Here is a 72,089-nt window from a genome sequence, read left to right on the forward strand (position 1 = left end):
TTTTGGTCTTGTTAGTGTAGTTTAATTTTTTTTATCATTTCCTCGTCCAAATAGGCAAATGCCACTTTTATTAACCTCAACAAATTGTAGGTTTCTCTGACTATTTTATTAATATGCTTATCCGGTGTCAAGTCTTTGCTGATCATCACTCCAAGGTCTTTTTCCGAATTTACTTGTTTGACCTCTTCTGTTTTTACTTTTTCTAAATTGCATTATACTACATTTCTTGATATTGAATTTCACTTCCCACTTTTGTGTCCATTTCCAGATCTTGTCCAAGTCTTGTTGTAATGAGTTGTAATCCTCCTCAGTTATTACCTTCTTTAGTATTTTTACATTGCCAAGAAATTCATATAACACTACTTCATCCATGTCATTTATGTATATGGCAAACATGATCAGGGCCAGTACTGATCCCTGTGGGACACCACTTTTCATTTCTTCCCAATTTGAGAATTTATCTCTCATTTTCCTCCCAGTCAGGAAATCTTTCATCCATTCCAATAATTTTCCTCTGATGCCACCCATTGATTCTATCTTCCTTAATTAGTTTCTTGTGTGGTACCTTATCAAATGCCTTTTGTAGGTCCAGAAAAGCACAGTCTGCCCAACCATCTCTCTCTTGTATTGTGTCTATTAACCCCTTCCATACGGTGACGCCTATGTAGGCGTCATGAGGAGCAAGTGGGTACGCAAGGCTGCCATATTGGCGTCTTGATTATATTTATTGTAGTTGTACCTGCGTGACCCCCATATTCTGTAAACTGGCTTCATCATATTTTCTATGGTTATCAAAATTCACGGGTGAAAGAGAATGAGCATTACAGGGGTAACTTTATTTTTATAATGCGAGTATTATGACGCAACATCGCATGTCTAGCAGCTAATGCTGCCCAAGAGATTTTGGCCCGGAGTGAAGAGGTTAATCTTGAGTAGAAGCAGATCAAGTTTGTTGTACATGATCTTCCTTGTCTGAATCCAAATTGATTTGGATTCAGTATAGTTTTTTCTTCCAAATGTTTAACCCATCTCTTTTTGACGATCTTTTCGTAAATTTTTGCTACTGTGCTTACCAGGGAGACCGGTCTGTAATTTGATGGGTCTTCCTTGTTTCCTCCCTTATAAATCGGTACAATGTTTGCCTTCTTCCAGTCCTGTGGCACTTTTCCTTCTTTAAGTGAGAATTTAATTATATTGTATATTTTATCTGTTAATTCTGCCATGCATTCTTTTAGTATCCAGTTTGCATTTCCGTCTGGACCATGTGATTTTCTGACGTCAAGGGTTTCGATTTGGTCACTGATTTCCTTTTGTGTGTGTGTGTCTCTGAGCACCACTCATTTTTCTCCCATACAAGAAATCTTCCATCTGTTTTAATAATTCTTCATGTACACCTGTTGTTTCGAGTTTTCTTAATAGATTCTTGTGTGGTACTTTATCAAACGCCTTTTGTAAATCCAGGATAGCACAGTCTGCCCATCTGTCCCTTTCTTGCATTATATCTATTAACCTTGAATAGAAACAGATCAAATTTGTGGCACATGATCTTCCCTGTCTAAAACCAAATTGTTTCAGATTTAGTATATTCTCCTCCAGATGTTTAGTCCATCTACTTTTGATGACTTTTTTACAAATTTTAGCTATTGTACTTGATGGTCTTTGGGTGTGTTTCCAGCGAAGGCCACATCATGCTGCCTCACTTCAGGTGGCTATATTGAGTTGCTGTTTACTGTTGTCAAGTGCTGGGTGGAGAGGGTGGCTGTGGAAAGACCATATGTGTGGCAGCTCTGTGTCACACCTCTGGGAAAACCCAGAAGTGGCTGTCTGAGAACTTATGACTTCACCACCCCACATCTGGTCCCCCAACTTGCCTGATTGCAACCCCCATGGACTATTATGTGTGGGGTGCAGTTGAAAAAGACACCAATTGTACCACCTGCACCAGGATCAAATTGGTGTTCAGGCATTTCTTGGACACTGTGAAGGCTGCATGCTGCAGGTTCAGGTCCTGCCTGGAGGCTGTGGTGGAGGCTCAGGGCAGTTTCTTTGAGTGAACTGTATTTAGCAAAAGATCCTCTAAGAGATGCACTTTGAATTTTGAGAATACATCAATTTTTGGCCAAGATACAATGTTTTTCTTTCCTTTCCAAAAGTGTCAAATTTATATATCAATGGGGGGGGGGGCTAATTGGATTTTTGCAGGGCTAAGCCCCCCATAGCCACCCCATGGCTACGGCCCTAGATGGAATAGGTGGGAGTGGTTTTATGCCTTTGTTTTTTGGCTACCTCCACTGTAAGGGGAAAAACCCTTTGGTATATGTATGTATTATTGTGATCATTGTTATTTTATTTTTTCATTATTGTGTTTTGCTAACTCCCTGGGAGCTGTAGGCCTCTTGGAAGAGAGATCTGAGTGTAACAGATTGATTGATCATTCTCTAACTTTAACTCTCGCCCTCCTCTTTGTGTAGGACTGCAGGTGTGACTGAATGAATGAGTGCTTGTTGTAATGATTTGTTGCTACTTTTTGCAGATATGGAACAACCAATCATTATTACAGTGACAGGTCCTCCAGAAAGTCCAGTGACACCAACATATTCCTTGAAAGCCCTTCCATCATCAGCCTCCACAAGAATCTTGAAGAGAAGATCTCATGAAGAAAGTAAGGATTCTTCCTAAGTTTATAATGATAACTGAATGATTTCTGCAGTAATGTAATGGATTGTTATAATCAGTCAATCTATTGCCCCAGTTCTCTTTTGTAAGGATCAGTGATGGGTACCAACTAGTGATGGTCTTGCAAAATTTATGTCAAAGAGAATTACCTCCCTGCCACGCATCTTCAAGACCTATAAACATCCTTACCTACATTTAAAGGTGCTGCCCCAAGGGGCTGATACTCCAGGTCAAGTCTAAGATCAACAATATCAACTTCAACTCTGTTTCTTCCACCATTTCATATAATCAGAGCTGACAACCAATGACTCCCCTCCTATTGCTATAAACTGGTAACATTGAAATTGCCTCACATTAATACATCACAAATAACAGCACAAAGTTTCTTTATAGAGAGGTCAATAGGAGGGGCTCAGGACCCTTACCAGCTGCTTTGAGGTTGCAGGTTTCTGTTTGGTAAAACACTAGGCAGCAATTGTTATTATTCTCTCTTGAAGGAGATGTGTCCCCCAAGAAACTGGCCATAGTTTTCCATGCAGTTGGGGCCAATGATGGCTAACTGCTTGTGGTAGTCTTGCAAGGTGTACAGTAGAGTTGCCCATTTTCAAAACCCATCAACCCCCTAACCTTCATCAGGAGTTACATCCCTAAGAGGCTGGACATGGGTCTGTGAACTGTGCCCAGGATCTGTAAATTACAACCCTTTCACATATGGAGAGCTGATTGCTCCCCTCCTCTGACTACTTTCAACTGGTGAAATAGAAAGTCCCACAACAATACAATGTAGACAAGTCCAATTTTTTTTTTTTTTTTTTTTTTTTTCCTGAGAGAATGGGAGGGCCTGGGCACTGATGCCTGCCATTGAGTGAAACTTGAGTTGACCTTACCTTACCTCACATTAGTGACCATGGGACTTCATCTTTTCCAATCCTGCAGAAAGCTACCCATATATGTCCATTGCTGTCTACCCCAAGCCCTTTTCCTCTCAATCATTCCTAGTAGGCTGACTTTTTACAGTTTTGCACAGATTATATGGCCAAGGAAAGAAAGTTGTCTATTTCTGATGGTTCCTGTAAGTGATCTTTTTGTCCCAGCTTGAGTCAACATTTACCATATTTTATGACACAAGATGCACAGCCATAGACTGGTTCCCTTTGTTTATAATGAAACAGTTATATAATTATGCATGTGCATCCATGTAGTCAAAAAATCTTTTGTTTGCATTGATTGTTTACATCATGAAGGCATTTACACAGCTCACATAGCATTGAAAACTTATTTTTGCAAAATGTATGCTACTGTTGCTTCAACTATGCCTCAAACATGTACAATTGGCTGCACAAATAGGAAAACTAGGGAAAAGAGAGAATTACCATTTTATAAGATGCTAAAAGTATCAGTGTTGCTCGAGAAGCACAGAAGACAAGATTGGATAAGAGCAATCAGACATGGAGTGAAGACCAGATATCAAATGCTTTCATCTGCAGGGAACATGTTATTTCATGTTTGTTTGTCATTAAACCCTAGAATATGATGATGCCTACATAGGTGTCATGAGCAGCGAGTGGGCACATGAGGATGCTGGCGTCAGCGTCCTTATTATATTTATTTTGTAGTTGTAGCTGAGTGACCCCTGTATTCTGTGAACAGGCTTGATCATATTTTCTGTGGTTATATTTGTTCAGGGTGAAAGGGAACAAGTATAACAGCAGTATCTTTATATCTTATAATGTGTATATTGTGATGCATCATTATATACATCAGGCAACCAAATGTATGAGCATGTATTTGACTCATTGAAGAGGTTAACATGAACTTACAATGAATCAATCATGGCACACAGCTGATAGTGTATCTGTGAAATCAGTTAACTAAATAATAGTGGTTATGTATTCAGAAGTAAAATTGTTGTCCCACTGAATCGATCATGGCACACAGCTGATAGTGTATCTGTGAAATCAGTTAACTGAATAATAGTGGTTATGTATTCAGAAATAAAATTGTTGTCCCCACTAGTCATATATTATTAGATGATTATTTCTATACATAGCATACTATTCAAACTTATTACCCACTTTCAGAGAAAACTAAAATCAGAGATGACATAATCTTTATATTTCGACCACTAACGTCCTCGTCAGAGGACCACAGTTCATACAACAATAAAATACAAAAATAAACTTTGATCTATGTATCAGCTCTATAAAAAAAACAGGAACCTAAACCTTTTCAAATTAGAGGAAGTAATCTAAAGTGATGTGATTATTCTGTCAGCCAAAGATTTTTGGATACCTACTTTGGATTTGATGAAACAGAACCTGCTGTCAGCAGATATTTCATGGTAAAAAACTGTCTTGGATGTGACCACACATGAAATAGCTGTAAGCATCTAGTGATTTGCATGCTTTTGTTGCTTCTTTTGTGAACTTGCTTGGTGTATCAATCAGATACTCTTACACACAGTGAAGGATATAAGAAAGATCAAGAGAATACAAATACAGAGGGCAGCAACCAAACTGGTCCCCAGCCTGACAGATAAACTATATGAGGAAAGACTAAAAGCACTGGGTCTGCCAACTTTGAAAAATTGAAGAGAAAGAGGTGATATGATTACAGTATTCAGGTCACTAATGGGGATAGATTGCATTGACAAAAGAGATCTCCTGATCAAAGATAGGAAGGGTTTAAGAGGTCATGGGAGCAAATTAAGAAAGACCACATGTCGAAAGGATATGAAGAAATACATTTCACCATATAGATGCATAAATACTTGGAATAGCTTAGGAAGTGATATAGCCCAAGTTCAAACAATACACAAGTTCAAATCTGAACATGATAATTAGAAATCAAGGATATAGATTAAGTTGGAACAGTACATGAATTTGAGTCTGTATGATAAAGAAAATAGAGAATAGGAGAAATGACCCAATGAGCATTGTCCTTTCCTGTATACTACAATTAGGTAGATATATCTTTCCAAGATAGCTCTGGTAACCATGTAATATTCTGCCAACCATCACTCAACAAGAATGGGTCTTGCAGCTATTCACCTATTCGAAGTTGCAATTTTGCAGTATAACTGTCTTCTGCTTCAAGCGTCTTCAGGTAATCTGAATACATTGTTTGGCCTTTTTCAACTGATTTTTAGCATGAGTAAGTGAAGTTGAGCAATTTATAAGGTACCTTGTGGACACCATGTCTACCAGTTGTTTTGCAGTGCCTGCACCATTGTTTACAACATGCATTTACAAGTACTCGGAATCAATCGTTTGGCCTTTTATAGCCAATTTTTAGCATCAGCAAGTGAAATCAAGCCATGTCTGGCAGCTGCTTTGCAGTGTGTACACAGTTGTTTATGACACACAGATCATTCCTCCACCTTGTGTTTTTGACTACATGGATGTGTTAAATTTCATAATGATGTCACATGGCACCCTATCTGTATAAGATTCACCCTATTTCAGCAGGGCATATTTAAGGAACAAAGTTTTCATTGTATTTAAGCTTGTAATCTTTAAAGCAAGTATGTTGAGACATAGTTATGATGGTTAAGCTGGGACCATTATGATAATTTTCTTTTGCAGTAACAGTAATAATACAGTGCTTTTCACTAATACAAGTATATACAACATTTTCTCTATTAATGAAAAAGATTTCAATAATAATGATGTTGTTTGAGTACGATTATTTTGATGTTGACTATCTCCCTTGTGTTTACTTTATATAAACAATCAGGCTTCTTCGTATAAAACAAATATATTTTTCTGTGGATATAATGTTATGTTTTGTAAGTTTGCATTTTACCTTTATTATTATTCAGTAATGTGTCTTCTGTACAAGTAGTTTCAAGTGGGACATTGATAGGAATGTGTACATATATACATATACCAAAGACTTTTTCCCCTTACACGGGGGGTACCCATAAAGAAAAAGGCATAGAAACCACTCCCACCCATTCCATTCCCTACATATTCCACTCCCCTCCACCCTCCTCCCTCCCTCTTATCTTGGCACCTCCTGGATGACGGGTCATTCTTGCATCCTGTCCACTGCCCTGGGTCAGAAGCAGTGTTGCAAGACACAGCACATCCACAGCAAGGCCGCTTCATAAATTTAGTGACCCCCCCCCCCCTCTCCATCCCCTCATTCAGAAAAGGAGAAGACGGGGAGAAATCCCTTCGGGTAGTCAAATTTTTTCTCATACATACTTCCTCACCCCCCATCCCCCACCTACTCACCCTCATGCATCACAGCATCATCCATACACAACCCTTCTCCATTCACCCCTATCTTCTGTCCTCTCCCGTCCTTCCTCAACAGACATTCCTCTCTTTTGTAATGCCCCTTTCACCCCATCCATCCATCTCATCCTAGGACGCCCCCTCATATTCACTCCTTCCACCTCTGCATTCCACACCTCTTGTACTAATCTTTCTTCACTCATTCTTTCCATGTGTTCAAACCATCCTAATACTCTTTCATCAACCATATCTCCCAGCTCCCTTTCCACCCCTGTTCTCCTCCTCACCTCCTCATTTCTCACTCTATCTAGCCTAGTAACCCCTATCATACTTCTCAGACATTTCATCTCAAACACATTCAAACTCCTTCTCTCTTCCTCTATTATATTCCATGTTTCTACCCCATACAGTGCTGTTGGCACAATCACTCCTTCATATAACCTCCTCTTAGCATCCATTGCCAGATGTCTATTTCTCATTAAACTTTTTAATCTACCAAGGCATTTGCTCGCTTCTCTCAATCTACATTCTACCTCCACCCCACTCCTCCCTTTCCTGTCACATTCGCACCCAAGTATCTAAAACTATCCACTTCCTCTAGTCTCTCACCCTTAATGCTCACTTCCCGCCTGCTGTCACTCTCTCCCCTTGTAATCTCATCACCTTACTTTTGCCCACATTTATCTTCAGCTTCCTTCTTTCACACACTTTCTCAAACTCTGTCACTAACTTCCTCAATCCTTCCTCTGATCCTGCTACAAGCACAGGGTTGTCAACAAACAACAACTGGCTTATTTCCCACTTTTCTCCATTTTCTTTAACCATCTCCAACCCCTGACCCACTACCCTTGCATTCACCTCTCGCACCACCCCTTCCAATGATAGATTGAACAGCCAGGGCAACATAACACATCCCTGACGAAGTCCCACCTTTACCTCAAACCATTCACTCTCTCCATTTCTTATCTTAACACAAGCTCTACTACTCTTGTAAAAACTCTTGACTGCTCTGAACAGCTTTCCTCCTATCCCATATATCTGCAGTACCTCCCACAGTCTTCCTGTCTACCCTGTCATAAGCCTTTTCCAGATCTATGAAAGCCCAAAAAACGTCCTTACCTTTTCTTATAGTTTTCTCACATATCTGTCTTACCACAAAAATCTGATCTACACAACCCCTACCTGTCCTAAACCCACACTGTCCCTCTCCTAATCCTCTCAATCAAGACCCATAAGCCTTCCCAATTGCACTCAACAAGCTGATCCCTCTGAAACTACTACACTCACACTTGTCCCCCTTTCCCTTGTAAAGTAGAACTATACAGGCATTCCTCCAGTCCTCCGGCACACTACCCTCTCCTAAACAAACATCAAATAACCTCACCAGCCAGTCCACCATAACTGTACCTCCTTTCTTCAGACATTCTGCATGGCTTACCTGTACCGGGTGGCTACAAGAAATGAAAGTCAAATGGTGGGAAATACACTGTAATCACTGATACCACTGACAACTAATGCGTGTGTACACAAAGAGAGCTGGCTCTCAACTGACGCCAAGCTGCCAATTTGGCGCGAACAGACATGCATCGCATTTGCGATATCCAATATAATTACAATATACACAATGATTACACATAATTACAATAAATAATAAAACAACAAACAACAAAACATATGACAATTTTATAAAGAGAGGGAAACATATAATTCCCCAAATAAGCAACACACCAGTACAATGTACAATAATAATGGTATGATATAAAATCATACCGCGCTAACACATCGCTCGGCCAGCACCACTCAGTGACCCCACCGAGCAAACATGAAAAAGACTGACCGAGGCAAGGAGAATCCAAAATACACAAGGACAAACCACACACACACCACATGTGCAACAGGGGCAGACAAAAGTGTGGGAAAAATGGATACAATAGCACACCCAACACATTAAATAAACATATACATAATTAATTACATAAAGACAATACATACAAACACATAAAGGAACATAAGACTGGCGCCAGTTAACAAAAATACAAATACAGCAATTGCCGGACGTCCAGGACATGATACTTAATATCTAAACATGACAAAATACAATTCAAAACAGTACACTTAAGAGTTAAACAATAGTTACACATTATAACCAAGAAAGGGACACACAAAAAAATGGTAAACATCACAAAGAATACATAACAATACACAATGAAAGTTTAGGTAATTACAGGACCCCTTGACCTAAGGTCATAATTATGAGGGGTAGATAAACAAGGCATAGTTCTTACAGTGGGCCCTGGAGGAGGCCAGGTAAAGGCAGGGATAGGAACTTGAGTCTTCTTGAGCCTATCAGAGTGTGAAATCTCGCCAAGGCCTGTAGAAGGGTAAAAAATCCTGAACTTGTTAGGGTGTAAGCGTTCAGCCACCAAAAGAGGGCCCTCAAATTTACAATTCAATTTCGACTGGCGATCAGGCATGCTTTTGAAGACATGATCACCAACACCTATGGTCACAGGTTTTGCACGAGCATGTTGTTGTTTCAACATGTCGGCCTTTGAAACATCCAGTTTATCTCTTACAGAATAATAAATGGCATGCATCACATGACTGGATTTTATTATAGTCATCTAAATTGTAGAGGGGACGAGCAGGGCTGTCACGCACATCATATGGGAGCCGTTTCTCAACTCCAAAGATAACATAATGAGGCGTTTTGCCCGTAGAAACATTAATGGTGCTATTGATACAAGCACTGACATGGGGAAGCCAATCCTCCCAAGACTCATGAAAATTACTAGCAAGGTGACGTAGGATCTCTAAAATTTTCCTGTTCGTCCTCTCAACAAGACCATTTGACGCCGGATGATAAGCAGTCATGAACGTCTGTTTGATGCCGTAACATTCGCAAATACCTGCCAAAACCTCGTTCCTAAATTCCGTCCCATTATCACTAAGGAGCACCGAAGGAGTGGTGTATGGACACAACACATGGGAAACTAAAGCATGTGCTACAACTGATGCAGATTTGTTACGTAAGGGAGCTAAGACTACAAAATGACTAAAGTGGTCCACACACACAAGGACATACACAGAGCCTTGAGTGCTACAAGGCAGTTGCAAAAGGTCTATAGCCACAGTCTGAAAAGGGCGAGAAGGAGTAGGGTACTCTAAAATGGGAGCAGTGCTCGTAGAACCTTTGTTCTGGGCACAAGAACTACACCGGGCTACATGAGAGGTAATGTCTAGTCGCATTTTAGGCCAATAATACTTCTTACGCGCCATAGCCAGAGTTTTGTCACGACCTGGGTGACCAGCCTGAGGGGCATCATGAGCAAGGGACAAAACAACGGGAACTAGAGACTCAGGGATCACTAGCTGTGCCACATCTTGCTCAAACACTTCCACATTACGAATGAGAACCTTGTCCTGCAGGGAAAATTGGGACAGAGGTACTGGTAAAGCTGGTGAGTGGGAATCATCACCAGACTCCAAAGCATAAATGACTGAATCACAATGGCAAAAGCCGACAAGACTGTGAGAATAAACACCTTGTGAGATCGAAACCTTTATTGGTACTACGTTTCGCTTGTTACAGCTTTTTCAAGTACAGACATGACACACACTCTGAGCACACTCAGAGTGTGTGTCATGTCTGTACTTGAAAAAGCTGTAACAAGCGAAACGTAGTACCAATAAAGGTTTCGATCTCACAAGGTGTTTATTCTCACATAAATGACTGCAGACCAAACAGGGTCTTCACACTGAGCTTTGGCCAGATCTTGCAGGGAAAAGTTACAAATCACTGTAACAGCAGCAACAGGAATATTATGTGAAAGTGCATCAGCAACGTGGTTCGCACGCCCTGGGATATGTTTAAGGGTTGGATTGAATTCCTCGATCGTGAGGAACCATCTGGCTAGACGGCCTGAAAGATTTTTGCCCTTGAAAAGCTGAGTGACAGCAGTGTGGTCCGTGTAGGCTGTAATAGGATATCCAGAAATGATATCACGGAAATGCTTTAAAGCCCACACCACTGCCAGGGCCTCTAAATGAGTAACAGAGTAACGGGACTCAGGCTTATTAAGAATGTGACTAGCATATGCAATAACATGAGGTCTACATCCATCTACTTGTTGCATGAGTACAGCTCCAATGCCTGTCCCAGAAGCATCTGTACAAATTGTAAAGGGAAGACTGTAATCAGGGAAGGCCAACACAGGCGCTGCAGTAAGAGCAAGCTTCAAAGAATCAAAACTTTTCTGATGAACATCACGCCACTGGAAGGAAGAGTCCTTGAGAAGGCGAGTGAGAGGAGAAGCAATTGAAGCAAAGTCTTTAATGAATGCACGATAGTATCCTGCAAGTCCAAGGAAGGAGCATACATGTTCAACTATCTTCGGTATAGGGAAGTCTCTCACCGCCTTGATTTTATCACCTGTGGTGTGGATACCATGTTTGTCTACAACATGACCTAGGAATTGGATACTAGACTTGAAAAAGGAACACTTGGGTAAGTTGAGTTTCAACCCAGCTTCAGCAAAACGTTGCAAGACCATGGACAACTTAGTAAAATGGCTTTTCACATCTTTGGAAACTAAAATCAAATCATCCAGATAAACAAAAAATCCATCTCCAACTAAGCCATAAAAAAATGGAGTTAACTAAGCGCTGGCAAGTCAAAGGAGCATTCCGCAAACCCATGGGGCAACGAAGCCATTCATAGTGCCCACTGGGAGTCGAGAAGGCCATGACTTTACAAGACTTCTCCTCCAGGGGTATCTGCCAAAAACCTGCTTTTAAATCTAAGGTGGTGAACACCGTATTACCAGTGCCAATGGACTGAAGAAGCTTGCTTAAGAGAGGCAGAGGATAATGGTCTGGAATAGTGACCTCGTTAAATCTCCTGTAATCAACAACAGGACGAAAAGATCCATCTTTCTTAGTTACCAGGAGAAGAGGCGAGTTCCACTCTGAGTGGGACTCTGTACAACACCTTCATGCAATAAATCGTCAACCAAGGACTGGGCTATAAGCCGACGAGAGTGAGGTAGCCTGTAAGAGGGGACATAAACAGGACGAACACCTGGCTGAAGATCAATTCTATGAACCACACGGTCCGTAACCCCTAACGGATCATCTGGTAAAGCCAAAGCCTGACGGTGAGTAGCTAACAGTTCAAGGAGACGAGGCGTCTCTTCAGGAAAATCAATCTCGCCTACAAATGTGGCAAACTCAGAAGCTAAGTGAGCAGGGTCACGTGTTGGAGGAGACTGTAGTACAGAAGCTGCTATAATAGGCGAGTCCTGGAAAGTAGCAACGTGTACCACCTCAAAGGAGCCTAAGTGACTGCCAGGAGAGAGAGGAATAGGAGCACCCGTGACATTGGTTACCATCGCCATGGTAACATGATCCTCGCGAATAGTGGAGAGAGTTCCTTCTAAAGCAAGGCGACGAATACGAACAGTCAGGCAAAGAGAAAATGTCAGACCCTATCGGAGCACTTGAGATGTGCACCGGAACACAAACAGAACTTGAAGGTGCAATAAGATGCTCTCCTATAACAACAGCAGCACAATGAAAAACAGGGTTAGAGCGCTTAGAAGTTGGTACAGGCACATGTGCGGACTGATCAAGCACAGTAGAATCACAAACAGAAACTGGCCTATCCGATGCAGAGATATCAAAATTGCAGAAAGTCACTACACGATGACTAGGAGAAATATCTATACCATGAGCTGGAATAGTCAGACCCTATCTCGGAGCACTTGAGATGCGCACCGGAACACGAACAGAACTTGAAGGTGCAATAAGATGCTCTCCAATAACAACAGCAGCACAATGAGAAACAGGGTTAGAGCGCTTAGAAGTTGGTACAGGCACATGTGCAGACTGATCAAGCACAGTAGAATCACAAACAGAAACTGGCCTATCCGATGCAGAGATATCAAAATTGCAGAAAGTCACTACACGACGACTAGGAGAAATATCTATACCATGAGCTGTAAGAGCATCAATACCCAAGAGACAGACACACTTAAGGGCAATACCAGAAACAACAATGAAAGTGACTTGGAATACTATAGCATGCAAGGGAAACTGCAAGGGAAGACAAACAGATCCAAGAACAAGCAAGGGAGAACCTTGCACAGAATGCAAATTATTACAAAAGGGAGATTATACAATTCCCATAGAGCAAAATAAGCCTTTCTACTTAAGAGACTACATTCTGCACCAGTATCTACAGTGACAGAAAGAGGCATATTCCTAGTAAGAAATTGAAAGGTAAGTAATTGAGAAGACTCAACAGTCACAAAGGGAATTATTTGAGACCGAACATTACTGGTCAACTCTTTGTGGTGTGAAACAAGCGCTGGGGAAAATGGGATTGACGAGGCTGTTGAGAAGTCTCATCCTTAAGTTTCAAAACATTAAAACATTGATCAGTCGAGTGTTTACAATCACCATGGATATGGCAATAACTGAGTCTACCTTGAGGTTCTACTCTAGAAGGGTCATGCGACATATTAGAAGAAACAGTAGGTACACTCCTGCGAACAGGGGACTGTCTGGACTTGTGTACCTGGCGCCTACGGCGGTAACAAAATTCGCTTGAATGACCAGACCTGTTACAAAAGGTACATAACAGGGGAGGGGGGGTAACTGTAGATTGAGGAGAGCTATGACTAGGATATGTAGACTGAGAGGGCTGAGGAGAACAAGGGACATGGGCATGTTGAAGAGCATTGCTAATACACAAGGAACTAGAAGGCACTTCCCCTAGTTTACACGAAAACCTTGTCGCAAAAGACAATAGAGTCTCATCAGTCATATACTTGAGAGAAGATGCAGCTCTTCTCTCAGAAGGCACAAAAAAAAAGAATATACAGTACATCAAAAATTCCAAAATAAGACGAAATCTATCTAAAGTGATATTGCCATTATCTTCCCAATCTGAATGTGAGTGACTCTAAAGCATCAACAACAATTATACTGGCCTGAGCTTGCACCCGTCTATAATCAAGAGTGCCCAGTCAGGATACGAGAGTATCAGCCAGTTTGAAACACCAATGGAACGAACCACCACCAGGGGTATCTGAAAAAAGTTTAATGAAGTTAGACCTAAAGATGTCATAATTATAATCCAGAGATTTGGGATCTAAACACGACGCAGAAAGTAACTCCGATGCCAGAGAATTTGGCACAAGCTGGGACCTCGCAAAGGAGATCTTTTCAGGCCCCGTCGAAACATTAGAGTGCACAATTAAGTCCTCACATTGGCGGATAAAATCAATTGCCTTATAATGGGGATCTTGACCAGAGAATTTCATAACCAACTGTTCTTGATACAATAATGTCAATGTGTGGGCCATTGTCTCAGATGAATTTTTTTAACTGATAAACGAAGGCATCTTTGACTTAGACATGATAGGATTTGACAACTGTAACCCACTGCGTAATAACATACAGCAGGAATAGAAAACACTGACACTGAGCAAGAAATAATGTAAATATAACACACTTGCACAAAGCATGAAATAATGTAAAAAAAAAAATAATATAGAGAAATCACATGGACATGGGGCACGAACATAAAATAATGATATAATTCACACAAACAGAAGCATTGAAACACAGAAACAATGTAATACATATATCAATAATGAAAAAATTATATTAAGACCGTAATTAGCAAAAATTACGTAAATAAATATGATGCACTGATGCGTAAGTGTATGCAAGACGTCATTGGCGAAAGAAAATCTAACCACTGAGGGGTAACATTTCAAAAAGTAAACAACGAGTGACGTCATAAAAATGGCCGCCCAAGGCACGACCGGTAGATATGAAATATGTATATACAACAGTATGTCCACAATATCTCAAAAAGGACAATACAGGTATGCCTAAGGCAAGGAAATATACAATACTGGTAAGTAACGAAAATAACTAATGTCTTCGGACGCGATGTATGAGCTGGCGTGGTAAACATATATCAGCAGGGACGCTGACCAATGCTTTTATGCAATCCAAGCACGAATCCTTCCTCATCCAATCACCAATATAAACTGCAATGCACACAGCAACCATAAAAGAGCGTCCCGCAAAAGCAGACTGCGATATCAGTCCAAAAGAAGGCCGAACACGAAGATTCTCGGGGGAAACGTCTCCCAATAAAATCACATGGCGCTCTATGCAACCACAATGCTTCTGAACACCGCCTTTTAAATAAAAAGTCACAGGTCCAAAGTGAGAAAGCACTACTACTACTCCCAAATAAGCAAATCCTGTAGCCTGTGGAATGAAAATGGGAGAAAAGAACGGACATAGACATGCAGTTATTATGACCGGCTATAGTCCAGCGCTGCAGTTTAAAGTCTTCTGAACGTTCACAATGAAAAAAAAAAAAAAATCACTGAAAAGATTGTTTTTACGCTGCCACCAAAATGTACCGGGTGGCTACAAGAAATGAAAGTCAAACGGTGGGAAATACACTATAATCACTGATACCACTGACAACTAATGCGTGTGTATACAAAGAGAGCTGGCTCTCAACTGACGCCAAGCTGCCAATATGGCGCGAACAGACATGCATCGCATTTGCGATATCCAATATAATTACAATATACACAATGATTACAATAAATAATAAAACAACAAACAACAAAACATATGACAATTTTATAAAGAGGGGGAAACATATAATTCCCCAAATAAGCAACACACCAGTACAATGTACAATACTAATGGTATGATATACAATCATACCACGCTAACACATACCTGCTCTCATCATCTTCCAGCTGCTTTTACTTCATCTTTCCCTATTTCTTCTCCAATTTCCTCTCTCATCACTCTCATTTTCTTAGTGCTTCCCACTGCAACTACCTTTCCCTCCCTATCCTTCACATTCTGCAACTCCCTAAAATACTCTACCCACCTTCATCTCACTGCCTTCTCTTCCGTACCCACCTTCATCTCACTGCCTTCTCTTCCGTTATCATCTCCCCATCTGCACCTTACCTTTTCTTCTCTACTTGATTTGCCTCTTCCTCTTTTTAATTTCTTTCCAAAACATCTTTTTATTACTTTCAAAATTTTCTGTCATACTCTTACTCCGTTTCACATCTGCTCTCCTCTTTGCTTCCTTTATCTTATGCTTAACTTCCCTTCTCTTCACTTTGTACCTCTCATACGATTCCCTCGTCCTAATTTGTAGCCAATCTATGAATGCCTGTTTCTTCTCTTCTACACCCTTCTTTGCTTCCTCATCCCACCACTCACTACCCTTCCATCTAATTCCTCCTGCCCTCCTTGTTCCACACACCATCTTTGCACACCTTATGACTCCCTCCTTAAACCATCCCCATTCCTCCTCCACTCCTAGTTCTACTCTACCCTTCACTCCCTCCCACTCCTCTCTCAGCTTCTTCTTATACTCCTTCTTTTCTTTCTCATTTGAGCAGTTCACTTTTAAGTACCTACCTTCTGCCCTTTTCCTCTTTCTCCACCTATTCTCCACTCTCAACTTACCTTCCACCAGAAAATGATCCAATATTCCCCCACTCTCTCCCCTTAGAACATGTACATCCTTAACTCTTCCTACCATACTCCTGGTCACCACTATAGTCCATTAACGCTCTATCTGCCACCCTTCCATTCACCACCCTCTCCCATGTGTTCTTATGCTTGACTTTCTCCCTAAACACTGTATTTGCTATCATCAACTCTCAAGACACATCTCCACCATCAACTCTCCACTACAATTTTTACCTGGAACTCTATACTTTCCAATCACTCCATCTATTGGTTCGTTTCCTACCCTAGCATTAAGGTCTCCCAATACAACTACATTGACATTTCTCCCTAATCCCTCTATGCACTCGTTTATATCTACCCAAAAAGCCTCCCTTTCTTCTACGCTCTTCTCACTACCAGGCCCATACGCACTTACAAAAACCCACATCTCCCTTCCCAGCTTCACCTTCACATCAACCTTGATGAAACCTCCTTCCACGCCACTACACGCTTACTTATCTCTTCACTTACTAGTATAACCACCCCTTCTCTCCCTCGTCCCCTTTTCACTCCTGAGTACCTCCCAGCTACACTCCCAAACTCACAGTTGCCCTTCCCTTTCATTTTAGTTGCACTCAAATGCAGCTTATCCATCTTTCTTCTCACAAACATACTGCCTATCTCTTCTCTTTTACTCTCATCCATACCACATCCACATACCGTATATACTCGTCTATAGGTCGATCTCGTGTAAAGGTCGACCCCCCCCATTTTTGGACAAAAAATCTGGAATTTTCAATATACCTCATGTACAGGTCGAGTGGCTTGTTTTTGTTTTGGTGCTGTAAGCATTCCACTGTCTTAATGCTTTGAAGTGGCATGGCTTGCCTGGTATAGCAATTGATTATTATGGTTTTTTCACTTCATTAATTCTGATGTATTTTGGTTTATGTTTTTTTTTTTCAAGTTCATTGATTTTAATATTTTATAAGTGAGGAGAATGGAGGAGAAATAGGGAAGGATGAGGTGAAGGCAGTTGTAAAGATGATGAAAGTAGGTAAGGCACCTGGTCTGGATGGATGCCATGTAGAATGTCTGAAAAAGGGAGGTTCAGTGATGGTGGATTGGTTGGTGAGGTTATTTAATGTTTGCTGGAGAGAGGGTAGAGTACCGGAGGACTGGAGAAGTGCCTGTATAGTTCCTCTTTACAAGGGAAAGGGGGACAAGTGTGAATGTAGTAGTTTCAGAGGGATTAGCCTGTTAAGTGTAGTAGGGAAGGCTTATGGGGGGATCTTAATTGAGAGGATTAGGAGAGGAACAGAAGGAGTAATTGGTGAGGAACAGTGTGGATTTAGGACAGGTAGAGGTTGTGTAGATCAGATCTTTGTGGTAAGACAGATATGTGAGAAAGCTATAGGAAAGGGGAAGGATGTTTTTTGGGCTTTTATGGATCTGGAAAAGGCTTATGATAGGGTAGACAGAAAGGCACTGTGGGAGGTTATGCAGATTTATGGGATAGGAGGAAAGCTTTTGGGAGCTGTCAAGAGTTTTTATGAGAATAGTAGAGCATGTGTCAGGATTAGAAATGGAGAGAGTGAGTGGTTTGAAGTAAAGGTGGGACTTCGTCAAGGATGCGTTATGTCGCCCTGGCTGTTCAACTTATACATGGATGGGGTGGTGCGAGAGGTGAATGCTAGGGTAGTGGGTCAGGGATTGGAGATGGTTAAAGAAAATGGAGAAAAGTGGGAGGTGAGCCAGCTGTTGTTTGCGGACGACACTGCGCTTGTGGCAGGGTCAGAGGAGGGATTGAGGAAGCTGGTGGCAGAGTTTGGGAGAGTATGTGATAGAAGAAAGCTAAAGATAAATGTGGATAAAAGTAAGGTGATGAGATGTACAAGGGGTGAAAGTGGCAGTAGACTGGAAGTGAACATTAAGGGAGAGCGACTGGAGGAAGTGGATAGTTTTAGATACTTGGGTGCAAGTGTAGCAGGAAAAGGTGGAGTGAAGGTGGAGGTAGAATGTAGATTGAGAGAAGCGAGTAAATGCCTTGGTGGTTTAAAGAGTGTAATGAGGAATAGACATTTGGGAATGGATGCGAAGAGGAGACTATATGAAGGAGTGATTGTGCCAACAGCACTGTATGGGGCAGAAACGTGGAATATAAGAGAAGAAGAGAGACGGAGTTTGAATGTGTTTGAGATGAGGTGTCTGAGAAGTATGGTGGGGGTTACTAGGCTAGATAGAGTGAGAAATGAGGAGGTGAGGAGGAGAACAGGGGTGAAAAAGGATTTGGGAGATAGGGTTGATGAAAGAATATTAGGATGGTTTGGACACATGGAAAGAATGAGTGAAGAAAGACTAGTAAAAGAGGTATGGAAGGCAGATGTGGAGGGAGTGAACATGAGGGGACGTCCTAGGATGAGGTGGATGTATGGGGTGAAGGGGGCTTTGGGGAAGAGGGGAATGTCTGTTGAGGAAGGAAGGGAGAGGACGGAAGACAGAGGTTAGTGGAGAATGGTTGTATATGGATGATGTTGTGACTGCATGAGGAGGAAGAGGCGGGGGGCTGGGGGCCGGGGTAGTATGTGTGAGTAAATTTTGACGCAGCCCGAAGGGATTTCTCCCCGTCCTCGCCTTATATGCAGAGGGGGACGGAGAGGGGGGGTCGCCGATTAAATGAAGCGGCCTTGCTGTGGATGTGCTATGTCTTGCGACACTGCTTCTGACCCAGGGCGGTGGGCAGGGTGCAGGGATGACCCGTCATCCAGGAGGTGCTCAGATGAAAGGGTGGAGTGGAGTGGAGTGGAGTGTATTTAGGGATGAAATGGGTGGGAGTGTTTTTATGCCTTTCCCTTTTTGGCTACCTCCCTTGTAAGGGGGAAAAAGCCTTGGTATATGTATGTATGTATAAGTTTCACTGAAGTTGCCATTTCAGCGGAGTGAAAAACTTGAACAGATTACCAAGTAATGTATGGTATATGGAATAAACTAGCTAGACATGTTTCGTTAGAAACAATTTTAACCAACAGTGTCTCAGAGTAGTCTTGTAATCTCAACTGTGCGGATGATCAGGCTAATGATAATGTGGAGGAGGAAGATGATGTTGAGGTTCCTATGGCTGACGAAGTTGATCCGTATGACAATACTCTACACAGAAGTGAGTGGGAGGAGCTGTTTGGTGGTGAAGATGACGACAGCAAGGAAAACGATTTTGGTGGATTTTAGTTAAAATATTTAGGATTATTCCATGTGTCACTGGAACAGTAACAAGTTGGCAATACTGAACAGTTTGTTTTTGTGATGGTGAGATCCATGCATTGTTATGGTAATGGTAACAATAATATATACCATATAGAAAGCTAAATTTGGGTAAATTTTTAGTTTCGACCATGGGCGCATAGCAATAAAAAAGTAGTTATTAATTTTGTAAATTATAATGTATCAACGTAATATGCAATTTTGTGAGCGGAAATAAAAAACAAAAAAGGTGCTAAAACAGATTTCGTAAGTAACGAAGTCGTGTCGGACGAATGGTACGCCATGTATATGATAGATGCCGACGTCGAAGAAATGAAAGGATAAGTTCGTCTAACCTAAACTAACCTAACCTAACCTGTGTTTAATAAATCATTACCTGCAAATTAAATGTCATCCGGCTCGTCCTCGTCGTCGTCGTGAGAGACGTTGGCGGGCTTTTCAACCACTCTCTCAGCTTGCGGGGTATACAAAGTTCTTGCAGCTTGAAGGAATGCATGTATCTCCGCTCCATAAGATTCCTTCAAGAAAATGTACCTGGCGAGGTACTGTCAGAAGTACCGAGGCCGTCAATTGACAGGCGACAAGATGGCGTCCCGATCCTATGCTACCGACTTCGTTCATTAGCATATTTGCTTGTAGCAAGGTATTTTTTATTTTCACTTCCGCCCACAAAATTGCATATTATGTTGATACATTTTAATTTACAAAATTAATAATTAATTTTTTTAATTTTCTATTGCGATATAGCGCCCATGGTCGAAACTAATAAGATACCTAAATTTGAGAATATCACAGCATTTTATTAGTTTTTAAACAGCTATGGGTAACATAATAGTATACATGATATAATAAGCTCGCCTGTGCTAAGAAATTTAACAAACTGGTAAAACCACAGTATAGGGTTACCGTATTTAGAAGGAATTTCACATGTTTGGGTACGTACTGTGTATTTTATGTCCCCATTGTTTACTGGTAGTAACTAGTAGGTAAATATTTTGATTTCTGAACCTAAAGAAAAGGTAAGAGTTCTTCCTAGCCTTTCTTGTCATGTCTGGATTTCAACCTAACAAGATTATTACTTGGGTATAGGTCGACCCCAAGGTTTTGACCTAAAAAAAATCTTTAAGATTTTGACCTATAGACGAGTATATACGGTACATTAAAAGACCCAAACCTTAGGGTACTGGTTGGAAAACTCCCAGACCCTCTTATGCCTTTACTTTTTTTAGGAATGACCCCTTTGGGGCTACAGGTAGTAGGACTCCGAATCCCATCCCCTGTCCCATTTTTTGTTGCCTCTTACGACTCAAGTGGAAAGACTTGGTGATAGTATTCTCTTCCTCCACCACAGGGTAGGTGAAAAAAGGAAATGAATATTCAGAGAAATGGTACAGGACAGTAACAAAGGGTTGGGGGACAGCATAACGGAGGGACAGTCGTAGTATAAATGTGTCATAATTTCTCTATGAACAGAGTTTTCCTCTCTCACAGACAAAATGATGTGTGGCTCTGGTCCATAGGAGTACCCCATATAGACCCTAAAGTATCAACAGCATGCTACTCTGCCACAATAACATGCAGCCAATATTTATATATATATATTATATATATTGTCAGGGGGGGTTCAAATACTCGTTTGTCCTCGGTATATTGAGAATCAGGACAAGAGAGAAAAGAAACAAGGCAACACCAACACGTGTTTTTATTGGATAAACACAAAGCACAACTAATCTATCTGAACACATGAATAGAAATATCACCAGTGATATAGCTCTACTATCACTGTCTGCTAATTATGCAATATTTATATGCAAATAATATGCACAAACCGCCTTCCTCGGCTCTGCAGACACAATGCCGAAGCGTCCAATCTCCTCCTACAGCTTTCCTTCGCAAGGCGACAGACGGGCGGCTCGTCGCTGTGATCTCCTCCAGGCGAGCCCCTGTATCCTCCTCCTTGGTGGACGGGCGCTGCACCTCTTCTTAGTCCTCCTCGGGACAGAGGTCCATCTCCTGGGTGAACAAAGTATCTTCAACTGCCCTCCCCTGTGCTGCTCGGGGGAGGGGGAGTCTGTCTCTGGCGACAGATGCCGAATAAGTGTTCTCGTCCATCTCCATGCCCATCCTCTGCACATCCGGGAGGGTGAGGGAGAGTGGGTGGGGGGCGATCTGCGCATGCGCACAGCAGTAGTGGTGACCGCGAATAGGTCGGCCTAGTTGGCAGCCCTGGGAGGCTAAGCATGACCTCACGCTACCCTGGCATGGGTAAAATTCCTCCGGCCTGGGTCAGGTGCACCACACTGGACCGATGGCTAGCTTCGTCATGTGACCCACGTGACATATATATTTTTATATATATATATATATATATATATATATATATATGTATATATACAAGCCGCGGGCTTTGCCCTCCCCGACTTCGCCGGGGGCTTGGCTGCGCAAACAGTGGCCTACGGCCACAGCGCTCTGCGCTCTAATCCCACGATAGGGATCCCGTGCTGGGGATCCCGTGTTGGGGTTCCCCCCCGAGGCCGAACCCAAGGGACATTTTTTCCTGGTCAGTTCAAGAGAACATGGTGACCACTGAGAACTTGTGACCATTGAGGACTTGCGACCACTGAGGACTTACAACCACTGAGGACTTGCGACCACTGAGGACTTGCGACCTTTGAGGACTTGCGACCTTTGAGGAGTTGCGACCTTTGAGGACTTGCGACCTTTGAGGACTTGTTACCTTGGAGGACTTGTTACCTTGGAGGACTTGTTACCTTGGAGGACTTGTTACCTTGGAGGACTTGTTACCTTGGAGGACTTATTACATTGGAGGATTTATTACCTTGGAGGACTTATTACCTTGGAGGATTTACAACCTCGTAAGACTTGCAACTTTAGAGGACTTGCACCCTTGTAGGACTTACGACCTCAGAGGACTTGCAGCCTCGAAGGGCTTACAACTTTGGAGGACTTGCACCCTTGGAGGACTGGCACCCTCGGAGGACTGGCACCCTCGGAGGACTTCCACCCTCGGAGGACTGGCACCCTCGGAGGACTTCCACCCTCGGAGGACTTCCACCCTCGGAGGACTGGCACCCTCGATGGTCATTCTTGACTCAACGATGATTGTCCACGGCTCAACGATGATCGTTCTTGACCTTGACTTAACGATGATCGTCCACGGCTCAATGATGATCATCCATGGCTCAATGATGAATGTCCATGGCATGTAATATTTTTAAAATGTCACTTTTGAAATGGTTTAATTTTGTATATATATATATATATATATATATATATATATATATATATATATATATATATATATATATACACATGCAAAGAAATCACAAAACACATAAACTATTTTTGCAGAAACTATCGGGAAATTGAAAAAAATTATACCGAACGTTTTCGTCTAAGACAAAAAATATATACACATACATACAGAGCTGGGCACATTTCTCAGTGTATTCCTTGGTGCATCCCTCAGTATCCTTACTGACACATATATAGTCAGGACACTGAGGGATGTGCCCAGCTCTGTATATAAAGTAAACCCTTGATATAACGGACAATATGGGGACGAGTCTGTCGTTATAGTCGATCCATTATATTCGATGGAAATACCACACAGATTTATGATATCCCAAAGTTTGTTCAGTATTAGAAATTACAGTAAACCCTCGATATAACGGATGATATGGGGACAGAGGTCTGTCATTATATCCGAAGCTCGGTTATAACCAAGGATCCCTTGATATAATGGATGAAAATCCGTTATAGCGAGGGTTTGTCCGGTCTGATTTTTTGTCCGTCATATCCAATATCTGGTATATCAAGATCCATTATATTGAGGGTGTACTGTATTATACAGGAAGGGGAGCTATGCTCGTAGTGACATGTCTTTGTATCTTGCAACATCTAGTTTGTTCTTAAATTCTTGTATGATGTTTGCACACGCTATTGTTTTGTCCAATTTGTTCCAGTAATCCAATGTCTCTCCCACAGTTTTTAGATTTCTTCTATATCCTTTTTGAATTTCTTTTCATGTTCCCTTGTTTTTGTTTTTCTTTTATCCCACTTCTCTGTCAAGGACTTCCATGCCTTTCATAATTCTGTAAATGGCCAATAGATCGCCTCTTTTTCTTCTTTGTTCCAGGCTTGGTAGTTTCAGTTTAGCCAATCTTTGTTCACATGTCAATTTTGAAAGTGTTGGGGCCATCTTTGTCATTGCTCATTGGATTCTTTCTATTTTCCTTATATTCTTTTTTGTACTGGGTGTCCATAATGTCAGTGTACATCAATCGTGGTCTTATCAGTATGACTAATATATATATATTTTTTTCTTACCATTACTTCATCCAGTTAATTAAAAGCCACCTTTACTGATCTTAGCACTCCTTGGGCTTCATCACACTTATTGCAGTATATGTTCCTGCTAAGGCATATAACTTGAAAGGAAAGATGTTCTATGCCAAACTTGAATCTATAGTTGATCAGTGCCCACCACAAAACACTTTTATTGTTTTTGACAATTTCAATGGAATTACTGGCACTGACAGAGCTGGCTATGAAGTAGTTAGTGGCCCCTATGGTTCTGGAACCAGGAACATCAACAGGCCTCTCCTTCTGTACTTTTCAAAGTCCAGAAGGCTGAGAATTAGCTGTTCTTGGTTCTAAAGCCAAGAACTACACCCATGGACATGATATAATAATGCTGGACAAGTAGCCAAGGAGATCGATCACATGTTTGTTAGCATTTGTTAGAAGATCCTACAGAACTGCAGGGTTTATCAAAGTGCTATTGTTTGGGACCAATCATAGACTTGTGGTCACAACACTCAGAAAGTGCATCAAATCCACGTGAATCCTAAAGTACCTGGGTTTTATCTGGAGAAACTCAGGAATGATGTGTGTGCCCAGGAGTATGTGATAGCAATTTCTTATTGGTTTGAAGTAATGGCTCTTTTGAGGACCCAGAGTGTGTTGGAGAGCACCCAAGGACAAGGATGGTGTGGCTTCTTGGGAGACACTTGAGAGTATACAGTTGGGCTGTGCTTCCAGAATGGCTGGTGACTTGGACTCAGAAACAGTAGAATAGAGCTCTCATGAGAATGGATAAGGAGAAATATATTAGGGGAATTGCTGAGGATGTTAAGGGCCATTTTAATGCAAATTACCACAGGCCTGCTTACTGAGCCCTGAAAAAAACTCCATTCAAAATCTGTGACCCAGAGGAGCAAAATTTGAACAGCTGATGGTATGTGTCAGGTGTGGAGGGGTGTAGCTCCTTTGCTTAGTACTATAAGCAGTTGCTCATGGGTAACCCTCTAAGTGGACAGCTTCCACTTGATGGTGTTCAGGTGACAATTCCTGATCCACTGATAGACAAATCTCCATCCTCTCTGACAGATGTCAAAGAGGCTGTAAGTTGAAGGGTGGAAAGGCAGCTGGCATCTATCAGTGTGGAGTTCATGAAAGCTGTATGGGTCATGATCTGTGGGTTCCATGTGAAACTGTCTGCTCTCTGGAAGTCTGATACCATTCTGTGACTAAAAAAAGGGTCTGGTTATCTCTATCTGGAAGGGGAAAGTGGACTGGCAGGACTGCAAAATCTACCATGACAGTGTGCCAGGTAAGGTGCTTGCTGACATGGGTTCATTCACATCATAATGTAAAAAGTGAGAAATAGAAGAAAAATGGAGGAAAGTGGTGACAGGTCGGAAGATTCCCAAGATGGCCAACTGTTACATTCAAATGTAAACAGACATGCAGTGTGGCCTACCAGTGTAAAACCAAAACCGAATATAAATCCAGATTTTAGATCACCAAGGGATTTCACCAACAATTTTGTTTATATGTTTGTCAGGGGAAATATCTTTTGTGATTATCACTCCCAGGTCTTTTTCAGATCCCTCTCTCTTTACTTCTTTTTTACTGTTATTGGTTTTGTGTAAGTACATATCAATGATATGTACTTATACAAATAATTGATGTTTACATTGTTGATTTTGATCATATAGGAATTTGGGGTGAAAAGCTGTTTTTTTTTTTTAATAAGACCAGTGACCTAGATCATAGATTGAATGCTTCTATATTCAAACTTAATGTAAAACTGCATAAAAATAAACATTCAAGAAGATTTAGACTGGCTAGTACAGTAGTCTGAAAACTGGTTAATAAATTTAACCCTGGTAAATGTAAAGTAGTACAAAAGAAAAATATTTCTAAATACATTTACACATTATGCCAACCTACACCAATTTCCAATTTTGTTTTCCAGTATCTGCAATGTCTATAGAAAGATTACAGAACTTGTATAGAGAACTGTCAACAACAGTACAAGGTAATTCATGCAAATCTGGTTCTTCTGAGATAAGTAATGATAATGTTGATATGTATGTTGTAAATATATTTAAAAGTATGATGTGAAAGTTTTGATATAAAGATAATAGTGACATTATTATGCATGCCTAAAATGTGCGGGAATATAGTACAATTTTTTTTTTTTCCAAGTTTGTCAGGGTTAGGACATGGAGTGAAAGGGATGCAAAATGTGAATGACAATGTATAGAATTTCTACCCTCTATGTCTAGCTACTTGCATATAAGGAAATGGTAAAAGGTTAAGAAAATGATAATAGATGAATGAATAAATGAATGAAAATAATAAGTCAATAACAGGAGTTCTGAATTAAGTAAAGGTAAAAGTATGTTTCAGGCATGGCATCCATCCAACCCAGGTAGCTGTACCTGCTCTCATCATCTTAACAGCTGCCTTCTTTTCATCTTTCTTTATTTCTCCTCTATTTTCCTCACTCATCATGGCAATTTTCTTAGTGCTTCCCACGGCAACTACCTTTCCCTCCCTATCCTCCTTCACATTTAGCAACTCCCTAAAATAATTATGTTGTTTTAGTAATGGGTTAACTCGAGTACAAATGATCTTACAAATTTGGTTGTGGCTGGTGACAGTGGGTAACTATTCAGCATGTGGGCAAGACATTGCTGAAGTCTATCACAGCTAATCCTAACATTAAAATAATATTTTTATAAGTTATGCTCTGGCTAATTCCAGACAACTTTATTGAGCCAGAGCAGTGATTTTGTGCTGTCTCATATTCTCTATTTTTTTTTTTTTTTTTTTTTTTTTTTTTTTTTTTTTTTTATCTTACCTAGCCTCAAATTCATATATAGTTTCATCTTAATCTATACCCATGATTTCTAATTATCATATTTAAATTTGCACTTATGTATTGGTTGAGCTTGGGCTATATCACTTCCTAAGCTATTCCAGGTATTTATGCATCAATATGGAAAATTGTATTTCTTCACATCCTTTAGCCATGTGGTCCTTCTTAATTTGCTCCCATGACATCTTAAACCATCTTTAATCAGGAGATCTTTTCTGTCAATGCAATCTATCCCCATTAGTGACCTGAATAATGTTATCATACTTCTTTCTCTTTGATCTTTCATATAGTTTATCTGCCAGGCTGGGGACCAATTTGGTTGCTCCCCTTTGTATTCTCTCAATGTTGCTTATATCCTTCATTCTGTGTGGGGACCATATTACTGACATATCAAGAGTTGCTGAGTTTTTCATCATCCCTTCATCCATATAGTGAAATGCCACTTTAATCTTCTGCAGTAATCCTTATGTCTCTCCCACAATCCTGCTATGTCTGTCAGGTGACATGTTATCTTTTATTGACTCCCAAGTCTTTCTCCTTTTTTACTTTTGTAATGGGTTCACTTCCCAAGGAATAGTTTAAGAATGGTCTTTTGCCACTTTTACCCATTTCCAGTACTTTGCATTTTTTGGTATTGAACAAGTGAAACATCATACTAATATGATGTTTATTTCGATAGACTTGTCAGCAACTGCCAGTTTCATACAACTTGATTATAGCATTCAGTTCATAGAGTAGGGTGAACTACATATACAGAAGAAATATATTGATTTGAGATGGAAGGGCTTGACAAGATCATGAGAACAAACTGGAAAACTAAGTGTCTAAACTGGAGTTTTTCAACCATGGTCCCTGGAGCCTTAGAAGTTCACAAAGATCTTTCAGGGAGTACATGAGATCATAATCATGTGTGTACATTGAATATACTCATGTGGCAGTATTATCATAGAGTCCTAACAGTACATCTTATGTATGTCTGGAAATTAGGTTTCCATTATATATTAAATTCATATGACCTAAAGGTGTCATAGAGGTAACAAGATTGAGTAACCCTGATATGAAGGATATGAAGAAATAGTTTTCCATGTAGTAAGATGGCAACGAAAGGCACCTTCACAATGGTAAAATAATGTATAAAGTCATAATTCGATAAATTTACACAAAATACAAAAATTATGTTTACACCTTGAAAGTTATAATAAAACTGAGCCACGCTTCGCTACCAAATCCGATTTGGTGGCAAAAATCATAGAGATGCATGGGCTCATTGTTTCTCCCATACATTGCACCAAAATTTACATTACAATAAATCAACAACATGCTCAAATTTAATAATAAATTGAAGGTTAACAGTACACCCACTGGGTACTAATGTTATAAATAGGAAATTATATACAGACCACATTGCTCAGCCACCACCACCCGGTGACCCCACCGAGCAAATGGGAGGAAATGAATGACCGAGGCAAAACAAAAATGAAAAGGATGATCTACTCCACCCACACCATATTATACATATAAAAGTGTGGGAAAAATTTTGTACATGAACGCACCCTATACAAGAAAATATAGTTTAGGCAATAGAAACAGCTCGGTGAGGGACTGAAATGAATCACCCAATCAAGTGGAGGAAGTACAGGTAAACGTCGACTTACGATGGCATTAGGTTTCGATAGAGCCATCGTAAGACGATCTCATCGTAAGTCGATCCCCACTCTGTTCCGTGGTCACTGTACCTAGCCTACCTGTATATTAACCACCAGAGATACTGAATATAGCCTATTAAACATGTACAGTAGTTTATTTAATTATTTTTATCCTTTTTACCATATTCAAACACTATAATATGTATTTTCAGTACGGACTTAAATCTCGCGGGCAGCAGCCAATGCCAGCCGTACGACGTGACGTAATAATACTCGCATCATAAAATATAGTCACCGCTTATATCGATCGTTCTCTCTTTCACCCGCGAATTTTGAAAACCACAGAGAATGGGATTTAGGGCACATTTGAGAGAATGTAAAAACACAGGGGCGACTACAATAAATATAATCAAGACGCCGATATGGCAGCGTCGCGAATCCACTTGCTCCTCATGACGCCTACGTGTGCGGCACCGTATGGAAGGGGTTAAATTATCATATCGTCGTCGTCATCGTAAAGTCGAACAATCGTAAGTCGCGGCCATCGTAAGTCGACGTTTACCTGTATAAACTAAAAGTCGACTATATAAACAACAGAAGCATAATAAATAAAATGGATTTGCTGTGAGGTAAAGTATGCATAGAGAAATTTGATATTATAGCTATTACTGAATCCTGGATCAATATGTCTGATAGACATTTCTTTCCAGAAATTGAGATAGAAGGATATAAGTTTTTTCACAAGGACAAGGTTGGCAGGAGTTGGGGAGGAGTAGCACTTTTCATTAAAAATACAATGCAGTGATACCTTGAGATATGATCGCCCTAACATATGAAAAATTTAAGATACAATATAATTTTTTTTTTTTAATTTATGCCCTAACATACAACAAAAATTTTGAGATCCAATGTGGTAATGCACAATAATTTGAAATGCTAGTGGTAGGTGGCAGACTGTTTGCTCAGCTCACGACAATTCCTGACGCTTCAGTTTGTATGTTGTCTTCTCGTTTACATCTTCACTGTTTATTCATTGTGTTTGTGCCTGTTTTGTGTACCGTATTTTCCGGCTTAAAATGCGCATCCGGTTATAATGCGCACCCATGCACTTCGTTATCTCAGTACACAGATAGCGCGCACCGACGTATAACGCGCATGCCCGATCGCATTTGTCTATAACGCAGTTTTACCTCGGTATTTATATCATGTAAACGAGGTTACATGGAGAAGTATTTTTCATTGGCTAGAGCCACCGCTGGGAAATCTGTTGATTTGTCACTAAATTAAGTGTCAGTTTAGGCATCAATCAGGATACAACTAAGAAAAAGTCGGAACTCCATGTACCGGTACCGTATATGACTCATGTTGTGCGTTGGTCCCTTATTACTTAGTAGCGTAAATAGTTTGTAGGAAATATGACCTAAAAAAAAGTTTATTGAAAGTAAAATATACAGAAAAAATTCGGGATTTTTACAGAAATTTACATTTTATATCTTGAGGAAATAATTCGTCTTTACCATTTTTTATTTAATACTGAAACAAACTACAGGTTTCGTTTTAGCTTTGAACCTGCAATGACAGTGGTGAAATAGGACAGTCTCTCATCGAGGTGACGTTTAGTTAATATAACTCCCGAAAGAGGGTGTTGTAGTCAGGTGCTTGACACGAGTTTATGAACGGCCGCAACGGAATTTGTACCATACCTAAAGTGAAGCAACAAAGCCAACATAAAAATTCAAACTAGGATGCTGTGAACATGGGCAAATATCATGAATATTGATCATGTTTCATGGTGTTTAGGCCTATTTAAACATGAAAAATAAGATTCGATAGATACCTACCTATACCAAATATTTATACGCCCATGCTGGCGTATTCTTTCATGTCACCATGGCTGTTCTTCTTGTTCTCACGGAACATCACGGAGAAGTGTGCCTCCCGACTTTGTGACGGCCAACATCGTCACGTTGTTGTGAAAAAAAATTAGACACACAGCCGCAGAATTTTTATTGTAGGCCGTAGATAATGCGCACCACCGGATAACGCGCACCCCCCATTTTTAGGCCCTTCCAACGGAAAAAAGTTGCACACTATACGCCGGAAAATATGGTATTATTATTTTGATTTTTGTGCATAAATATGGGTTCCAAAGGTAAGGACAAGGATAGTGAATAGAAAAAAAAAAAAACCCTCAATGGAGGTAAAGTAATTGCAAAACATGAGCATGGTGTGCAGGTGAGTGACTTAGCCAAAGAATATGGACACAATGCATCAACAATATCCACGATCATTACCGTATATACTCGTCTATAGGTCAATCTCGTGTAAAGGTAGACCCCCCATTTTTGGACAAAAAATCTGGAATTTACCATATACCTCATGTACAGGTCGAGTGGCTTGTTTTTGTTTTGGTGCTGTGAGCATTCTACTGTCTGAATGCTTTGAAGTGGCGTGGCTTGCCTGGTATAGCAATTGATTATTATGTTTTTTTCACTTCATTAATTCTGATGTATTTTGGTTTATGTTTTTTTCAAGTTCACTGATTTTGATATCTAATAAGTTTAACTGAAGTTGCCATTTCAGCAGAGTAAAAAACTGGAACAGATTACCAAGTTTTTTTTTCATGAAAGTAGCAGTTGCCAACAAGACTGACAAGTTAAACACCATATGAGGATGGGGCCTTTATTTGTATGACGTTTCTCTTATTGCAGCCTTTTCAAGTACAAGTTGAGATACATATGCTTGAGATTAAATAAGGGGAAAGGAGGGAACGGGGAGAGAAAAGAAGTAGAGGGGAAGGGAGAGGAGGAGGAGGGGGATTGAACACTGGGAAAGGTTGAGAATGCTGGCCCAAACGTCTGTGGGCAAAATGTTCACAAAGGGTGGTTTAAATATTTTTAATTTTTTTGCTGGCCATGGGTATTAGGGGAATTATGTGGGGCGAGATGTTGAACATGCCCCTATTTTGTTCAATAATGTTTGTTCCTTGAATGATTGCTGCTTCTAAACACTTCCTGTGGATTTTGTCTGGTTCTTGTATCAGCAGCTCTGCATTCTTCCAGTCCATAAGATGGTTTTTCTTGTTTCTATGTGTCACACATGCATTGTTGGTGACATCATGCCTGACGTCGTAACGATGTTCACGTATTCGCATATTCAGGTTGCATGACGTTTCTCCGATGTAAACTTTATCACATCCTGAACACGGAATATGATAAACACCAGCTTTGGTGCCTGGTGTCTGGTTGTTGTGTATTTTCGTCTTCGTGATGTCTTTTATCATCCTGCTTGTCTGGCACACTACTTCCAAATTGTTGGTTCTTAAAATATGTGTCAGGTTGGTGGCAACGTCGCTGGTTGGCAACACGAGATGTCTTGTTGTGCTGTCCTGCTGCACAACAAGACGTCTCGTGTTGCCAACCAGCGACGTTGCCACCAACCTGACACATATTTTAAGAACCACCAATTTGGAAGTAGTGTGCCAGACAAGCAGGACGATAAAAGACATCACGAAGACAAAAATACACAACAACCAAACACCGGGCACCAAAGCCGGTGTTTATCGTATTCCGTATGGGGTTACCGTATCTAGAAGGAATTTCACATGTTTTGGTACGTACCGTGTATTTTATGTCCCCATTGTTTACTGGTAGTAACTAGTAGGTAAATATTTTAATTTCTGAACCTAAAGAAAAGGTAAGAGTTCTTCCTAGCCTTTCTTGTCATGTTTGGATTTCAACCTAACAAGATTATTATTTGTGTATAGGTCGACCCCTAGGTTTTGGCCTAAAAAGAATTCCTTGAAATTTCGACCTATAGACGAGTATATACGGTAAGCAGAAAGATGCAATAAAGAAGTTACAGCCTTCCAAAGGTGTTACCATTATTTTGAAGCTTAGAACAGACCTACATAATGAGATGGAGCACCTACTTTTAATATGGATTAAGGAGGAGTTGGTTGGTGACTCGCCTCCATTCACTGCTATTGCCTGTCTCCGTGGTATGATATGGTAACATTTATCATTGTTATTTATTATTTTATCATTGTGTGTGTTATTATTCATGTATTTATAAATTGTGCTTGTTTTGTGTAATTTAAGTTTGTTTGGGGGTAATTTTGTATCGCTGGAATGGATTAATTCTATTTCCATTAATTTAAATGGGAATAGTTGTTTTGAGATACAAATTTTTTGACATATGACGGCGGTCAGAGAATGAATTAATTTCATATTTTAAGGTATCACTGGAAACTGTATTACCAAAAATTTGATTGGAAGAGGATAGTATGGAATCTATTTGGGTAGAGATTATAGGCAAGAATAACAAACTTATTATTGGCATCCTATATAGACTTCCTAACCTCAGCATTGAACAGACTGATCCCCTGATTCATTGATTCATAAAATTCACAGGGCATCCCAGTACGAAAACATTGTGATCATGGGATTTTAATTATCAAAACATTGACTGGGAAATTTTAGTAGGAGATCAGGAAGTGCAAAATTTCTTAGATGTGGTGCAAGTTAATTTCTTAAATTGATTACTGATTCTACAAGGGGAGAGAATGCTCTGGACTTCTAACTAATAATGAGCACCAAATGAGTAATGTAAAAGTGGGAGATCGTCTAGGTTCTAGTGATCATCAAGAAATAAGATTTGATATTAATTAGGAATAATTAAATATTATGAATAACATTCTTGTACTGGACTTCAGGATAGCCAATTTTGATGAGATGAGAGAGTATATAAGATGTTTGATCACTTACAAGCATGAGGTCATCAGACCAGTCAGTGATTTAGGTGAAATGTACAGTAACCTAACAGCTTTAATTCTAAATGCACAAAATAATCCTCCCAAGTTTCATAGAGGCTACTAGCAATGTGCCTGAGAATGTCCAAAATCTTTCTGTTCGTCTGCTCTACTAGACCATTAGACGAAGAATGATAAATGGTCATGAAGGTTTGAGTGATGCCATAACTTTTGCAAATGTTTGCTAAAACCTCATTCCTAAATTCAGTCCCATTGTCACTAAGGAGCACTGAAGGAGTAGTGTACAGACAAGAAAACATGAGAAACTAAAGCATGGGCAACTACTACTCACAAACATTGCAAACTACAGCTATTCACACAACACTATACAGATACTCTCTTCTCTTCTTCCACAACCACCAAATACCAGCCTCCGGAAACATATTCATAATCATATCACTCACCGCTCCATTAACACACTGAAAGACAACACACTGCTGCATGCCAGACCCCCTGATATCCACCCTTCTGAATCCTCTCTCCCACGAAAGGACAGAGTCCACCTGGCCAGACTGCGGTGAGGCCACCACCCAGCACTTCTAAACTACCAGAAGAGGCTGGATGACCACATTGTGAACAGCTGCCCAGGATGTAACACTTCACCCCATACCATACAACACATAATGGAAGACTGCATTATACACAATCATGCATGCAAACAACACAACATACACTCTATAAAGGATTTGTGGGAAAACCCAGTTTCGGCTGTGGCATTCCTTGGGGAGACGGGACTGCTTGAACAGTCTAGGGAACAACAACAACAACTGGAGCAGACTTGCTACATAAGGGAGCCAATATTACAAAGCAACTAAAGTGATCCACACATACACTGAACCTTGAGTACTACTGGGCAATTGTAAAAGGTCAGTATCCATAGTCTGAAAAGGATGAGAAGGAGCAAGGTATTTTAGGATAAGAGCAGGGTGTGTAGAACCTTTGTTCTGGGCACAAGAACTACACTGGGCTACATGAGTGGTAATGTTCAGTCACATTCTAGGCCAATAATATTTCTTGCAAGCCATAGCTAGGTTTTGTCACAGCCAGGGTGACCAGCTTGAGGGGTATCATGAGCAAGACACAGAACAAGAGGGACTAGCAACTCAGGGATCACTAACTGTTACATCCTTCTCAAACACTTCCACATTACAAATGAGAATATTGTCCTGTAGAGAGAATTGGGACAGGGATACAGGTAAATCTGGTTAGGGGGTATCATCACCAGATTCCAAAGCATAAATGACAGCTGACCAAAGAGGGTCCTCTTGTTGAGTTTTGGCCAGATCTTGCAGGGAGAAGTTGTCAGTCACTGCAACTGCAACTACAGGTACATTACATGAAAGAGCATCAGCAACATTGTTTGCACTTGAAATGTTGTGTGACAGCTGTGTGGTCTGTGTAGACTGTAATAGGATATCCAAAGATGATATGAAAATGCTTTAAAGCCCATATCACTGCTAATGCTTCTAAATGTGTGACAGAGTAATGAGACTCAGGTTTAAGAATACAACTAGCATATGCAAAAACATGTGGCCTACATCCATCTACTTGCTGCATAAATAGAGCTTCAATACCTGTACCAGAAGCATCTGTACAAGTAAAGGGAAGACTATAATCTGGGAATGCCAACACAGGCACTTCAGTAAGGGCATGCTTCAATGAATGAAAACTTTCCTGATGAACATCACGCCAATGGAAGGAAGTATCCTTCTTGAGGAGACGTGTAAGGGGAGATGCAATTGAAGCAAAATTCTTAATAAATGCACGATAGTATCCTGCCAGTCCAAGGAAGGAACGTACATGGTCTATTGACTGTGTGTAGGGAAGTTCCTAACTGTTTTGACTTTATCATCTGTGGTGTGAATACCATGTTTGTCTACAACATGAACTAGGAATTGGATGCTAGACTTAAAAAGGAGCATTTGGCCAAATTGAGTTTCAATCCAGCTTCAGCAAAACATTGCAAGACCAGGGACAACTTATGGAAGTGGCTTTCCACACCCTTGGAAACTAAGATTAAGTTGTCCAGGTAAACAAAAAGTCCATTTCCTACTAGGCCATGAAAAATTGAGTTAATCAAGCATTGGCATGTCAAAGGAACATTCTGTAATCCCATGGGGCAATGAAGCCCTTCATACATGACACCCATCTAACCCAGCACCTTACCTGCTCTCATCATTTTTTCTTAGTTCTCCTGTATTTTCCTCGCCCATCACACTCATTTTCTTATTGCCTCCCACTGCTACCACCAGTTCCTTCCTATCCTCTTGTACATTCAAGAGCTCTCTAAAATACCCTGCCCATCTTCCTTTTACCACCTCTTCCATTAAAATCTGTCCATTTGTGCCTGGTACCTCTTTTTATCTACTTGATTCACTTCCTTTTCCTCTCTTAATTTCCTTCCAAAATATTTTTTATTTCTTTCAAAAATTTCTGTCATGCTCCCTGTTTTACATCACTCCTTTTTGCTTCTTTTATCTTATGTTTTGCTTCTCATCTTTTTTCTTTGTACCTGTCATATGTTTATCTTATCTTGCTTTGCAACCAATCCCTGAATGCTTGCTTCTTCTCTTTTACAAATTTCTTCATTTCATCATCTCACCACTCACTACCCTTCCTTCTATTCCCTCCCATCCTTCTTGTTCCACATGCCATATTTGCACACCTTGTCACTTCCTCAAAAACACACCCATTCCTCCTCTACTTCTACCTGTACTCTATCCTTCACCACCTTCCACACTATTCTTCGCTTCTTGTACTCCTGGTCCTTTTCCTTCGCATTTAAACAATTTATTCTAAGCACCTCCCAATCTTTTGCTTTTTTCCTCTTTCTCCACCTATCCTCCACTCTCGACTTACCTTCCACCAAAAAATTATCTGATATTCCCCCACTCCTCTAAGAACATGGAAAACCAAAATTCTTCCTACTCTTCTCCTGGATACCACTATATAGTCCATTAGTGCCCTATCAACCTCTATTCCATCTACCACCCTCTCCCATGTGTGCTTATGCTTCTCTTTTTTCCTAAACACTGTGTTTGCTATCATCAACTCTTTCTAAACACCCCTCCACCATTAAATCTCCACTATAATTTTTACCTGGCACTCCAAACTTCCCAACCACTCCATTGATATTTTTCCCAAAACTCTTTAAGTACTCATTTAGACCTATCCAAAAAGACTTTCTTTCCTCTACACTTTTCTCACTACCAGGCCTATATGTGTTCACAAAATGCCCCTTCTCCCTTCCTAGTTTTACCTTCAACCACATTAACCTTGAGGAAATTCCTTCCACGCCACCACATGCTTACCTATCTCATCACATACCACTAGAGCCATCCCTTCCCTTCCTCATCCTCTCCTCACTCCTGGGTTCCCCTCACTACACTCCCAAACTCAGAATCATCCCTTCCTTTCAATTTTGTTTTACTTAATGCCAACACATCCATCTTCCTTTTCACAAACGTATTTCTATCAAATAATTCTGACAGTTGTCCCCAGACTCGAACCCAAGACTAGCATGTGGCAAGTCATTGCTCTTCCAACTATGCTACCGAGACTATAGGATTCTTCAACCTCGGGGTTAATCTAACCCAGCAGGATTTGAGTTGACTGTTAACTGCTGTCCTAATCTCAGTTTTATGAAGAACCAAGCCCACTTGTAGCAAGTGGTTAAGCTGGTACATATCCTCTATAGACTTTCATCATTGTAATGCCTGAATAGAATCACCCATGATGAAGATGTCAATCAAATAATCCCAACAGTTGTCTCCGGACATGCACTGCGGGGTTAATCTAACCCCGCAGGTTAGATTAACCCTGAGGTTGAAGAATCTTATAGTCTTAGTAGCATAGTTGGAAGAGCAACGACCTGCCACGTGCAAGTCTCAGGTTCGAGTCCAGGGACAACTGTTGGAATTATTTGATTGACATCGTCATTGACGATCCTATTCAGGTATTACAATGACGAAAGTCTCAAGGATACGTACCAGCTTAACCACCAGCTACAAGTGGGCTTGGTTCTTCGTAAAATTGAGATTAGGACGGCAGTTAGCAGGCAACTCATATCCTGTTGGGTTAGATTAACCCCAAGGCTGAAGAATCTTATAGTCTCGGTAGCGTAGTTGGAAGAGCAATGACCTGCCATGTGCAAGTCTCGGGTTCGAGTCTAGGGACAACTGTGGGAATTATTTTCATCATCATTGGCGATTCTATTCAGGTATTACAACAACGAAAGTCTATCAAGGATACATACCAGCTTAACCACTAGCTACAAGTGGGCTTGGTTCTTCATAAAATTGAGATTAGGACGGCAGTTAGCAGTCAACTCAAATCCTGCTGGGTTAGATTAACCCCGAGGTTCAAGAATCTTATAGTCTCGGTAGTGTAGTTGGAAGAGCAATGACCTGCCACATGCAAGTCTTGGGTTTGACTTCAGGGACAACTGTCAGAATTATTTTATTGACATCATCGTCATTGGCGATTCTACTCAGATATTGTCTATCTCTTCCCTTTTACTCTCATGTGTACCACACCCATGCTCAATAAAAAAAAAATTATATATATATATATATATATATATATATATATATATATATACTATTCCTATTAAATGCTAAAGCACAAGTGGCGTCAATGATTTTAAGAGAACATTTCTCTAACTCTATTTCCTTTTCTCTTCATATTTCAAACTCTGAAGGAAATAGTAAAAGGCTTCAGAATGTTGATTCATTTTACCGACAGCTGTTTCAACCATTACAAATGGTCATCTTCAGGGTAATACAATACATCAATACAAACATGGGTATATAAGGCTGAGTGAAAACGGAAGGGAGAGGTCACTCGTAAGGTGGGAATCTGTCTACCCTACCGAGACGGACAGGGTAACTGGGACAGCTTCCCGATGTGGAATTACGTCCCGGAAGTCTGGACACAATCTCCATGTGGGTTTTTGTCCCGTGGTGACGGTCTGTATTTTCTATTGGAGGGGAGGACATAATCAGATGAAATCTGTACATTTAAGATAGGCTTTTGTAAAGCGATGCTCACTGCCTCAGCTACAACTAAACTTCCATAATTGTTATCATGGTGGATGATTGTTGTATCCCTTATGAGATCTACTAGGGGCGGCTTTTTATCGTGGGCATCGACAAAATGTTGGTGGATGGCTCCGTTGTTACGGTGAGCCTGCAGTTGTCTTCTTAAAGTCGTGAGGGTATGGCCAACGTAGCTAACATCGAGGGGCTTGCATGCCCCTTCAGAACATTATATATATACTGTATTTTACGGCTTGCAAGACGCTGCATCTTGGTAGACGCACCCTAATATTTGAAAGAAATTTCCAAGAAAAAAAAAGAAGTCATTCTCATACAAGAACACATTCACCATATACCCAACCACTGAACACAAAAACATAAGAAGCAAGGACGACACGTATTGGACGTATTGTTTACATTACGAAATCACTTGTCCGATTTTGTTTGTATGGCGATCATACTGGTTGGTGATTAGTAAATATACTATACATTTTTCATTGTCCAAGGGTGGTTTTATTTTCATTAAAATAAGATAAAAATTTAAAAAATATGGATGTAGATATATAAAACTCCACTGCCGAATCATTTTTTCGGTAGGCGGTGGCCCAAAGTCTCTTTCTGCTGCTCTTTTACAGTGTTCTTTGGCATATCATACAACTTGTATGCGATAGTATAACTAAACCATTTTGATGAACTAGCCATGGGTGATAATTTCCAGGACAAAAAATCTTATGACACGTGTGATAGCCTGGTGGTAACTGATAAAGGCACCTGGTATTTGCGTGCATTCGTGTGTATGTGTGTGTGTGTGTTGCTATGAGACGAGGGAATGGCCCATTTTCTCCACACGCTGAGTAGGCTCCAGGAAGGATTATGGTATTGGAAATACTTGTAACAGCTAAGTACTGAGTTTACACAATAGAAAAGGTTGAATTAAATAGTACTTGAGCTAACATCATAGTGTAATGACTCAACATACAAATCCAGGTCGCTATCGGTCAAGTGTCCAAGCTTACATGAGCCTGGGTGTTGCCTTGCAATACAACATTCATCTTGGAAGATACATTAGCATTTTTCAGGGTATTTTTAGGAAAAAAATGCATCTTGTAAGCTGTAAAATACGGTATATTTATATATATATATATATATATATATCACCTAGACTACATGTAGTAGCATATTTGTAAATAATAGTCACAAAGAACCCATGGTTGGAATAAAAGGAAACTTAGAAGAAAGTATAACTTTTATATTTTGGCTAATAGCTATAGCAAAGAAAAGGGCTATAGCTATTATCCGAAATATAGAAGTTATAATTTCTCCTAAGTTTCCTTTTATTCCACTGTGGGTTCTTCATGATTAATATATATATATATATATATATATATATATATATATGCTGGTACATTGTGACAAGTTGATGAAGGTGGAAAAAGAGGAGGCATAGAGCGAAACCAGTCAGGAATAAACTCAGAAACTCGGAATTATACCCATGACTTCTTTTTCCACCTTCATCATATATATATATATATATATATATATGTATATATATATATATATATATATATATGCCTACACATATATATATACATACACATACATATACCAAGGCTTTTTCCCCCTTACAAGGGAGGTAGCCAAAAAGGAAAAGGCATAAAATTATTCCCACCCATTCCATCCCTGAATACACTCCACACTCCTCCACCCTCCCTCTTATCTTAGCACCTTCTGGATGACGGGTCATCCCTGCACCTTGTCCACTGCCCTGGGTCAGAAGCAGTGTCGCAAGACACAGCACATCCACAGCAAGGCCGCTTCATTAAATCAGCGACCCCCCCCTCTCCGTCCCCCCATGCATAAAAGGAGAAGATGGGGAGAAATCCCTTTGGGCTGCATCAAATTTTGCTCACACATACTACCTCACCCCCCATCCCCCCACCCATTCCACCTCATGCATCACAACATCATCCATATACAACCATTCTCCATCCACCCCTATCTTCTGTCCTCTCCCATCCTTCCTCAACAGACATTCCCCTCTTCCCCAAAGCCCCCTTCACCCCATCCATCCACCTCATCCTAGGATGTCCCCTCATGTTCACTCCATCCACATCTGCCTTCCATACCTCTTTTACTAGTCTTTCTTCACTCATTCTTTCCATGTGTCCAAACCATCCTATTTGACAGTTCTATTTGGAGAACTCCTCCCAGTCCCTCATATGTCTTGACTTTTGATAGCAGTACCCCTTAGGGTTACAGAGAGCAGGATGCCCAGTCCCATTACTCTGTCCCATTTCAGCTGCCTTTTACAATCTGAATGGGAAAAATTGGCAGTATGCTTTCTTCCCTCTACCACAGGGGACAGGGGGAAAATTTAAAATATATACAGTACCGTATTTTTTGGACCATAAGGCACGGGCAAAATCCTTAAAATCGGCCAAAATTGGGTGGTGCGCCTTATGTGTGGCTTCATTGCAAAAAAAAATGCCTCAGACAGTGACGTACTATTTTGACACGTTTCGTAGCTAGCCTGCCAACGGCGACAGTGCATAGGTCTAGCAAAAGTTACAACCAAGTTATAACCAAGATGCATGTATCTTGACAAGAAAATTTAGAAAACTTCGACAGTTTTCGAGTCCATGCCACCACATTCATTCACGCTATCATGGCTATGACATGATAGCGTCCACAACACAGACAGCCATTTTGCATTGGTCTAGTCTCGCTCCACTCAGACTGTAGTCATTTGGGTATTTTTTTATTTTCGACCATGGGTACAATATAGCAATAGAAAATTAATTATTAATTTTGTAAATTAAAATGTATCAACGTGATATGCAATTTTGTGGGTGGAAATGAAAATAAAAAAAATACCTTGCTACAAGCAAATATGCTAATGAACGAAGTCAGTAGCATAGGAACTTTGTATACCCCGCAAGCTGAGAGAGTGGTTGAAAAGCCCGCCAACGTCTCTCACGACGACGACAACGAGGACGAGCCGGATGACATTTAATTTGCAGGTAACGATTTATTAAACACAGGTTAGGTTAGACAAATTTATCACCCTTTCATTTCTTCGACGTCGGCATCTATCATAACAAACATGGCATACCATTCGTCTGACAAGACTTCGTTACTTATGAAATCTGTTTTAGCACCTTTTTTGTTTTTTATTTCCACTCACAAAATTGCATATTACATTGATACATTATAATTTACAAAATTGATAATTAATTTTCTATTGCTATATTGCGCCCATGGTCGAAACTAAAAATTTACCTTCATTTGTAATCTTGTGTTTTTAAGTGAATAGAGAATTCCGGGAATAAAACTGCTAATGTTGGTTTTATTCCCCACAATTCCCATAACGTGTTTATGTTGTTTTTTAGGGGTATTGGCGGGGCAGACCGTCCATGGAGGTGGTCTGATTTCACTGACCAAAAAAAAAAAAAAAAAAAAAAAAAAAGGACATCATTTATATTTGTAATTTTGCTAAATCCTAACCGATTTTTCTCATTCAACAACGAAAATGTTCAGTTCTGAATGCACTCACATATGCATGATTATCCAATAACGAGACCAGGTGCGCCTTATGGTCAGGTGCACCTTATGTAAGGATGGGGAATAGCAAATTACGGGTGCGCCTTATGGTCTGAAAAATATGGTACTCAAAGAAGTGGTACAGGACAGTATTAAGTGGGGGGAGCAGCATAGCGTACGGCCAGTCGCAGTACAATAAAGTCCCTAAAGTATTGTCTGCATGCTACTGAGCAGATTATACCACACAATAACATGCAGCCTACCCTAGATGGGGTATATTCTTCACATAGGTTCAACTATCATACAAAATACGTGGAACACCTCATCTTATGCTGCCCCACCCTAAACATACACAGACAACTCAATATTTCTTCTTTGAATAACTTATGAACCAATTCAGTGGTTGTTGCCACTTACTTGGGAGCTGTGGATTAATTGCTTAGTTCTCCTGTAATAGTAATGATATGTTAATAATGATGATAATGCATAAATATAGCAAAGCTTTTTCCCCTTTATAAGGGAGGTAGCCAAGGTCAAAAAGTACAATTCCACTCCCACCCATTTCATCCCCACCCACACCATTCTCATTCACCACGGCTCCCTCTCTCCCTCCCTTTTACAAAGGATTACAAAGGCAGAGCATGCCGACAGGAGACCTTTTGGTCCATATCTAGGTCAGATGTGAAAAAAAATCATGATAATAAAATAATGAATAAAAACTATAATAATGTAAATAAAAAATAAAATACATAAATAAATGCATAGGTATAGTTAAATAATAAACAAACAGGTAAATATTAAATAATAATAAATTGACATATAACTAATAATAAATGAAAATCAAACAGACAAATGATAAAACAAAAACAAATAATAGAAAATAAATTATAATCATTACAGCATCTTGCTTAGGTGTTTATCTAAATGATTCTTAAAGCTTTGAACTGAACTACATTGCACTACCTGTGCAGGAAATTTATTCCATTCATTAACTACATGGTTGGCAAAGTTGTTTCTACCTACTTCCAAATTGAATCTATTTCTGGACAGTTTGAGACCATTGTTTCTTGTCTGATTCTCATTCAATGTAAAAATTTTGTCACTTTTGATGTCAATTCCCTTTAGAATCTTAAAGACCTTTATCAAGTCACCTCTGAGTCTATGCTTTTTTAGGGAAAACAGATTCATATGTTTTAGTCGATTTTCGTATGATTTATTTTTGATATTTGGAATCAGTTTTGTGGCTCGCCATTGTACTTTTTCCAGTCTATCAATGTCTTTAATGAGATTCGGTGACCATATGGAAACAGCATATTCCAAATGTGGACGAACTAACGATTTATATAGCTTGTTAATGAGTGATGGACTTTTGAAATCAAAAGATCGTGCAATCAGTCCTAGAATCTTATTTGCTTTCTCAGAGGCTGAAATACACTGCTTGGATGATTTGAGGTCGTTACTGATAATTATGCCGAGATCTTTTTTGCTACCCACTTTTGTTAATGAATTTCCAAATAACTTGTAATCGTACTTACTGTTATCTTTACCTATGTGCATTACCTTGCATTTACTTGTGTTAAATTTCATTAGCCACTTTTCAGACCATTGCTGTAATTTATCTAAATCTTCTTGAATATCTAATTGGTTCCACACAGTTTTGTATCATCAGCAAATTTGGAAACAGTAGATTTTAGTCCATGGTCTATATCATTTATATATACTATGAATAGAAGTGGCCCAAGAACAGAACCCTGAGGAACTCCACTTGTAACATTTTTCCATCTAGAAGTTTTTCCATTTAAAACAACTCTCTGTTTTTGACCATTCAACCAATTACTAGTCCAACCTAATAGGCTACCACTTATTCTGTGTAAAGCTAATTTAGTAAGTAGTCTTTCGTGTGGGACGGTATCAAAAGCTTTTGCAAAGTCTAGATATATTAAATCTATATTGTTTCTTTTGTCATAATTCGAGATAACTGTGTTGTAGAATTCGAGTAAGTCATGCAAGAATGTTTCCGTCTGAAACCATGCTGGCTATCATTTATCAAATGGTTACTTTCTAAATGATGTTCGATAGCATCTCTGATGATAGTTTCCATTATTTTTCCTACGATTGAAGTCAAACTTATAGGCCTATAGTTATTTTGCTTCTTTTTGTCACCTTTTTTGAATATGGGAGTAACATTAGCTAGCTTCCATTTTCTTGGGACAACTCCGGATATGATGGATTTCTTGAAAATAATTTCTAATGGAACAACAATCTCATTTTTCATTTCCTTTAAGATTCTTGGATGCCAACCGTCAGGCCCTGGTGTTTTATTAACTTTGAGTTTATCTATACACCTTTTAATTTTTTCTTTTGTTATATTTACGTGAGTAAGTTTACCCTAGACTTTTCACAGGTTTCAGTTTGGAGTTCACTTTGAGGTGTTTCATTTACGAATACCGAACCAAAATTATTGTTTAAGATATTACACATTCCTTCATTTGAATATTCAAGTTGACCATCAGTAGATAATAGTGGACCAATGTGATTCCTAACAACCTTTTTATCTCTAATTCTTTGGGATTCTCTTTGCGATTTTTTCTTGGCTCCTTCTGGATGATGGGTCATCTCTGCATCTCACCTATTGCCCTAGGTCAGAAGCAATGCAGCAAGACACAGCATATTCACAGCAAGGTGGTTTCATTTAATTAGTTACTCCCCTTTCTGTCCCCTCATGCAGAAAAAGAGAAGACTGGGAGAAATTCCTTTGGGCTGTGTCAAAATATCGTTCACACAAAACCACTCCCTAACACCCATCATCCCCCACCCACTCCATTCCATGCATAACAGCATCATCCATACACCATTCTCCACTCACCCCTACAATTTACTCTCACCACTCCTCCCTTTCCTGCCACATGTGACCCCAAATAACTAAAACTATCCATTTCCTCTAGCCTCTCTCCTTTAAGACTTACTTATAACTCCCTGCCATCCTCTCCCCTTATACATCTCACCTTACTTTTACCCACATTTACCTTCAATTTTATCCTATCGTATATCTTCCCAAACTCTGTCACCAATTTCCTTAATCTCCCCTCTGATCCTTCCACAAGTGCAGTATCATCACAAACAACAATTGACTTACCTTCCACTTTTCTCCCTTCCTTCATCAACAGACATCCCTATCTTTCTCAACACCCCTTTTACCCCATCCAACCCATCTCATCCTTGGTGACCCCCTCCTGTTCACTCCATCCACCTCTGCTGTCCACACTTACTAATTTTTCACCACTCATTCTTTCCATGTGTCCAAAACATCCCAATACTCTTTCATCAGTCCTATCTCTCAACTCCTTTTCCCCTGCTGTTACTGTGTCACTGTCTAGTATGAGAAAGAGGAGAGGAGCAGTTGCCAGTTATTAGGTCTCTCCCTGGAAAAGAGTGAAGGAAAGACAATTGAAATTTAGTTCAGTCTGGTCCAGATACTGCTTTCCCCCATGAGCCTGAACCTCCAGAGATGAGGGTGTTGATGGGATGTGAAGATGAACAGCAGGGAGGTACTCTTTGAAGGCTATCTTAAAGGACTGCTATATGCAAGTTCTCATTGTTGGTCCCTTTACATACAAACAGTAATATTTTTCATTGATTTCTTTCTCTCTCTCTCTCTCTCTCTCTCTCTCTCTCTCTCTCTCTGTCTCTCTCTCTCTCTCTCTCTTTCTCTTCTTTTTCTTCAAGTAATCTTATATAACTTTGCAGAGGTTTCAAGCGAACTTGTGACTTTACTACAAGACCGTCATAGTTTACAAGAGGAAGTAGATCTTCGCTTGATAACCATTGAACAACTTCTCAAATTTGCTGAACGGCGACAGGTTCAGCTGGGTGAGCCACTTACTGTTCAGATGAGTATCATCAGGTCAGCAGAAGATACCAAAAATTGCCTTGGATAATACAATGCCACAAAAGGCTTAGACTGTGATGGCTTACAAGTTGGGTGTTGGTAAGGAAATATGAAGATTGTAAGACACAGACAAAGGAAATTGAAATCTAGTGCTTTGAGCCATTGTGAATTCTCTTTAGGTAATTTTGCACCAGACTTGGCCTTACACTGTAGAGCCCTCCTACCCTAATGTTGACTCTGATCTTATACAAAGTATTTATAGGAGATCCTTTTCTCTGCTCTGACTCTAGTACAGTATATCCTGTAGCTCTTTTTTATATAAGTTTTATGATGTAGGTTATGCATATATGCAGTTGTTAAATTGTGAAAATTGGATATAAGAAAATACATTAAGGTTTGTGATTTCACTATCATCAAAAATTTTCTTGTCATTTTTATGATGATTCTTAAAGGGTAAGTCTAAATTTTTAAGTATTCTGTAAATAAGAGGTAAAGGCAGAGCAAAATAAGTGAGAAATAGTTTGGTTGTTAAGTAACAGCAAGATTAGAATAGATTCAAGCACAGGGATGCTTTGAAATTGCCATGAAAATATCACCAGTTTGTTCCACATGCTCATGCTTTTAATTACTGCAAATCATGTTAACTTGCACAGTTTGACGTAAAACCAACTTTTAAAAAAAAGGTTACTTAAAAAAAAGAATATCCAGAAATTGAACCAAGTATTGGTATATATTGGTGTTCATTTTTAATTATATATTGATAAAACAATTTTTTTTTTTTTTTTTAACTAGTGTATGAGAGTTGATGTGATTTACAGGTTGTGATAAGTGGTCTTTAATTTGAAATGCGTTTAGGTTTTTACATTTGTGATTTTACTATCATTGATTTGGGACCAAACTTTAATTTGGTGTGGGTGTAAGTTTGATGTAATGTGAGTGAATAGATGCACTATTTCATTGCCTTTATGTTAAAGGTATTATATTGGCCTCTCATATTGCATACTTCAAAGTATTTAATATGTATATACCATAAAACCCATTAGATTACCTTTATTATTGTGAATATATATATATATATATATATATATATATATATGTATATATATTAATGGTATATATGGGCAGGTGATTTTTCTCAAATGCACACCTCATTGAAAGTGATGGCTAGTTGTTTGCCTATTATTTTCCTAAGAGTATTTTCCATATTTCTTACTATGGACTTGTTCTCCTTTGAAAGGAGGATTATGACTTCACTATAGGTAGTCATTAGAGCAAAATTACAATTTTGGGTACAAGACCCTTCTTCAGTAGCTGAAAATATTCTTACTCTGTGGTTAGAGAAGAACATTCTTCCCTAACCGCAGAGTAAGAATATCCCAAGCTAATGCTGAAGGGTCTTGTACCCAAAATCGCAATCTAGCTATAATGACTACCTATAGTGAAGTCATAAGGTTCCTTTCAAAGGAGAGCAAGTTCATAGTAAGAAGTATAGAAAATACTCTTAAGAAAATAAGAGCACAACTAGCCATCACTGTTAATGAGGTGTGTGTATATATATATATATATATATATATATTACAACACTGAATGGGTCCCAGTGAATAGATATACATTTCTATCAACCACAATTCACTTTAATTCTAAGCCATCAACTTCGATTGAGCCATCAAGAGATGGCTCAATCGGTTAAGTCACTATCACTTGTCACGTACTAGACCAGGTTCGAGTCCTTGGCTGTACCACATTTCAATTTCTGCATGCTGGCCTCCATGAGTCTCTTGATGTTGATGGCTTAGAATTAAAGTGAATTGTGGTTGATAAAAATGTGTAAATATGTATATATATATATATATGTGTATATTTATATATACAGGTAGTTCTCGTTATATGCTGGGGTTCCGTTCCGCGGACCCCCCCGCATATAACGAATTCGCATATATCGAACTATTGAACCTATGGGAAAAAGGGGGATACGTTCTCAACTCGGATTGATTTTTTTTTTTTTTTTTTTTTTTTTTTTTTTTTTTTTTTTTTTTTTTTTTTTTTTTTTTTTTTTTTTTTTTTTTTTTTACATATTTCATTTTGGCAAAGGGCTTACATACTGCATCTCATACTGCATCTCATACTGTTGATGTGCTCTGGAGATACACAGGCAGGCTTACTGCTTAGAGTTTATCCAGTGCGGAGAATAAACGATAATTCTTGCAGAGAGTGAAAATTGACGAAATTAATTGGGGCAGTAATAAGTATCAAAAATTAATTTGTTTGTGAAAAAAATAATTAATTTGTGTATCAAAAAAGCTTAATTACCTGCAGAAAGACAATGGTTTGGCCTATGAAACAGGAAGGATGCCTAAGACGATGCCGTCTGTACAGCTGCTGGTGTTGTTGTTGTGATAACGCTGCAGTGATGCCAGCTCTACCTAGCTGATGCAGCCAGTGTTACCACACGGCTTTATGTGCACCAACTTCAAATATATAATAGGTATTTTGAAAAAAATAATCGGCCGCGACTATTGTTTTTTTTTTTTTTTTTAGGTCAAATCGCATATCTTCAAATATATCCCCGCACATATCGAAAAGTGGTGCAAATTCTTGAATCGCATATACGCGAATTCGCATATATCGAAGTCGCATATATCGAGAACTACCTGTATATGTATATATATATATATATATATATATAATATATATATATATATGTATGTATATATATATATATATATGTATATATATATATGTATATATATGTATATATATATATATATATGTATATATACATATATATATATGTATATATATATGTATATATATATGTATATATATGTATATATATGTATATATGTATATACATATATATATATATATATACATATATATATATATATATATATATATATATATATATATATATATATATCTTAATAGAATCACCAGTGATGGTGATGTCGATCAAATAATTCTGACTGTTGTCCCCGGATTCGAACCTGGGCTCATGAATTCTCTGCCATCGTCTTACCGACTGTGCTACTGACCCTACTTCCAGGTTGGTGAATTTTATAGAGTCAGTAGCTCAGTTGGTAAGACAACGGCAGTGAGAATTCACAAGCCCAAGTTCGAATCCGGGGACGACAGTCAGAATTATTTTATATATATATATATGTATGTATATGTATATCTATTATATCTATATGTGGAAGGGGGTAAGGAGACACATGATAAAGTAAGAGTAATATATTTCTTCTTAACATTTCAACAGTATTATATTGACTTCAGAGAGACTACAGACAAATGGATTTTATGGACAATATATACCCCAGTACTGGCTCATCTTGCCAGCCATCTGGGAAAGGAGCCCACTGATTGTCTATTTGCTTGTGATCTTTTGCAAGTTAGCATGGCCAAGATCAGTCTAGCTGTGGGTCATGCTAGGCTAACATGTCTTTCTCAGTGATTTGTGACTTTGCTCATTGTGATGTGTGCAGCTTCCATAGTTTTTCTTATTCTTTTTTCAAGTCCTGTATTGAGAACCTTGACATTCCAGTTGGGCAGATGTCCATGTTCTATGTGTACCATCAGAGAGTTTGATGTTCTCTGGTGGTGTAGATCATTCTTGTGTTTGTACACCCTTTTTTTGATGCCATGCAATGACTCTGTAGTACATGGCCGGACAACCTCCACATGGAATCTTGTACACAATGCTGCTGTGGATTATGACATCCTTATTCTCCCTCTTACTATGTCTCTGATCCTTAATCCGACAGCATGTGCTATGTGTATACTATTTTTGGTTAGAAAGTTGGTAATTACTTCTGCTGTTTTTGTGTATGGTACTACAAGGTAATCCTCTTTGGTCATTTTGTTATTGGTTCTTGATATCACTAAGGCTTTGTTTTTTTAATTTGTGTAGAAGACCTGAGGGGTATATGAGTTTACGTAAGGCCTCAGTTTATGTTATTTCATCTGCCAGAAATTCATCACTGCATATTCTTATAGCCCGTAGGTAGAAACCTATTATTCTGGACTTTGTTCTTGTGCTATGCTGTGAGAGGTAGTGTATGAAGTCATCTCTGTGGGTTTCCTATAGACAGAGAACTTAGCGCTGCTACCCTCCCGGTGTATGAGTGTATTAAGAAAGGGAAGCTTTCCCTCCATCTCCATATCTATCATGAATTATATGTGTTCATTAACTTAACTCAACACGCAAAGTTTGTTGTTTATATTTGACCCTTCTGGCATTATTACTAAAACATTGTCCATGTACCAGAACCACGTAGAGCCTCTTCCTGTGATCCGTATGGATTTGTCTACCTTTAGAGTTTCCATATATAAAGATGCCATTACTACACTTAGAGGTGAACCCATATTCCTGTTCTTTGAAAACAAATGTGCCAAAATTAACACAAAGATACTAATTGGTAATTCTTCTTTGCTTATGATAGTAAGTCAGAGCTCTCCTCACTGCATTCATGAGTCCTTCTATGCTTGCATTTGTATAGAGAGCTTTAACATTGAAACTGACCATTTTCTTTTTCTTAAAGTCCGTAAGCTTGAGGTGTTCAATCAAATCTGCAGAGTTATGAAGGTGTGCATTGCTGATCGTCCCTAGCATGGCATACAAAGGCTTTGCAGGACATGTAGCAAAGCAATATGGCCCACTGCCTATCTCTGAAGTGATGGGCCTCTTAGGTACATCCAACTTGTGTATTTTTGGGAGTCCTCTCATCCTTAGGGGTTGGGGTGTTTCGTCCAGAAGTCCGAGTAGTTCCTTGCTTTTGTTCGATCTGGTATTTATCTCGCATTCTTTTTTAACTTGTCAGCCTCTTGATGTGTGAAGCCCATGTCCATTTTCTTGTATATGTCTTTATCATTAAGTAGCTCCAGCATTTTGTTGTAATCTACCTTATTCATCACCATGATTCCACCCCCTTTATCTGCTTGCGTTATTAATAGGTTGGTACAGTGGCAGAGATTTTCCAATGCCTCCATGAATCTCCTTGGTAGGCTGCATTGTTATTGACTAGGGCTTGGTAGCTGCAATCACACCTTGCTTGAAACCTTTGTCCACTTCTTTCTTATTCCATCTATAATTCTTGTTCACGAAGTCACTGTATTTATCCTTAGATTTTCCTGAATTGAACTTTAGACCTATTGATAGTGCTTGTGTGTCTGTGTCAGTCAGTTGCACTTCTGAGAGATTCCTAATGAGCTCCATATGCCCTACCTTATTTAATTTGCTATTAGTACATAGAGTGGAGAGTTTTCTTGTCAATATCTCGTCCTGCTTCTGGTGTTCATATTGTAGCTTTGCCACTAGATGCCTTGTGTCATGTATCCTTGATGCGTTGATGTGGTTGGATAAATTATCACATGCTTCTTTAAGATGCATCTGTGCACTCTCAGTGAATGGCTTGTTGTTGCTAGTTAGTTGCTTAGGGGCATATTTTGGAAGGACCTGTTCTGTTAGACAGTCATGCAGGAATCTCTTTTGGAGGGTATAGCTGTCAATCTTCCAATGATGGTAGTACTTCTGCAGTTCTATTCCTGGTCCCTCACTATCATTCAACATGTTGTAGTAGAAAGAAGAGACAGATGAGTGGAAGGTGGCAAGGAGACACAGGATATATATATTTCCTCTAACATTTCACAGGATTAAGGATCAGAGACATAGGAAGAGGGAGAGTAAGGATGTCATAAACCAGAACAGCATTGTGTATGAGATTCCATGTGGAGGTTGTCCAGCCACGTACTATGGAGAGTCATTGCATGGCATCAAAAAAGGGGTATACAAACACAAGAATGATCTATGCCACCACAGAACATCAAACTCTCTGGTGGTACACACGGACATCTGCCCAACTGGAATGATGTCAAGGTTCTCCACACAGGACTTGATAAAAGAATAAGAAAAACCATAAAAGCTGCACACATTACAATGAACAAAGTCACAAATCAACAAGAAGGACACATTAGCCTAGCATGACCTGCAGCTAGATTGACCTTGGCTGCGCTAACTCGCAAAAGATTGCAAGCAACTGGCCAATCAGTGGGTTCCTTTCCCAGATGGCTGGCAAGATGAGCCAGTATTGGGGTATATATTGTCCATAAAATCTATGTCTGTAGTCTCTCTGAGGAAGACATCTGTTGAAACATTTGAGGAAATATATTACTCCTGCCTTATTCTGTCTCTCCTTACCACCTTCCACTCATGTCTACTTTCTACTATGTATGTGTGTGTGTGTGTGTATATATATGTATACATACACATGTGTATAAATAAATATACACACACACATATGCACAAGACACTGAAGCAAAAGGAAGTGCAGCGATTGAGCTATCTAGCAATTTTGTCGCCGACCCAAAGGAAATGAATAGTTGTTATTGTGTGCAATGTGTAAGCTATGTTTCTCATGACCAATAAGGTAAAATCCAGTTCTTAAAATAAATATAGTTGGCACAATGGAGAAAGAAAAAGACAATAAAGTATTAAATGAACCAACGAAGAGAGGCCTGGATACAGTATAAGCAAAGTAGAATTGCCGAGAGGTGTGATTCCCAAGAGAAGATGTTTAATTGACATTCCAAGGAAAAACCAAAGGTAGGAGAACAGTTTTTCAGGTTTTCAAAGAAATCCAGGAGAAATAGGTAAAGGCTTAGATATAGATAGAGAAGTTAGATATAGCAATGCATTAAGAAATTGCGAAGTAAACAAATTATTGGAAGAAATTGTAGATTTAAATTTGGACTACCGAGCTGTACTTAGGGAATTGATTACTTTGCGTAAGAGTAATGAGCAAATGATTAGAGAATTAGATGACCTAAAGAGTGAAATTGACATGATCAAAAGAGAAAACAAAAGAATGATAAAGGAGGACAAAAATAAAAATGAACTGAAAAAGGAAGTCAAAGAGCAGTTACAGGTAGTGATCGGAAAGGTGAAAGAGTCAATTAAAGAAACAGACCTTGAAATAAAAAAATCAATAGAAACAAAAACAGGAAAATAAAAAAATATCCTTCAGAGAAATAGTACAAAAGCAGATGGAGGAAAATACAAAAGAAACAGTTATGAAAGTAGTTAAAGAAAAGGAAAATTGGGTGAGAGATACAGTTGACAAAAGTAAATGCATGGTATCCAAGAGAAATATGATGTGAATGAAAACCAGAGAGAAAAGGAGGAAAAGGAAATTGCTAAGGAGATTTTGAAAGAAATTCAGGACGAAGAGCAAAATTTTGACAAAGAAATGGATGAGATTCACAGGATAGGCAAATATTCAAAAGAAAAACAACATAGACCACTGAAAATAAAAATAAGAACTCAAATGATAGCCAAGGAGGTACTATCGAAAACAGTTAAATTAGCAAACAGCGAGAAATTCAAACATATATGGATAAAAAAACAAATGAGCGATGAGGAAAAAGAGAAAGACAAGGGTCTCAAAGTTGAAGCCAACGATAGAAATGAGAAAAGAATAGAGACAGAAAAAAAATTGAGTTTTTTGGAGAGTACTGGACCTGAGACTGAAAAAATGGTACATCAGAAAGATGGAAACTTACCAAAAAAGAGAAGAAAATATGAAACTAAAAGTGGCATTCACAAATATCGATGGTATGATCACTGGAATTAATGAACTACATGACTATCTGGAAATAGAGAAACTTGAAATGGGAATTGTGGAGACAAAACGGCCCTCTATCAACAAGTATGGTGGGTTAAGGTCTATACAACCACTGGGCGAAAATAGAACAGATTAACAGGGAGGAGATGTCATGATATTGACCAAAAAAGGTCTAAATGTGACAAAGATAAATGAAGGCAAATATAATGTGGAATTAATTATGATAAAAGTTGTAAACAAAAATATGAAAAGCATAAAATTTGTAGCAGTGGATGTACCACCAAAAACAGAGGCTTGGTCTGATAGATAATGATCATTCTAAATTACTGGAAGACACAGCAAATGTGCTAAATGAGTTACTGAAAGAGTGTGGTAACATAGTAATTATGGGTGATTTTAATGTGGAGGTGTGGAGGGTGGATGTGGAGGGAGTGAACATGAGGGGGCATCCTGGGGTGAGGTGGATGGATGGGGTGAGGGGGGCTTTGGGGAGGAGGGGAGTGTCTGTTGAGGGGGGAAGGGAGGGGACGGAAGGCAGAGGTGAGTGGAGAGTGGTTGTATATGGATGATGTTGTGATTGCATGAGGAGGGGTGGGCGGGGGGGGGGGGGGTCGGGGTGGTGTGTGTGAGTGGGTTTTGACACGGCCCGAGGGGATTTCTCCCCGTCCTCTCCTTGTGTGCGGGGCGGGGGGGGGGGGGTCGCCGATTAAATGAGGCGGCCTTGCTGTGGATGTGCTGTGTCTTGCGACACTGCTTCTGACCCAGGGCGGTGGGCAAGGTGCAGGGATGACCCGTCATCCAGGAGGTGCTCAGATGAGAGGGAGGGTGGGAGGGGTGTGGAGTGTATTTAGGGATGAAATGGGTGGGAGTGTTTTTATGCCTTTCCCTTTTTGGCTACCTCCCTTGAAAGGGGGAAAAAGCCTTGGTATATGTATGTATGTATAATCTGGGAAGAAATGATAGTAAAAGGGGGTGAAGAATGGAGCACATTCTGCTGGATATGACCATCGAATGTACCTTAACACAATGAGTTAAGGAAAATACTCGATATAGAAACAACAAGGATCTGTCGAAACTAGACTTGATATTAACTTCTGAACCAGATATTGTGAACAAAATGGAGTATTAAACACCAATTGGAAAAAGTGACCACATACTAATAGAATTTGAATTAAAAGAACAGAACAATGTAAGAAGGAATGATAAACATAGAGAAGGAAGATTAATGTACAACAAAACTGATTTTGTAAAACTAAGAAAACAATTCCAAAACACAAACTGGGATAAATTCTCCAAAGAGGAAACAAAGATGGAAGATAAATGGAACATATTCAAAAGAAACGTACAAGGAAGGAATTGATAAATATGTACCAAAGAAGCAAAAAGAGATTTATATAAAGAGTTGGTATAACAAAAGGTGTAGTGAGGCTAAAGACAGAAGAGACAAAGCCTGGAAAAGATGGTAAAGAGACAAAAAAACATCCATTTGGCAAACATATAAAAAACTTAGGAACAAATATGTGAATATATGCAGGAAAGGAAAAAGAAACTATGAAAGATATTATAGACACATAAGGATCAACCTAAACTCTTTTACAGATATATAAATGATGAATTAAAGGACAAACACAAAATTGTAAAACTGTGTGAAGGAGATAAAGAATATATAGATGACAGAAATGGCAGAGGTTATGATCAGATATTTCTGGTCTGTTTTTGCAATTGAGAGCTCACAAATTTGGGAAGATGGACAACAAGAAAGACTCCCTAAAATGAAAGAAAGAAATGAGACCAAATAAAAAAAAACCTAGATGTTAGGAAATCGCATGGACCTGATGGAATTGCAATTGGATACTGAAAGAGTGTATAGATGAATTGACGGACAAATTATACAAGATAATAGATATCTCACTCAAAGAAGGAAAGGTACTGCAAGATTAGAAAGATGCAAACATAGCACCAATATATAAAGGAGGAAACAAAGAAGATCCTACAAACTTCAGACATCCCTTACAAGCACAGTAGCAAAAATATGCGAAAAAGTCATCAGAAACAAATGGATCAAACCCTTGGAAGAGTATAAAATATTAAACCCTACACAATTTGGCTTTAGAAGTGGAAGATCGTTTACCACAAACTTAATATGCTTTTACTCAAGATTGAGATAATACAAGAAAGAGATGGCTGGGCAGATTGCGCCTTCTTGGATTTGAAGAAGGCTTATGACAAAGTACCACATAAAAAAATAATTAGAAAAATTGAAATAATAGGAATACAAGGTAAGCTACTGGAATGGATGAAGGATTTCTCAAGTGGGAGAAAAATGAGGGTGGTACTGAGAGACAAAAATTCGAACTGGGAAGATGGGAAGAGTGACGTCCCGCAAGGCTCTGTTTTGGCTCTTTTAATGTTTGCCATATATATATGTATATGAATTGTATGGGTGAGGGGATGAAGCGTTACATGAACTTCTTTGCAGATGATGCCAAATTACTCAAGAGAGTAAACACAGAAGATTGCATATCACTACAAGAAGACCTGGACAAAATATGGGAATGGAATCAAGTGTGAAATGAACTTTAACATTAAGATATGTAGTATAATGGAATTAGGAAAAAGCAAAAATAGAATATTGGGTCAATATAAAATTGGTAAGAAGGAAGTTAGAAAAGTCGACTCAGAAAGGGACCTGGGAGTGATTATCTCAAGTGACTTGACACCTGATAAACAAGTCAATAAATTATTTGGAGAGACTTTTAACTTGTTAAGATCAATGAAAGTGGCCTTTGACTACATGAATGAAGAAATTGTAAAGAAAATAGTGGTTGCACTAAAAAGACCTAAACTGCTGCAACACTGGGCACCTAGCACAAAAAAAAAAGAAAAAAAAAATAGAATTCAAAGAGAAGCAACAAAAATGGCGCGTACACTATCAGATTTGACATACGAACAAAGATTGGAGAAATTACATCTATCAACTCTGGAACAAAGAAGAGAAAGAGGTGATTTATTGACCATTTACAGAATTATGAAAGGGATGGAAATTCTCAATAGAGACGACTTATTAAAATGGGACAGAAGAGAAACAAGAGGACATGAAAAGAAGCTAAAGAAGGACAATTACAGGAGAGATTTGAAAAAGAATAGCTTCCCACATAGAGTGATTAATGTCTAGAACAAACTAAACGGAGAAACAGTGAATGCCAAAACTATACAAGATTTAAGAATAAACTGGATGTGGAGAGATACGAAAACAGGTCACTACAAGCATAGCTCTCTTCCCGTAAAATACAACTAAGTAAAAATACACAACACACTAACAAACCACAAAACAGTCAACAGCATCAACTAGTGCTCCATAGGCTACATTGAATAAGACGAAAATTCTCAATAGTGCAAGGAAAGGAGGAGGCCTGGGTTGTATTGAGTGGGAAAGGGAACATTTGTGGTTGTCCAAAATAGTCTAGTGCAGTGCTAATAGTGTCTGTTGAGAGAAAATGGAAAGGAAACAAGGCGGAAGAAGGGAAAATGGCAATGAGTTTGAGCTGAATGACTACACAAATGCAGAGCCCTCTAGAGGAGCCAAATCAAAACTTAATATAAACAGAGGCCTAGAAATGCCAAGGCATCTTCTTAAGCTAGATGATGACCATCCTTTTTCTGGATTTGCTAAGTACAAGAGAAGAAATTTGAGTTGAATTATAGACATGGAAAGAGAGATGAATTTTAGTAAAAGTTCATGGGATAAAGAATATGGAACTAAGAAAGAGGTTATGAATTTAAGAAAGGACTACCTTGAAGTAAACAAAGAGGTATATGATGTAAAAAAAAAAGTGCTGAAATAAATAATGAACTGAGTGAATTAAAAAAAAATAATAATAGAGGTAGAATATGAAAAAAGATGAAAAACAAAGACACCACCAATAGTGAGAATTAAAAAAATAATAATAATAAATTATCAAAGAAAGGCAATGTCTGAAAGAATTAAAAATTTAGGAGAGGAAAATTTGCAGAAGATTAAGAAATGGAATTAAAACGGAAAGTGAAGAGGTAACTTTTAAAGAAATAGTACAACAACAAATGCAGGAGAATGTAGAAGACACAGTTATTCAAATAATCAAAGTAAAAGCAAATTGGCTGAGAGATACAGTGGATAAAAAAAAGTGTATTGTAGTATATGCACTAAAGGAAAAACATGGCCTGGTTAGGTACTTGATAGAAAAAGCAGAAAAAGAATAGCAAAAACAAGTCTTAAAGAAGTACAAGAATTAGAAAAGGAAATAGAAGAAATGTACAGAATGGGACAATATTCAAAAGAAAGAAATCGACCTTTAAAGATAAAATTAATGTCATAAACAATAGCAGAAGACATATTAGCAAAGTCAGGAAAGATAGTAGAGTGAACACTACAACAATATATAGATAAAAAGAGAAAAGAATGTTGAAGAAAAGACACTAAGAGATGGAGCAAAAGAAAAAAAAATGTGAAAAGAACAGAGACCAAAAGAAAGGAGTTCTATTGGAGAGTCTTAGACATGAGGCTGAGAAAATGGTATGCTCAGGTAAGTCAAATTAAAGGAACAGAAAATGAGATGGAGAAGGAAAAAAATTAAAAGTGGCTTATACTAACATAGACATATTGATCTCAGGATTAAGTGAACTAAATGATTACCTGTCAGAAGAAAAACCAGACATAATGGAGTTGTAGGGATGAAATTAAGGTGTCCACTACCACCTAGTAGTGTTAGATATGGATTATAATCACTGGATTAAAAAAAAAAAAAAAAAAAAAAAAAAAAAAAAAAAAAAAAAAAAAAAAAAAACTAGAAACAGGGTGGAGGAGTCATGTTTTTGGCCAAGAAAAATTTAAATGTGATGGTTACAAATGGTAAAAATAGTATGGAAATTATTATGATAAAAATTGAAGGTAGCAACATGAAAAGTAGAAAGATTGTGGTGATTTATATGCCCCTAAAAATGGGCTCTTGGAAAGAGAACAAGCATTAAAAAATGTTAGAAGATACTAGGCATTCATTAAATGAGATGTTAAAGGATGGAGGTAATCTGGTAATTATGGGAGACTTTAACTACAAAGAAATCTGTTGGGAAGAGATGATGGTGAAAGGTGGAGAGGATCTATAGGGAAATGTATTACTTGACATGACTATAGAACACACAATGACACAATGGGTAAAAGAAAATACCAAATAGAAGTAATGAAGAACCATTGAGACTAGATTTATTATTTACAACAGAACCTGAAATTGTCAGTAAAATTGAATAAAAGACCATTTGGGAAAAGTGATCACATATCAATAGAGTTTGAACTAAAGGAAGAACTATAGAGAGAAATGAGAAATATAGAAGAGGAAGGCAGACTTTGGGAAACTCGTGAAATTTTTTCAAAATGCAAGTTGGGAAAAATTCTAAAATGAAGAGACACAAGTGGAAGAGAAATGGATGATTTTGATAAATTAATATGTACCAAGACAGAAACAGAAAAAAGATGTATATAAAGCACTGGTTTAACAGAAGGTGCAGAGAGGCAAAAGAAGAGACAAAGCTTGGTAAAGATGGAAAAAAGATTGAAAAAATAGTGGCAAATATATATCAACCAAAGGAATGAATATGTAAAAGTGTGCAGGGGGGAAAAGAGATGAAAAAGACATAGTAGAAAAATGTAAAGACCATCCTAAGCTATTTTATAGATATGTGAATGGTAAACTTAAAATTAACAGGAAATGGTGAAACTACGTCATGAAAATGTAGAGAAATCACAGAAGATTTAGAAATGGCTGATGTCATAAATAATCACTTGAAGTCTGTTTTCACTATAGATGAAGAGAGTGAAGTGAAACCCACCCCCCCATGAAGGAAATAAAAACACAAAAAGAAATAATGTATCAATTAATGGACCTCGATACCAGGAAATCACATGGCCCAGATGGAATTGCAAATTGGATACTAAAAGAATATAAAGAAGAATTAATTGACAAAATATATAATAAGTTGCTCACTCAAAGAAGGAAAAATACCAAAGGACTGGAAAATGCTAATATTGTACCAATATATAAAGGGGGAAACAAAGAAGATTCAACAAATTACAGACAGGTTTCTCTTACAACCACTGTATCCAGAATTTGTGCCACAAATTTGATCTGTTTCTACTCAAGACTAATAGACATATTACAAGAAAGGGATGGATGGGCTGATTGTGCTTTCCTAGATTTACAAAAAGCCTTTGACAAAGTACCATATAAAAAATTACTTAAAAAAAAAAAAAAAAAAATGGAAAACATAGGAGGAATACAAGGTAAACTACTAAATTGGATGGAGGATTTCTTGCATGGAAGGAAAATGAGGGTAGTGTTCAGAGAAAAGTGTTCAACTTGGGAGGAGGTGATTAGTGGAGTTTCACAGGGATCAGTATTTGCTCCAATATATAATGTTTACTATTTATGTGAACGACATGGGACTAGATGTGGAATGTTACATGAGCTTCTTTGCAGATGATGCAAAATTGCTGCAAGAGGAAAGTGAATACTGAAACGGATTTTGAATCAATGCAGAGAGACCTGAACAAGGTTTGGAAATGGAGTCAGAAATGTACAATGGAATTTGGAATATATATATATATATATATATATATATATATTTATATATATATATATATATATAATTAGAACAAAGGAAGTAAAGAAAGTGGGATCTGAAAAAGACCTGGGAGTAATTGTCACAAATGACATTCACGTTTGAGTCCATTTCTAGATTTGGTCCAGGTCTGATTGTAATAATTTACAACCCTCCTCTGTTCTTACTTTCTTTAGTATTTTTGCGTCATCTGAAATTCACATAACACTCAACTCCTTCATTCATATCATATATATGGCAAACATGATTGGAGCCAGTACCAACCCCTGTGGGACACCACTTATCATCTTCCCACTTCAAGTATTTGTCTCTAATTACTACCCTCATTTTTCTCCTAATCAGGAAGTCCTCCATCCATTCTAATAATTTACCTGTGATGCCACCTAGATTCTATTTTTCTTATTAATTTCTTGTGTGGTACCTTATCAAGTACTTTTTGTAGGTCTAGATAGGCACATTCTGCCCATCGATCCCTCTCTTGTATTATTTCTATTAGTCTCATATAGAAGCAGATCAGGTTTGTTGTACATGATCTTCCTTGTCTAAATCCAAATTGGCTTGGGTTCAGTATAGTTTTTTCTTCCAGGTATTTATCCCATCTACTTTTGGTAACTTTTTCACATATTTTAGCTACTGTGCTTGTTAAGGAGACCAGTCTGTTGTTAGTTGGATTTTCCTTGTTTCCTCTTTTATATATTGGTACAATATTTGCATTTTTCCAGTCTTGTGGTACCTTTCCTTCTTTGAGTGAGCATTTGATTATATTGTATATTTTATCTTTTAACTCCTCTACGCATTCATTCAGTATCCGATTTGCAGTTCCATCTGGACCATGCAGTTTTCTGACATCATGGTTTTTTATTTGGTCACTGATTTCCTTCTGTGTTACAGTTATTTCCTTCATTGGAGGGGATTTCTGTCTCTCTATTCCCTCACAGTTAGGTGAATTCTCAATTGTGAATACCGATTTGAAATGGTTGCTCATAATTTCTGCCATTTCTTGTTCTTCTCTATATTCATGTCTTCCTTGGTGCAGCTTTTCAATTTCTTATTTGTTTTTTAATTTACCATTCACATATCTGTAAAATAGTTTTGGTTGTTCCTTGCATTTTTCTATTATTTCTTTTTTATAATTTCTCTTTTCTTCTTTGCGTATTTTTACATAATAATTTCTTAGTTTGATTTATGTTTGCCATTTGCTCATTTTTTTGTCTTTTTTCCATTTTTTCCAGGCTTTGTCTCTTTTATCAGTAGCTTCACTACATTTTTTGTTGTACCAGTTCTTTATGTATGTTCTTTCTTGCTTTTGTTGTGGTACATATTTGTTCACACCCTCATTATAAATTTCTTTTATATTCCATTTGTCTTCCATCCTTGTTTCTTCCTTTAGGAATTTTTCCCAATTTGCGTTATGAAAGAATTCGTTTTGTTGTACATTGATCTTCCTATTCTATGTTTCTCATTTCTTCTTAGGTCTATTTGCTCTTTTAGTTCAAATTCTATTAGTACATGGTCACTCTTTCCTATTGGTGTTTTGTAATCTATTCTGTCTACAATTTCAGGTTCTGACGTAAGTATTAAATCCAGTCTCGATGGTTCCTTATTGACTTTATCCACCGAGTCATTGTGTATTCAATGGTCATATCGAGTAGCATGCTGCCCCATATGTCTTCTCCACCCTTTACTGTCATTTCTTCCCAACATATTTCTTTTGAGTTAAAATCACCCATAATTACTGTATTTCCTCTTTCAGTATATCAGTCAGTTCATATTTAGTATCTTTTAACAATTTGGAATGATCATGTTCTGTCCAGGACTGTGTTTTGGGGGTACATACACTACTACAAATTTTCTACTTTTCATGTGGTTGCTTTCTACTTTTATCATAATTGATTCTACATTGTTTTTTCCTTCAGTTAAGTTTGTCATATTTAAGTCTTTCCTGATCAGAAAGTCAGAAATAATACTCCCCTCCTTGTTTTTCTTTTCTATTCTTCATCCAGCAGTTGTATAGACCTTGTCCAACAGTGTTTGGTGGTAGATTACCTTTTAGTTTAGTTTCTACTATTCATATTATGTCTGGTTTTTCTAATGCCAGATAGTCATTTAGTTCACTCAATCCTGAGATCATTCCATCTATGTTGGTATAGGCTAATTTCAATTTCTTTCTCGTCTTTTTCTGCCTGCTTTGTTTCCTTTTTCCTGATATACCATTTTCTCAGCCTCAGGTCCACCACTTTAGAAAAATGAATAAATAAATGAATAAAATAAAATCTTTTCAGTCTCAGTTCTTTTTTCATTTTTTTCATTTGCTTCATTTCTAAGCTCCTTTTCTTTTTCTTCATCACTCATTTCTTTTTTATCCATACGTTTTTGTGATTTTCACTGCTTGCTAGTTTTGCTGTTCTAGATAGTACTTCCTCTGTTATCATTTGTGACCTAGTTTTACTTTTAGTGGCCTATATAATTTTTCTTTTGAGTACCTATTCTATAGATTTCTTCCATTTCATAATCTAAAGTTTGATCCTCCTCTTGAATCTCTTTCAGAATTTCTTTAGCGATCTCTTTTTCCCCTTTTTCTCTCTGATACCTAGGAACATTATGCTTTTCTTTAATACCATAGAGTACAATGCATCTTTTTTGTCTACTGTATCCCTAACCAAATCACCTTTCTGTTTAATCACTTAGATTACCGTTTCCTTAGGATTCTCCTTGACTTCTTGTTCCACTATTTCTTTAATAGTATGTGTGTTTGTGTGTGTGCATGTATACATTCATATATATATATATATATATATATATATACATGTACACACATAATGGGAAGGGAGTTGTGTATATTGAGTGACCAGAATGACAAAATTGTTTCAGCTTTAGTGTTAAATACACAAAATAGAGGGTGAGAAAGGAGAAAGACAAAAAATTGAACCAACGAAGAGATGTGTGGACGTAAGCAGAGTGGCATGATTTCAGGACTACATGAATTAAATGACTATCTTGCAGTAGAGAAACTAGACATAATGGGAATTGTGGAGACGAAATTAAAAAGTCCACTACCACCAAACACTGGGACAAGGTCTATACAACCATTGTATGAAAAATTGAAATGAGAACCAGGATAGAGGAGTATGTTTCTGACTAAGAAAGGCTTAAATGTGACTAAGATAACAGAAGGAAAAAGTAATGTGGAATTGATTATGATAAAATGTGAAAATAATGACATGAAAAATAGAAAATTTGTAGTAATATATGTACCCCCAAAAACAGTCTTGGATAGAGAGTGATCATTCCAAAATGTTGGAAGACACAATGAATGCATTGATTTACTGAAAGGAGGAAACATGGTAATTATGGGTGATTTTAACTCAAAAGAAATATGTTGGGGAGAAATGACAGTGAAAGGTAGAGAAGACCTTTAGGGAAATATACACAATAACTCAGTGGGTAAAGGAAAATACCAGATATAGAAACAATAAGGAACCATCAAGACTAAATTTAATATTTACATAAGAACCTGAAATTGTGGACAAAATGGAATACAAAATACCAAATGGGAAGAATGACCACATACTAATAGAGTTCAAACTAAAAAAAGCAAATTGATTTGAGAAGAAATGAGAAACAGAGAAAAGGAAGACTAATGTTCAACAAAATGGATTTTGAGAAAGAAAATTCTTTCAAAATGCAAATTGGTAAAACTTCTTAAATGAAAAACAGAAGAGAAATGGAACATATTAAAAGAAATTTATAATGAGGGAATAGATACATACCAAAGCAGAAGCAAGAAAGGGTGTACATTAGTGTTGGTACAACAAAAAATGTAGTGAAGCTAAAGATAGAAGAGACAAAGCTTGGAAAAGATGGAAAAAAGACAAAGAAATGAGTAAGTTGCAAATATATATCAAACTAAGAAATGAATATATATGTTTAAAGATATGCAGGGAAGAAAAGAGAAACTGAAAAAGACATAATAGGAAATACAAGGACCAACCTAAATTATTTTACAGGTATGTGAATGGTAAATTAAAAGATAAACAAGAAATAGTAAAACTGCATCGAGGGAATAATGAATATATAGAAGATGTAGAAATGGCTGATATTATAAACAAACATTTTCAATCTGTATTCACAAGTGAAAGTACACAAAATTGTTAAGAAATATCCCCCCAATGAAATAACTATGACACAGAAGGAAATTAAAGACCAAATAAAAAAAAACCTTTATGTCAGAAAATCACAGTCTGGATGGAATTGCAAATTGGATATTAAAAGAATGTATAGATGAACTAATGGACAAAATATGTAAGATAATTGATTGCTCACTCAAAGAAGAAAAGATACCACAAGATTGGAAAAATGCAAATATTGTACCTATATGAAGGAGGGGACAAAATCCAACTAACTATAGACCAGTCTCCCTTACTAGCACAATAGCAAAAATATGTGAAAAAGTTATCAAAAGTAGATGAATTAAATATCTGGAAGAAAATAATATACTGAATCCAGCACAATTAGGATTTAGATCATGCGCCAGAAACTTTATTTGCTTTTACTCGAGGCTAATAGAAATAATGCAAGAAAGGGACGGATAGGTGGCATTTGATAAAGTACCACACATAAAGCTACTAAGAAAAATTGAATCAGTAGGTGGTGTTCAAGGAAAGTTATTGGAATGGATGGAAGATTTCGTGGCCGGGAGAAAAATGAGAGTGGTGCTTAGAGACAAATACTCAATCTGGGAAGTAATGGTAAGTGGAGTTCAACAAGCTTCTGTATTGGCTCAGATAATGTTTGCCATATATATAAACAACATGGATGAAAGTGTGGAAAGTTATATGAACTTTGCAGATGATGCAAAACTACTAAAGAATATAAGTACAGAGGAAGACTGTGAATCACTGCAGGGGGACCTGGATAAAGTCTGGGAATGGAGTCAAAAGGGGAAAGTAAACTTTAACATCAAGAAATGTTTTATAATGGAGTTTGGAAAAAGTAAATATATAATATTGGGGCAATATAAAATTGGTACAAAGGAAGTTAAAAAAGTTAGCTCAGAAAGGGACCTAGGAGTAATTATCAGCAAAGACATGTCACCAGACAAGCATATCAACAAAATAGTTGGAGAAACCTTCAATTTACTAAGATCAATGAAAGTGGCCTTTGACTACTTGGATGAGGAAATGGTAAAGAAAATATTAGTTACACTGATAAGACCAAGATTGGAGTATGCTGCAACACTATGGACACCCAGTACTAAAAAGAATATAAAGAAATTAGAATTCAAAGAGCAATGACAAAGATGGCACCAACACTCTCCAAATTGACATATGAACAAAGATTGTCCAAATTGGAACTACCAACCCTGGAACAAAGAAGAGAAAGAGGAGATCTACTGACCATTTACAGAATTATGAAAGGGATGGAAGTCCTCGACAGAGATGATTTATTAAAGTGGGATAAGAGAAAAACAAGAGGACATGAAAAGAAACTCAAAAAGGATAGTTATAGAAGAGATCTGAAAAAGAATAGCTTCCCACACAGAGTGGTGGATATCTGGAATAAATTGGATGAGGCAGCAGTATGTGCAAAAACTATACAAGAATTTAAGAATAAACTAGATGCTGAGAGATACAAAGACAGGTCACTACGAGCATAGCTCTCTTCCCATATAATACAACTAGGTAAATACAACTGGGTAAATATATACATATATACATATACTCATAGATAACTCAATTACATGAAAGTTACATTCCTGAACAAGTCACATATCTCAAAATCGTGTATTCCAAATATGTTTTTCCCAAAAGAAATAATGATATTTGGAGAGGGTTACATTCCTGGACTCAGGAAAAGTCCACCTATTTTAGGGGCATGCTATTCTTATGATTATTCATGCATGGGTAAGTTGAATAAATACTATAAATACATTATTTTCTTTACACTATATATATATGTTTCATTTACACTAAGTACACTGTACAGATGAAGTACAGATACAAAAACTCCTGGCCCTCTGTGCTTCCCGCCTTTGTGCTTTTCACACACACACTCATTTTTTTCTTTCTGGGCTGGAGCCTGAACAAGGAGGGCATTGATGTCCTAGCCAGAGCACTGGCATGTATTTTGTCAGCCTTACCTCTGATGATACACAGCGTGTTTTTGGGAAAGTGTATGGTGTTAATGCAGATCATGCTTTCTCCATAACGGAAGTGCTCCAGTTCTCCCATCTTCTGTTAGATGGTAAGGGTTTTCCTGCTTTTTTTGGCTTCAGTAGCAGAAGGAGAGGTTGCACATGTGACCCTCCAAGTGGGCAGCTTCCCCTTGATGGTGTTCAGATAGTGACTGCCCACCAGGAGAAACCTCTGCCTTTCCTAGTGAAAGTCCAAGAGGGTATGAGTATGTTGAAGGGTGCAATATCAGCGTGGAGTCATTAAAACCTTAAGGTGATGCCATGATCCCCAGGTTGAATGTGGTACTGTCTACTGTCTGGTAGTCTAGTAACATTCTCTCTGAATGGAAAGCAGGTCTGGTCATCCCTATCTGGAAGGGGAAAGGGGGCCTGCAGGACTACAACTACCATGGCATTATGCTGCTCAGTGTGTCAGAAGCTCGCCCATCTTTTACTGACATTGGTTTGTTCACATCTACTATAGTTTCAGAAGCCTGAGCAGTCTAGGTTCAGCAACTGATTGGATCCTAGTGCTTCATGCTCATGTGGATTGCTGATGTGAGTTTCAACGGGGATTTCTTGCAGCTTATGTTGATCTCAAGAAGGTGTTTGATTTAGTGCATCATGAGGTACTGTAGGATCTTCAGCATATCCGTAGGACAGAGAGTGCTCTAAAGTATGGAGGTGTGTCCAGCTTCTTTCCTGTTAAATCAGGTGTGAGGCAAGGGTGCATCCTGACCCCAATACTTTTCAACACCTGCATGCACTGGGGATTGGACAGTTGTCAATCAGTGTCTTTGTGTAATATCTATTGACAACACCAGGGTTACTGAACTTGTCTTTGCTGATCATGCTGTCCTTCTTGTGGAGTTGTTGGAGTTCCTTGTTGCTGCCCTTGAGTTACTGCACAGGGAGCTGAAACCACTTGTATTCCAGGTCTCCTAGTCCATGACCAAGGTCCAAGCATTTGGGAACCTTCTAGATGACAGTTTATTCTGTTCATGCATGCACTGAGGGCATTGAGGTCTTGGAAAGCTTCATGTACCTTGGTAGTGTAGTGCATAATAGTTGTAAGTCATGTCAGGAGGTTTTCAAAAAATTGGGTGCCCATGATATGGACTTACTCAACCAGAGCATTTTCCAGATTTATGCAGGAGGACTAAGATCTGAATCTTCAAGACACTTGTGCTCCCTGTCATGCTGTACAGGTGTGAGACATAGACATTGGATACTGACTTGAAGAGGCATCTCAATGTCTTTGGCACCAAATGCCTTTAGAGAAGCATAAAGCATTATTGGATTGACTTTGTATCAAACCAGAGATTGTACTATGAGACTCAGTCTAGGCCTGTTACCAGGATAATTCATAAACATCAACTACAGATACATAGGTATATGGCACATTGTCCTGATGTTGATCCCACTCACAGAATGGTTTTCATAAGACAGCCCTTGAGACAAAGGAAACACCCACAGAACTCATGGCTAAGACAAGTTGATTGAACCTATCAAGAGTTTAGTGGGACTAATGGCTGCATATGTATGAATATATGTATATGTGTGTGTGTGTGTGTAAATATATATATATATATATATATATATATAATATTTTATATATATATATATATATATATTTTTTTTTTTTTTTTTTTTTTTTTTTTTTAGATTTTGTTCTGAAATATGTTGCTCTGGGAAACACCAGTGGTATTAAGCTTGGAGGAAAATTTTGTGTTGAATAGACAAAAGCTATAATGATGATTTGCTCAGTAGGAATCAACAGTTCATAGTGAATATTATCCAATCGAATGGTGAAGGAGAGTGGTTGTAGATTCAAGTCATATCTGTGGATTTTTCATAATTACCACACTACACACATTTTCATGTGGATTGAATTTTGCCTTATGTTTCACTGATTTGAATTCTACAATACCACAGGAGCTGGCAACAGGCCTCAGGTCCTCCCATTGGTATCTTTGAAAAGAAGTATTAGACTTGTATGTGTTGTATTAGTGTGGGACTATTTTTTATGTCACTGGCTGAGATTAGTAGGGGAGGAGCAGTTACCAATGTCAGCTCTATTTATATTGAAAGGTGAAAGAAATACAATCAAAATTGATGGGGAGATATCTTGGTTGTGGTCCTGAGACTTATTATCAGCCCCACAGGGATGCACCTCAAGATAGAAGCAAGAATGGTTATGGTTTTAGAGGATAGGCAGCAGGGATGTGATTCTCTCTGATGTCCATCTCAAAAGACCACCATTTGCAGGTATCTGTTATTGGTCCCCTCATGGGGATTGCAACTGGTAGGAAAGTTGTATCAGTGCAACTATTGCATGGACCACTGGGACATAAGGGGAGAGCCTTAATATTCCCAAAGCTCGCAACAGAAGAAATTTAAATCTTGCCACTATTTCCTTTGATTCCCTCCGAATTAAAGTCTATTGAAATATTGTTATATTTAAATGTGGCAGGGTTCAGGGTCTACAGCACTTGCTTGTAGAAGATAAAGATTTCATTTCCTCTCCCAAGTGGTCAGACTCCCACTCCCTGGTTCAGAGAGTCATTGTACCCTGAATAGTGACTACATGGTAGAACTCTAGGTAGGCCTCATTCCAAAGAGTGCCCAGTTTTAACAGAAGCAGAGATGGAGATTATGGGATATAGACCATGGGTCTAGGGAGTAGGATTTGTCATCTCTCCTCTAGAAGTAACACAAGTCAATTTTATTTAGTTTGGAGAAAGACCTAATGCTAAGGGGGCTAAAATTATCCCAGTTAATCCATGTGCTACAGTAATACTCCAGGTTTTGTTGTAACATACCAGATAATTTTATTCTGCTTAGAGCAAAATTTCGTGCTGAAAGGGTTAGGGATATCTCATCCTCTATAATGTCATGAGACTACAAATTTTGTTTGTGCTGTAATACCAGACAACTTTATTCAGCTGGGGGGGGAGACCTCATACCAAAGGGGTTATGGTTGTTGCAATGAATCATTTTGCTACAACTTTTCTGGCTAATGCCAGATAATTTGTTCAGATTAGGATAAGACATCATGCCGAAGAGGTTAAAGTGGTGTAATATGCATGCACAGTGACACAAATTGGGTGCAAGATGATACATATATAAAAGGAAAAGCATTTCAGTGTTTTATCAAGTAAATGCTGTAGGAACAAGCAAAAGGATTGTAGTTTTTCATCCAATGGTTCTGTCTTCATGTAATGAGTACCCAGAATAGGTCTGCATGTCAGAATGAGAGTGACTTAAATTTTCATTTGTATTGATATTTATGCAATATGAATCTTTGGGCCAGACATTGAGCCAGTATGCATTGAGTTTTAAAGTATTAAAGAACACAAAATAATGGCATTGTTTTAAAATAGGTTTAGTCTTTGCTGAAGTCTTTGTCAACCCTCTTTTCAAACAATGTAAGATGTTGCACATACTGAATCATCTCATGGTTACCTATTTTCTTGTGAATTGAGGTATTTTAGATAGTTGTGAGGAACCTAGTCAGTTGCAGTTGTTACTGTCTGCTATGTAGGATTAAGCTTGAGCAAGCCTTTGTACTCATATGACCAGATGATAACCAAAGATATTTGTGACTTTGTGATATTCCTACAGGAACAGTACTAATGTCAAGTACAAACTGGGCTGATATACAAGGGTGGATGATGTCTAATTTTCATCCAAATTGTACTATGTGATTATGGATGATTTGAGATTCTGTCCAGCACCCTCCAAAATGTCATTTGGTTATTGGATATATTCAAAGGTTCTATTCCAATATCCAAGATGACCCATTTTGGTGTACTGTAAGTAATAATGTTTATTTTATTTCATTTATTATTATTTTTTCCCTTTCCAAAAATTGGAAAAAAAAAGACATAAACTTGCTGTAAAATTGTGTGCACTGGCAGCTTTTAAACTCTTGGTACAACACTGTTGGTGAATGACCATCCTTCATAGATGGATTCAAACATGGCAAGCATTGATAAACACATAAATGTAGTGATAATAAAAAAAAAATTCATTTCTGTTTTTTAGTAATATCCTTGTTAATACATATACATTTATTTGACTGATGAAGTGAGGTACTGGTACTAATGCAGAGAGAAAATATAAGGAAACATGAACTATAACTGAAGAGTAAAACAGAGAATAGAGAAGGAAAAATTGTAGGAGCATCCTGTTCTCTGTAGTCCTAAAGGGTGAATTCCTAAAAGAGGTCAAGTATAAGAGGGTCTAGGAGAAATTTTCTAACCAAAACCCTAAGGTTTTGGGTCTTTTACTATGCGAGAGTGTAGTGCAGATGAGAGGAATGGAAGAAATAGGCAGTATGTTTGTGAGGAGATGGATATGTTGGCAATGAGTAAAACTAAATTGAAAGGGAATGGTGAGTTTGGGAGTGAGGAGAGAATGAAGGAGGGAAGGGATGGCTATGCTAGTAAGTGAAGAGATAAGTGTATGGTGGAATGGAAGAAAGTATCTTCAAGGTTAATGTGGATGAAGGTGAAACTGGGAAGGGAGATGCTAGTCTTTGTAAGTGCATATGGGCCTGTTAGCAAGAGTGCAGAGGAAAGTGAGGCTTTTTTGGATAGGTTTAAATGAGTACATAAAAGGTTTAGGGAGAAATGTCAATGCAGTAGTTTTGGGAGATATCAGTGGTAGAGGAGATGAACCGATAGATGGAGTTGTTGGGAAGTGTGGAGTGCTAGGGAAAAATTGTGGAGGGTTGATGGTGGAAATGTGTTTAGAAAGATTTGATGATAGCTGACACAGTGATTAGGAAGAAAGTCAAGCATAAGTACACATGGGAGAGGGTGGTGGATGGAAGGGTGGTTGATAGGGCTTTAATGGACTATATAGTGGTATCCAGGAGAAGTGTAGGAAGAGTTTTGGATGTACATGTTCTTAGGGAAGAGAATAGGAGAATATCAGATCATATTTTGGTGGAAGATAAGTTGAGAGTGGAGGGTAGAAGGAGAAAGAGGAAAAGGACAAAGGTAGGGATATGCTTAAAGTAAGCTGCTTAAAGGAGAAGTACAAGAAGCTGAGAGGAGTGTTGAGGGAGGTGAAAGATAGAGCAGAGGTAGGAGTGGAGGAGGACTGTGGATATTTCAAGGAAATAGTATGAAGGTGTGCAAAGATGGTGTGTGGAAGGAGGATGGGAGGGAATAGAAGGAAGAGTAGTGAGTGGTGGGATGATGAAACAAAGAAGGTAGAAGATAAGAAATGAGCATTCATAGGATGGTTGCAAAATAGGACAAGAAACATACAAGAGGTACAAAGAAGAAAGAAGAGAAGCAAAACAAGATAAAGAAGGTAGAAGATAAGAAATGAGCATTCACAGGATGGTTGCAAAATGGGACAAGAGAACATATGAGAAGTACAAAGAAAAAAAAAGGGAAGCAAAACATAAGATAAAGGAGGTCAGATGTCAAATAGTGGAAGAGTATGACTGGAAAATTGAAAGTAATAAAAGGTATGGAAGGGGAGGGGAGTCAAGTGCAGAAGAAAAGCTAAAAGGTTCAGATGGAGATATGATAACAGAAGAGGCAGTGGTAAGAGGAAGATGGGCAAAATATTTTAGGGAGTTGCTAAATGTGAAGGAGGATAGGGAAGGAAAGGTGGTTGTAATAGGAGGCCCTAAGAAAATGACAGTGATGGATGAGGAGAATGTGGGGAAAATAAAATGAGGTGAAAGCAGTTATTAAAAGGGTTAAAGTAGGCAATGCACCAGGGTTAGATGGATGCCGTGCAGTGTCTGAAAAGGGGAGGTACAGTGATGGTGGACTGCCTGGTGAATTTGTTTAATGTTTGTCTAAAGGAAGATAGAATGCTGG

This window comes from Oratosquilla oratoria, chromosome 19 (assembly GCF_046742065.1).
Source record: "Oratosquilla oratoria isolate Oo_2021 chromosome 19, ASM4674206v1, whole genome shotgun sequence".
Taxonomy (NCBI): domain Eukaryota; kingdom Metazoa; phylum Arthropoda; class Malacostraca; order Stomatopoda; family Squillidae; genus Oratosquilla; species Oratosquilla oratoria.